General features: G+C 31.1%; 5 protein-coding genes and 1 pseudogene across 17 annotated transcripts; 1 reads left to right on the forward strand and 5 right to left on the reverse strand.

Moving 5' to 3' along the window:
* Nucleotides 1-1,493: 1,493 nt before the first annotated feature.
* On the reverse strand, nucleotides 1,494-3,372 carry LOC110659580 (uncharacterized). 3 transcript variants are annotated; one of them, XM_021817544.2, is made up of 3 exons: nucleotides 3,222-3,372; nucleotides 1,953-2,053; nucleotides 1,494-1,863 (listed from the first exon to the last, which is right to left on the reverse strand). In XM_021817544.2, the coding sequence occupies exons 2-3, from the start codon at nucleotides 2,044-2,046 to the stop codon at nucleotides 1,718-1,720; spliced, it is 240 nt and encodes a 79-aa protein (XP_021673236.1). In that variant the 5' UTR covers nucleotides 2,047-2,053; nucleotides 3,222-3,372; the 3' UTR covers nucleotides 1,494-1,717. The 3 variants fall into 3 exon arrangements, with proteins under 3 accessions (XP_021673236.1, XP_021673237.1, XP_021673238.1); XM_021817545.2 differs by having other exon boundaries at nucleotides 1,953-2,068; nucleotides 3,222-3,345; XM_021817546.2 differs by lacking the exon at nucleotides 3,222-3,372 and adding an exon at nucleotides 3,109-3,172.
* Nucleotides 3,373-4,434: 1,062 nt separating this feature from the next.
* Nucleotides 4,435-25,331, reverse strand: LOC110659545 (protein SEMI-ROLLED LEAF 2). 7 transcript variants are annotated; one of them, XR_009148953.1, is made up of 21 exons: nucleotides 25,191-25,331; nucleotides 24,570-24,888; nucleotides 23,453-23,527; nucleotides 20,381-20,496; nucleotides 15,511-15,625; nucleotides 15,261-15,389; nucleotides 15,078-15,125; nucleotides 13,810-14,018; nucleotides 13,526-13,722; nucleotides 13,091-13,383; nucleotides 12,718-12,867; nucleotides 12,214-12,624; nucleotides 9,550-9,699; nucleotides 8,920-8,995; nucleotides 6,348-6,475; nucleotides 5,946-6,140; nucleotides 5,744-5,848; nucleotides 5,512-5,637; nucleotides 5,185-5,379; nucleotides 4,733-5,032; nucleotides 4,435-4,606 (listed from the first exon to the last, which is right to left on the reverse strand). XR_009148953.1 is itself a non-coding variant. In XM_058147283.1 (20 exons), exons 2-20 carry the CDS (start codon nucleotides 24,714-24,716, stop codon nucleotides 4,868-4,870), a joined length of 2,976 nt encoding a protein of 991 aa, XP_058003266.1. In that variant the 5' UTR covers nucleotides 24,717-24,888; nucleotides 25,191-25,331; the 3' UTR covers nucleotides 4,435-4,867. The 7 variants fall into 7 exon arrangements, 4 of the variants coding, with proteins under 4 accessions (XP_058003266.1, XP_058003265.1, XP_058003268.1 ...); XR_009148952.1 differs by having other exon boundaries at nucleotides 4,435-4,617; XR_009148951.1 differs by having other exon boundaries at nucleotides 4,435-4,617; nucleotides 4,729-5,032.
* Nucleotides 25,332-29,062: 3,731 nt separating this feature from the next.
* Nucleotides 29,063-31,266, reverse strand: LOC110659544 (zinc finger AN1 and C2H2 domain-containing stress-associated protein 11-like; annotated as a pseudogene).
* Nucleotides 31,267-41,666: 10,400 nt separating this feature from the next.
* LOC110659543 (uncharacterized) lies at nucleotides 41,667-42,567 on the forward strand. Its single transcript, XM_021817503.2, has one exon. The coding sequence runs from the start codon at nucleotides 41,943-41,945 to the stop codon at nucleotides 42,276-42,278; it is 336 nt and encodes a 111-aa protein (XP_021673195.2). The 5' UTR covers nucleotides 41,667-41,942; the 3' UTR covers nucleotides 42,279-42,567.
* Nucleotides 42,568-45,164: 2,597 nt separating this feature from the next.
* LOC110659579 (cellulose synthase A catalytic subunit 3 [UDP-forming]) lies at nucleotides 45,165-52,265 on the reverse strand. Of its 4 annotated transcripts, none has more exons than XM_021817540.2 (14): nucleotides 51,951-52,265; nucleotides 51,132-51,327; nucleotides 50,863-51,041; nucleotides 50,656-50,725; nucleotides 50,382-50,583; nucleotides 49,582-49,848; nucleotides 49,140-49,485; nucleotides 48,927-49,064; nucleotides 48,439-48,564; nucleotides 48,146-48,358; nucleotides 47,761-48,025; nucleotides 46,968-47,170; nucleotides 46,275-46,625; nucleotides 45,165-45,933 (listed from the first exon to the last, which is right to left on the reverse strand). In XM_021817540.2, exons 1-14 carry the CDS (start codon nucleotides 51,975-51,977, stop codon nucleotides 45,349-45,351), a joined length of 3,168 nt encoding a protein of 1,055 aa, XP_021673232.2. In that variant the 5' UTR covers nucleotides 51,978-52,265; the 3' UTR covers nucleotides 45,165-45,348. The 4 variants fall into 4 exon arrangements, with proteins under 4 accessions (XP_021673232.2, XP_021673231.2, XP_021673229.2 ...); XM_021817539.2 differs by having other exon boundaries at nucleotides 50,821-51,041; nucleotides 51,951-52,197; XM_021817537.2 differs by having other exon boundaries at nucleotides 50,382-50,725; nucleotides 50,821-51,041; nucleotides 51,951-52,200.
* Nucleotides 52,266-54,628: 2,363 nt separating this feature from the next.
* Nucleotides 54,629-57,760, reverse strand: LOC110659564 (polygalacturonase-like). Of its 2 annotated transcripts, none has more exons than XM_058147866.1 (9): nucleotides 57,356-57,760; nucleotides 57,022-57,147; nucleotides 56,719-56,889; nucleotides 56,586-56,606; nucleotides 55,987-56,194; nucleotides 55,715-55,796; nucleotides 55,392-55,500; nucleotides 55,186-55,302; nucleotides 54,629-54,952 (listed from the first exon to the last, which is right to left on the reverse strand). In XM_058147866.1, the coding sequence occupies exons 1-9, from the start codon at nucleotides 57,707-57,709 to the stop codon at nucleotides 54,866-54,868; spliced, it is 1,275 nt and encodes a 424-aa protein (XP_058003849.1). In that variant the 5' UTR covers nucleotides 57,710-57,760; the 3' UTR covers nucleotides 54,629-54,865. The 2 variants fall into 2 exon arrangements, with proteins under 2 accessions (XP_058003849.1, XP_021673211.2); XM_021817519.2 differs by having other exon boundaries at nucleotides 54,632-55,038; nucleotides 57,356-57,758.
* Nucleotides 57,761-72,089: the final 14,329 nt, after the last annotated feature.

Here is a 72,089-nt window from a genome sequence, read left to right on the forward strand (position 1 = left end):
ATCTTTAATATAAAGCCTCATATTAAAATTTTTTTATGATGTTTAAATCCATAATTAAGAATTTGCGAAGCTATGCAATCAGCAAAAGCAAGATGCATATAAAATTGTCAATCTAAGAAATCCTAGAAAACAGCTTTATTGAAATCTCCTAAATGCAAAGAGTGGGTTGGGGCCTCTAGCCTCCTGACGTAGATATATTGCAGATTCAAAATTCCATGCACATCATAAATGAGTGCTTTACTAAAATCGTGCAAACGACCTGAAACATTGATATATTGTGGAGTGACCACAAAGAAAACAGCAGCAGTGGCAAAAATATGTAAGCATAAGAAACTAGGTGCAATCTGTGAATATCTTATGGAATGCTAGAAATTAATCAAATTCTGCAGGGAAGGAAAACTTAGAAAAAAAGAACTGATTGTTAGCACAGAAAGATTCATTAACACCAAAAGAGGAGGAAGAAACGTTCAACAGAAAATCCATAAAAATCAATCCAGAATCCAAAAAGAAAATTCAACTTAAAAAAAAAAAAAAGCAGTAAAACAGTTTCTGTACTTAGATAAAGCAAAGAATCCCAACAAAAGTGTGATTGATTTGTAATTTATTTTAATGGTCTTATGAAGTGGATGTTAACATGTGATTGTTGTCACGTGTTGTTAATCTATATTCTCCAAAATTACAGAAAGAGAGAGAATTCTCTCCCATAAATTTTCCTAAACCCCAAACAATGCACGAAATCATGTAAATTAGAGGAAAAACCAAAGGAAGAACAAGAAACAAGTAAATTAACAAAGAAATGTGCAGAAATGGTAGCTTTCTAGAGAGCTCACTTGGAATCGAAATTGCCTAAAATTTAATTGCACTCCAGGTCCAATGTTGCCTGCACAAACAGGTTTAAATAAAAATAATGCCATGGAAGAGAAAAGTGAGAGAGAGAGAGAGAGAGAGAGAGAGAGAGAGAGAGAGCTTACAAAAACCTAAAGGAGCCAAGGAGCAGAATCAAAGAGAGGTGCATGGTAAATGAAATCAGGATGAGATGGAGGAGCTGGATGGTTTCGTTGTCAAACAAAGAGAGAAAGAAGAATAGGGGGAGACAATGAATCGAACAAGGAAAGTGAGACGAGGAACTCAGGGCTTCAGATAGAAATAATAATATTGTTGTCCGATAAAAATTTTAGCATTTTGAAGACCAGAATTCATTTACAAATTCTATTAAAATTGACAGAATTTTGGATTAGTTATACCAAATTTTATGGAATTCTAAATTTAAATTTACAAACGAATTTTGATTTATACCAAACATTATAGAAATGGATTTATAAATGAATTCCGCAAAATATTGTGGAATTTTTTTTATACCAAACAGGGTCTAACAACCAATAAAAATCAGAAATAACTCAGGGCATTGAGCTGTTTGAGCTAAGGAATTCCATTCTAACATCTGCCCCAGTACCCCTGATTCTTTGTAACACAGATAAAACATGAACGCAAAGGAAACCATAACCACAGCTGAATCCTTTACTGACATTATTTTGTTTTAGTGAAGACAACAGCATTTGTCAATCAAACCTATTTCCAGGAAGAGCAAACAAATAAGAAGAAACAAAGGCCTCATCTCAGCTAATTGTGGCTATGTTTAAGTAGTAAAACCAGACAAAACATTACCATAAGGTATTATCAAACAATAACCCAACAGATCACCAGCTAAATTTTTAATTCAAGATTCACGGGACTTCACAATAAAGTTCTGGCGACTGATTGGATTCATCACAACTGGTGGCCCTGCAGTACGAGGCCATGCCTGGAATTTCTTGTCAGTTTCTTCCCACCATTCCTTGCTTGCAACAGTTTTAGGGGTAGTGCCTGAATTGGAAAAAAAATAACAATAAGTGATAAAACAAAAACACAGCAACAGGCATGAAATCTATCTCCAAGAAAATAATATAAATTACCTCCAAATATCTTCTTGTCAGCAATAAGTTGGTCACTTACATATGCAATTGCAAATGATCCAAGTACACCAGCAATGATATACTTGGCTGCCATGCTCAAACTGCAAAAGAAAGAACTTAAAACATGAAAGAGAACTTTTAAATACTAACATGGCCCTACTATAAATTTATAATATTCACATATGGTATATAAAAAAAAATAAATAAATAAAAATTCCCACAATTAGAGCCGCCAATTCGTGTTTGCAGCTCATAAACTAACGTCTAACTAGAACACAACCCATTTAATTAATGGTGTCGAAATACAGAGTCCTAACATGGATATGTTTATGAAAACAGATTACACAATACATCCCATTTAACCCGGGTTATTATTGGTGTTACGTCCCACGACATGTTTAACCCGTTTAAATAAATGGATTATATAAATTTTGGGATTTGCATTTTTTATAGCATTGAAGTAGTTAACATAGAATTTTTTTTCCCCAATGAAACTAATTTGTTATACTTATAGAGATCTTTCAATCTATTATATGATAATATCCAGATACCATTTTGTTTCCACTAAAACTACTACATTTGTAGACAAGAACATTTTATATTCCCATTTTTGTTTCAAATAAAAAAACAATATACATTAGGGAACCTAGGTACAAACCCTCAATTCTATTGTATGCCTTTTCTGAATACTAATCACAAATCTTATCTCAACTATTTTCTTCAACTACAAATTTCCTTACAACAATATCATAAAGAAACAACAACCCACAACAATCCAACCATTGATTTTCAAGCCCAAGACAACAAATTGAACTACTAAGAGATTAAAAGTTTCTAATTCTCATTCAACTGCCAAAAACATCTAGTTAACATTCTAAATCCCTGAAACCCATGCAGAAAATTCCAAAAGCATCCTTCTAAAAGGTTTTCAGACAGATTCCCTACATACACAGAATAACCCACACCCTTGTTTCACCAACTCAACATCACCCTTCAACGGAATAAAATTCCCCTTCAGCTATAGATCAGATTTAGAATTTCACAAAGACCCACTTCGTAAATCTATCCCTATGCAAACCCCTCAATAAAGCCCATAAAAAAAGCATCAAGCACCATAAAATTGCAATGAAAATCATTGAACCAAAATAATCCGTACATCAATCTGCTAGTGTCTGTCAGAAACCAAACAGAGTATTATGAAATCTGAGAATGAAACCCTAGGGGGGGAGAGAGAGAGAGAGAGAGAGAGATAGAGAGAGATTGACTTACCAACAGTGATGGAGTTTCGAATCTACGGAGGCGATTAACTGTGAGAGGCGACTCTGTGGTGTCTTTTGAAACTCGGCGAAAGGGCCGAGTCTTATTTTACTTTTTCCACGCCAATCAGAAATGAGAGGACGAAACCGGTGTCGTTTTATGATCCTTCAAATGATAACGGCCCTGCATTGCTCTTATGTATTTTCTATGGCCCAACTACGGGGTTTTTTTTTTTAATTATTATTATAATTTTTTATTTTATTAAACAGTATTTGAAATAATTAAAAATATAATTAATAAGCATGTAAAGTTTATTGTAATGTGAATCCATAAAACAATTTTCTTAGATCAATATATAAAAAATTTTGATAATTAAGATTTTTTTTTTAATTAAAAGAATGTCAATTGATTTCCTATTTACTTTTGAAATATTTTTTTTTTCTCTAATCAAACGCTAATTTTTTGTTTAGCTAGCTTGAGAATAGCCCTACATCAGCAATACTAAGCAAATTTGTAGAGTTAAATTCACTCCTCCATTAAATTGACATTTGGATACCTATGTTGAATCATTATTTTCACATTGCCAACAAAGATCTATAATCATATAACCTTCTGATGCCACTTGAATGTAGTATTTAAAAGAAAAATATGTGTTGCTCCTAGAATAGTATAGGAGTATGATAGGGTAATTTTTATAATCCGTTCTTGAATTTTATTTTGCATTTCATTTTTATCATTTAACTTTAATTTATTATTAAAATATTTATGAATTTTAATTTAATTTTATAAAAATATCTTTAACCTGTTGTAACAAATTTTCAAGTTAAAACATTTTTTTTTGACATTTAAAAAAATATTAATAGTTTTAATTATCATATGAATTTATTAAAAAAATAACACAAAAATATCAATGCCATCACAATAATCTGCTGAAAAAAAAGGATGATTTACTTTTCATAAAAAATGTTGAAACTGCATTTGTAAAAAGAGAATTTTTTAATTTAGAAACATACTATTACGAGTTAGGAGAAATTTTGTGAAATTAAATTAAAATTTAGAGATTTTTTAATAATAAATTGAAGCCAAGGGATAGGGATAGAAGGCAAACTTCAAAGACATGATATAAAAATTACCAGAGTATGATCCTGTTTAAGTTGTCTCATATCCCACACACACACACAGACACACACATATATATATATATATATATATATATATATATATATATATCACAAGTCTGAAATTTACATACTCTATCTCATTGCATTGATGGAAAGAATTACATATTAACATATAATTGTTCTTTACACATCGAAAGGAATGAATCCTTGATCGGAAACTCTCACATATGTAGCGAAAAATTTTGGTGTGCTAGGGAAGAAGGCAATGGCAATTAGCTGCACAAAATCTTGCAGAGACAAAAAAAAAAAAAAAAAAAAGAAAGCAAAGAATTAAATAATTTAATGAGAAAACTTTAACAAACTCAACAAATCTTGCTTGCATCTACTACTCTTCTTACATACACTAATGCTGTTTTTGGAACACAGCAGATTCTTGTAGCTGCAAGGCCACGAACTTTGAACTGCTTGTTTACTCTAGTACTGAAAGTTTCTTGTCTAGCTAAGGAAGAATTGTTGTTCTCACATGCTTCATTAAGTTCAACAACCAGCAGCTTTTAGGAAGTTATCATATGGGCATGGTGATGGTAGCCTAAACAAGTTGGAATTTTGCTGATATTCTGTTGCACATTGCATTGGAGTAGTCCCAATAGATAATCTTTGTGAGTTTTCAGTGAAGTTCAGGTCAAGGAAAGGATTTCCAGCCTGCATTTTCAGTTAGGCTATGTCAAGGAATTCAGTAAGATATCATATTAGCATGATACATGAAAATATGTGCAAGTATGACAGTTTTGAAATATGCTAAATTGAGAAGACGCCACATTGGAAACCACAATAACATGAGAACCAGAAATTACCTTCTTTGCCTCCTCGTCATGATCCCTTGGAGAGAAGCTAATCAAACTTTCCTGCTTCATTTGGGCACTCATCACATTAGAAATCTTCCTTCGCTTTCCCATTAGAAGTGTCTCGCAGTGATTGGCCATTTCTTTGTAAGGCAAATCAGGTGCAGTTACAGACACTCTTCCAACTTGATGTGCTCCATCCAAGACCTGTGCAAATAATGGATGTTATCAGCAATTGTGGTTTTCATTTTATTTTGCACATTAATTCCTGAAAGCAGGCCTAATAAGGCCATATGACCAGAGTAAGCGGCATGACATGTGGGGGAAGGGGTAACATACTGATTCTATAAGCTGATTGACGCTTAAAAGATTGGGATTTTGAAAAACCAACTCCTTATTAGCTTTTGCTTGACCTTCTACAGAATCTACAAAAACATCCTCCTCTATAGTTACCAATGAATCACCCTGCTTAACAACAACAGAATCATATCAATCTCCAGCATTAATTAAAAGAATCGCAAAAATAATAGAGGGCAGTGGCCACTGTAATAGAATTATCTTTTGGATCGACCTGTTCTATTTTAAGTTGAGCATCCATAAACTGGCCTCCCAGTTGACACACATCATCAGGTAAGAATTCACTGAGGAGCTGCTCCCATACAAAGGACGATTCAGACTGCAGAGAAAGTCTTTAGTCATTAAGTAAACCATTATAAATAAAATTATTTATGTGGATGCCCACAATACTAAAAGAATTTAAATCAAAACTTTACATCAGGAAAATTTGCCAAGCTCTTGACAATCTCAGCAGCAAAGAATTCCCTGCTTTGGTCTCCTGTAATGTCGATTTCTGAAAGAAACTTCAAAGCTGAATCATCATCCTCCTTAGATCCATAAATATTTGAGTGGTCAGATCCAGGATTAACAGCCTTTAACTTCTTGTCAACCAAGTGCAAAAATGGATCAACCTGGCCCAAGCATATAACCATGTTAAGTCAAACATAAAGGTAGATGTACCTGCCACAAGGCACATGAAGATAAAAAAATATGTTCTTCATTGACTGTAAATGAAAAGCAGATAATGTCCCTATAATGGACATAGAAACTTCAAAGAGGCTGCTTAATAGATGCTCAGAATGTTAAAACTGCTATTTCATCACTAATGATTCACATACCATTTTTTCTGTGAGCACCACCTTGGCACACTGAACAAGTGGGACAATATTGTATGCTTTTGATGAAAAGAGAATCATGGAAGTTGCCAAGGTAAAGAGGGATCTACGACGTGATGGTGGGAGTGGCCCTGCAGAAAAAAGAAGTAAAAATATGTTGTGTTCAGTAGTTAAAAGATGTTGCAATGTAAAATTTGACTTGTTCATCCCTTGCTCTTTACTATAAAGTACATGGCCAATAGGTGAATCAAGTTCAATCTAATTATCCACCTACCACTAACTCAAGTTCAATCTAATTATTTTAATGATCTCTTTAATAATAGTCAAAATGGTAATAGCGTGAATATAGACTATAGAACGATAGAAAAAAATGTGAATTATACTAGAAGGATTAGATCATTAGAAGTAAAGGAAGCACTTAATAGAATGAAAGTGGGTAAAGCCTGTGGACCCGATAAAATACCAATTGAAGTGTGGAAGTGTTTGGAAGATATGGGAGTGGCATGGTTAACTAAATTATTTAATAAGATTCTAAACTCAAAGAAAATGCCTAATGAATGGAGGAGGAGTATTTTAGTACCTATTTTTAAAAATAAGGGAGACATACAGAGTTGCTCGAACTATAGGGGAATTAAACTCATGAGCCATACTATGAAGTTGTGGGAGAGAGTTGTGGAGCATCGACTACGTCGTGATACTTCTATCTTTCTCAATCAATTTGGGTTCATACCCGGTCGTTCAACTATGGAAGCGATCTTTCTCATTAGAAGCTTGATGGAGAAATATAGAGATGTGAAGAAAGATCTACACATGGTTTTTATTGATTTGGAGAAGGCTTATGATAGTATTCCAAGAGATGTCCTATGGAGTGTGTTAGAACAAAAGAGGGTATCTAATAGGTACGTACAAGTGTTGAAAGATATGTATGAAGGAGCAACTACTATTGTGCGCACAGTGGGAGGGGACACGAGATTTTCCGATCTCAATTGGATTACCCCAAGGATCAGCTATAAGCCCTTACCTTTTTACATTAGTTTTAGATGAATTGACGAAACATATACAAGAGAGTATTCCTTGGTGCATGATGTTTGCGGATGATATTGTTCTGATAGATGAGACGCGAGAAGGAGTCAATAGAAAGCTAGAGCTTTGGAGGAGTACTCTAGAGTCAAAGGGCTTTAAGTTAAGTAGAACGAAGACAGAATACATGCATTGCAAGTTCAGTGAAGGCCAAACTGGTGATAGGAAAGGAGTTAGTTTGGATAGAGTGGTACTGTCCCAAAGTAATCACTTTAAATATCTCGGCTCAGTCCTTCAAGTAGATGGGGAATGTGAGGAGGATGTTAGTCATAGGATTAAAGCCGGATGGTTGAAGTGGAGACGTGCCACAGGAGTTTTATGTGATCGCAAGATTCCCAATAAAGGAAAATTTTACCGTACAGCCATACGACCGACTATGTTATATGGTAGTGAGTATTGGGCATTGAAGGAGTCGTATGCATCTAAGATAAGAGTTGCAGAGATGAGAATGTTAAGGTGGATGAGTGGTCATACTAGACTAGATAAAGTCCGTAATAAGAGTATTAGAGAAAAGGTAGGAGCGGTACCAATTAAGGAGCATAGACATACGGAGGCTCCAGTTAGATAAGTAGAGCACATTAGGTTAGAGGATAGAAAGAAAAAAAGGGGTAGACCTAAATTGACTTGGAGGAGAGTAGTACAACATGACCTAGAAGCATTACAAATTTCTGAGGATTTAACCCAAAATCGTTTAGAGTGGAGAAAGCGAATCCATATAGCCGACCTCAAGTTTTTGAGATAAAGGCTTAATTGAGTTGAGTTGAGTTGAGTTCAGTTTAAAACAATCAAAGCTTGTAGAGGAGCATGAATTGTTAGGAAATCTTATCATCAAGGCGTCATTTGGTAAAAGCTCCACGCCATGCACATGTCAACATTTTGTAGAGATTAGTTAACCACAAATATAATATCCATCAAATCCTATAAAAGCTACCAACTTCATTACAATAAAACCAAGGGTGGTAGAAATTTCTCTTTCCCAGGGACATATTATTATTATTATTATTATTATTATTATTTTGTTGGGGAGCATGAGTTTTCCTTCTTGACATCAGATGAAACCAATTTATCTTTTGAATGAATTGAAAATTGTTGAGAAGTTGCATGATCCCATGTAGGAGACTGTAGAGAAGAAATGCACCATATCAGATGAATAAGTTTATTATATGGAATGGACAAGCTTGATTTGAGAGCCTATTTTAAGGAAAGAGAGCATCTATACTCCAACCTACTTAGTGAATGAGTTCACATCACAAATACATTATATTTCTAATTTCTTATGTCTGGACCATTGACCATTGGATTATCTAGCAAAAGTCATTTATAATGTAATACTCTTGCAATTGAATTGAGCCTTAGCTTTGTCTCTGAAGTTCACTTAATGCCAATCATGAACACTAATCATGCCTGAAACAAGCCATCCACTAGTTCTGATCCAAATTTTGTATATTAAAATCTATAAGATAAAAGTAGAATAATAAAGACTTAAGGATCTTACCTCCTTCATTAAGAGCCATGTTTCTTAAGGAAAATGCAAGCTGAAAGCTTCGAATCAAAGACTCGTTACTGGAATTCTGTGACAAAAGATGAGGTATAAATTGAAAAATGCAAGACAGAAAAGGAAAACAAGGATAGGGCTTCATTACCCAAAATAAAATTAATGGGCAACCATTTTAGAATAGTGGCACATATGATCAACAATAAATATTCATATTGTTAGAAAACAAGAATTCCCATCACTTCTTACTGAAGAACTATTAAAGTTTGTGGAATGGTATCTTCTCAATTAAATTCCACCATAACCAAGGCTTTTTATAGGAGCAATTACCGGTCACAGTGTAGCATGCAGCAACTATGGAAGATGAAACACATTTCTGGTTGTTGAAATGAAACAACAGAAAAGAAAGAAAATCCTAGCAGATTAAATACTTGTCAACAAAACAAATCTATTTGGCAGGATTTTCATGTACATGCATACAATAATATACTAGAGAGAGAATGAGTTTGAATCTTGTTGACAGACAGAAGCAGATGATGGACTGAAATACAATAGAAAAATCTTTAAAAGGCTATCATCACCGTCTTACGTCAAAAGACAGCCACCAAGTAATATCAGGCAAGAAATTACCTTGGTTCGAGAGAATAGCAAAACCAGGCCATATGTATGAGCAATTGCTTCATAGTTTTCAGGTGTATTTGCTGGAGAAATGGACTGCACCCAAATTGATGTCAGCAACAGACTAATCTGACGGCTACTCAGCCTTAGACAACCAGTCTCCTGAGGTTCAACATACAGAAGATTCATTTGCACATATCTATGATGGACTAAACAAGGACCAGTTTAGAACAACCAATTGCAGACTAATTATTCACATCATTCAACATATAATCATGCACCAAGATGGGAATCATGTGCTGCAGACAAACTGCTTCTGATATCTGCATAGCATGATGTATGAGGCCAGGGACCACTTCCAACCAATACATGTCTTGCAATTGAAGCTCAAAACCTGCTAATGAGCTAAGCTACACCAACCCATGTCAAGGCATATGCATGTTCCTATTGATTATGATATTAGTTTTAAATTTAAGCTCAATCACAACTCATTTACTAAAGAAGTTGAGCCAAGTACAGTCTCATTCAAATTTGGCTAGCTCATTAAATGAGTCAAAAGACAAGTTCATGTTTGACTATTTTTTATACAGGGTTTAATTAAAGGTTACAGATTGCAGATTAATACATAACAAACAAACAATATCTTACCGCAAACTCTTGAATTGTTTACAAATGGTTTAGTTCATTTGCATCTAAAAGAATTTATATACATAGTATGTAATAACTCAGTCAAAAGCTGTAAATGAATCACTCACAAAATTAACAGAACATTTATTTAAGAAATTTCAACATTGCTAACAATACTTGTTCTTTTAAAGATTGTTGTTTATGATCAAATATATGAATTTTACATTACAATAAGAGAACGGGAGGTTCGTTAAAGTAAAGGAGTGGAGAAGGGAAGGAAAGTAAAAAAGTCTAACCTTCTTTTGTTTGGGATATTTGAGGGAATTGGAGGAGGTAAATATTAAAGTTACAAAAATACCTGTCCTTAAAAAAGACAAATACAAACATTTATATTTTAATAGTTGAACTTACTTTTCATTACTCAAAAATCAGTAACTTTATTATAAGTAATATAAAATTGAATCTATAGTTATTAAAATTTCTGCAGGATTTCTTTTTTTTTTTTTTGTTTTATTCTAATAAGTACTTTTATCTATAATAGAGATAAATGAATATGAAACTTCAAATCAAACTCATATAACAGATAAATTAATATGAAACTCCAAATAAAATTCATAATTGTTTAGTCCATGCTCAAAAGTCTATAAACCAGCAAATTTGTGACAAGTCTCCCCTCCTACCTGTTTCGTTTAATAAATGAGTTTAGAAATAAGCTGGAACTTGTATGTAAACGATAATAAAACTCCATATAGCAATTAAATTAATGATTTTGGCAGGTGACTGCTCACAGTATAGTCGCTTGGGCACTTTCTGTAATCAAGGGCATTCTAGTCTACATGTCTTGTATCTTAATTTATATCTACTTAATTTTGGGTTTCAACATGAAGTCGTAATAAGTCTAGCAGTTAGTTTTAGTTTGTAGATTTCAACTCCTAGAAGATTAGGAATTCTAGTATTAATAGGCATAGAATTACTCGTATCTAAATTTTAGAGCGGAAAGGGATTCAGATATCAATAATCGGCTTTGATACCATGTGAAAAGTGATTTTCCCATTATCTTCTAGGGCATCACTCGTATATTTATAATGAATAATCCAAGATTTACTGTGACCCTAGACTAGTAAGACTGTCAGTTAACTTTGTATACCTATACAAGTTGCCTGGTGGAATTACAATTGTATCCTATCATAAATACCTAGGCTTGTAGTGCTTTATTATTATTTTTTTTCTGTGAATAATACGACAATTATGCTTCTTGAGTAGTTTGATGCAGTTCTAACCCTCAAAAGTTTGAGGCTTTCTTGATAGAGTGAGTCCTAGAATCTGCTAATATCACGCTAATACTTTTTTTTGTTTGCTTAAATTTTCTTTGGTTTTGTGAAGAAAATCACATCTATCACTCACCTTTCAATTCTAATTTCTTGAAATCTACAAACCCTAGCCCTAACCTCTAAAAAGAAAATAAAGTTTTCCCTAGTCATTCTACATCAACTTGTTTCATCAACATCAAGGAACAAGTTAAAGAAAGCCTGTAGCAAGTAGAGCTTTGTTAGGCTTATTAGTGGCTTGATTCATTTGCAGCTCTAAATCCTGGTCAATCCAAAAAGCAATTTCAAGGCCACAAATACTTCACCAGTTCCACTGATAAACTGATGAACTATTTTGCAGAAAACTTTCCTATACATTATTGTTTTGCTCATTAACGCCAAGACGAAGGAATAAAAAGTAAAAATATATCTTACAATCACGTATAACCAAAAAAAAATCCTCATGAAATTAGCATCTATTCCAAGAAGATTATGAGAAAAAAGTATTTGCATTTTACAAGTGTCCTTAGGGTCACTCTGAGACAATGCAAGGATCCTACCAAAATGGCTACATAACAAATGCAATTATGACCATATCTGTAATGCACGCTGAAATGTAAACTGATGTCACTGGATAGTTTGAATTGAGAGTAGATACGTAAATGAAAGAGACATAAACAAGCAACCGTGACCATAACATAGATAATAAATTTAAATTGGAGATGGCATTGCCATAACTTACTGTTTCCTTACTGCTCGCAAGATTTTCATCTGCTGTTATAGGTGCAGGTGAATTTTTAACACTATAGACTCCACTGTATGAGAACTTCAAACTATCAACCCTACCATTCCTCATTTTTTCACCCTCTACAACAATTTCATTGTTGTCTTGGTGGGCATTTTCCTTGAAGGAGGTCTTCTCTTTCCTTAGTTTCTCAAAAAGAGCAGCTGACGAAGAAAAGACAGAGACAGTTCTTGAAAGTGTTCGAAGATTTAAGCCTTTCTTAGATTCAGGATTAGGTGAAGATCGACAAGGGGAAACTGAAGATGGCACTAGAACAACAGAAAAGATGCAGTGGGCTCCAAGTCGAATTTCATGATCAGGATGGACCATAGCTGGGATTAATTGATGAAATAAGGTCTCAGGGAATGCCTGGAAAAGAGAAGAATCATGTATAAAAATAAACTACAGATACAAAAATAGGCAATAAACTTAAACAATAAAAAGCAAGATGTTCTGACTTGCCTTGTTTTGATACAACAAATTTGGTATTGAAGCTACAATTTGAGCAGTACGATAAACGGTAGAAATTGTTGTTCTGCTTATAACTGTAATTGTAGAGATGTTCTCCAACATCACAGCCATAACATCAAGAATCGGGCCAGCATCTCCAACCTGTTTACAAGTAGCATTTAGCTTTTATGTCTTTGAAAATCCAGTAGTAACTAGTCACGCCAGCAAAACATTTGCTACTACACGTAGGCATATGATTGAAATAATGAAAATAAGAAAACAATTCAAAACCTAAGCGTCACAACCAATGTCTCAGAACAAAGTACATAATAATGAAGTCATTTAGGTAAGAAATTTCTCAAATGCTACTGGAAATGAGTGTCACCTTATATGATAATTCCACAAGGCATTTATCCAACACTTCTCTAAAGCTTTTGTTCCAATTTTTTATGTCAGCACCCAGATTTGTATCATCAAGTGAACAATGTATGCTTTTCCGCAAATGCCTCATAAGATCACTCACTGCACCAATTATTGCTACAGAAGACTCAACCTTTGCATGTTGAGCAAGAGAGGTTGTAACCTCAACAATCTCAAGCTGCATCTGGGGTTGTTTAAGGACACTTTTGTGATCAAGATGCTTAATCAGTGTGGATAGCAAAACATGTGTATTTTGCCCTTTGAACATAAAAATGAAATCATAAGGGCTAGGTTAGTCAATTATCAATCTATGAATAAAATAAAAGAATATTAAAATAAAAAGTTTTGAGTTTAAAAAAACTTGGAAATTGAAGTAAAAATTTATAGATTCCTTGCATACCAGAATTGTCCATTAAAAACTGCATGTCTTTTAACACTGAGAATGCAAGACCATATTCAGGAGACCATAAATTTGCATAATCAAAATAACGGAACAAAGATTCCAATACACGGCGAATGTTTGTGGCCTCCTTGCCTAGCTGGGCCATGTTACGCAAGCAAACACTGGACCAAAATGTGGGATTACGTGCATCTTCCCTGCCAAAAAAAAAAGGATGATCAGTATCTCAAAGGAAATGACTCAAATTATATATTCATCTACAGAATCTAGTGCCAAGAGATTACACTGTCACATTTACTTCTCCTTTTCCATTTACAATTGTCCTCCATGAAGGAACCCTTCTAATGACCTCTGGTGAACTGTCATGTATCACATGGCCCTCATTTTTTAGCACTTCTTGTACCCACCTATCCTGAGGACCTTGCTTGTCAGTGTCAAGGTTCTCAGAATTTTTCTTGTGATCTCCATAATTTTCCAAGACAACTGAAACAATCTGTTGAATAATATCAATTGTATATCAGTCATCTACTAAGCAATTTTCATTTTTCATGCACATAGAAAAAAATTTTGGGTAATGAACATATCAGATTCTGCAGAAGTATAAAAGAAGAAGAAAAAAAAAAAACAGAAAGTAGGCATTTGAATATGTTTACTTTAGAATTTTAATAAATAAGAAAAATGACACAAAGTTATTTAAATAAATGTTAAACATATCAATACTCTTAGCATCTCAAATAACTATTTAATGAGAAAAAAATTATCTATTAATCATATTTGACATTATATTAATAGACATAAATATTAAAATAAAACTCTTTTTTTTATAGTATTGCAATAAAAGCATTTAAATTTAATTATAAATGTCAAACATGTAGTCCTTATTCAGTGAAAAAACAAATAACAAAAGAAAGCCTATTGGACTGAGGATTTAAAGAAGAAAACACCCAATAGATACTAAGGTTAAAACTAGGAAGAAAGACATTGTATTGGCCATATCAGAACATATTGGGTCAATACAGTGTGAATTAGGCATGGCCATGTGCTGGTTCATGGCCCCACTGAACTGAACTGAACCAAACCAAGGTGGGCCAGTCCCCACCGTTCCCATTTGATCTGGATTGAGCAATCCAACAGTTGAAATAATTTTTTTTTATTTTTTTTTATTAAATCACAGTTTGAACCAGACTGGATTGCTGATTTCCGCCCATTCTAGTTTAAGGTTCAAAAAGGAAGGGATTGGGACTGACCCTCCCCCCCTAGGAGGTTCTGGTTCATGTCGAGCCTGTGAACCGTTGACCCATTCTGGGCTTTGGCCCTTGGCCATGTCTATTGTCTAGTGTGAATCCAAGTTGGCCACCCGAAAACAGTGATTTTCATATCATCATATATATAATACTTTAAAACCTTGCTGGACAAAAGTTGTTAAACAAATTTGTAATAATAAATAACTATCCAAGGTCAGGACTCAGATGAAGTTATGTAAAGCATATCAAGAGGCATCCAATTAAGCAACAGGCAGGTAACTTTGATTCAGTAAGTTAAATTTGCTTACATTGTCAAACTCCACCGAAATATGAGAGTGTTCACCCATAAACCAAACCTACACATCGAGAAAATGATCCATGTAGTGTTAGAATGATTGAGAAAGTATATATGTTAATCAAAACTAATTTGCTTTGTAAATAACCACTGATCCATCTTTTGAAAAGCAAAAGTCGTGACATGAAAGGAATACCATGGAAGAAAGGGCTTGCAGTGCTGCTGAACGTAGATGCTGTGCCCTTCCATCTTCTCCCACTTCTCGAGCTAACTGACAGAGATTAGGAATAAAACCTTCTAAATTAAACATGTAAGTTCCATCCTTCTGTAAAAATTCATTTAGAAGAAATGAGTTTAAAGTTTTCCATAGGTAGAAACCAGAAGCTTAACATATTGTACTTGAAGCTGAACATAGTAATTTTAAAGTTGACACTAATAGCACTGACCTGATTATTTACAAAGTCAAAAAGAGTCTCGCATCCTATAATTTGTAGTTCATCCTGCCGTGTATGATCCAATAGAATATGCATAACGCTCAGTAAGCTACTTGCAAATAGAGGCCTGTTAAATGGTCCCATTCATAAGCAGCCGCATATATTGGAGGACAAGAGAAAAGGAGGGAAAAAAAAAAAAAAAAAAGCTACGAATCAGCCCAGACTGGGATGTTTCTGCTGAAGCATCCTTTCTCAACATGCTGAAAGATGTCAATTAGACTTACTATAAAGAAATTCTAAAAAACATGAACAACAAAGTAGTTATCTATTGAATAAGTTCATTAAAGACTGTTAAAACAGAAAGATTTGTATATAAAGATTTTATTACTTGATTTTAATTTAGGTTAAACAACCAAAAAAAAAGTCCAAACCTTGATGTGCATTTTCAATTTTAAACCAAAGCTTTTAATTTTATCAATTCAATCCTCAAATTTTGACATTAGTTTGAATTTAAGCAATTGGATCATTCGCACCAAAGATTTCTTAAGTTCAAAATATTCCTCAATGAGAATTATGGAAGCCATTAATGAAATGTAAACTTTTTGTCCTAATCAACAAGTCTTGTTAGCGATTTTATGCATTTTCACTAATCAATAATTTGATTGCCAAAATTGAAACAAATATTAAAGGTTGAGGACCAAATTAATAAAACGAGAAGTTTTGGCCAAAACTGAACATGCTTGCAAAGGTGATGCAGGATAAGCAGATGGAATTTAGGAATTATAGTCATTGTAGAATTAGGAAGTTTAGAGTTTTATTATTTAGGAATTTTATTATTATTTTAGTCTAAGTTTGTTTAGGATTTGTAGTTAGTATTTTATTCTAATTGGTAAATTTGGTTGTTTTGGGATTCCTAATCTCTAAAAAATTTATTAATATCATAATAATCAAAGTTAAAATGAAATACCTAGTCCTATTATTACCAGGATTAGGAATCCCAAAACAACTAAATTTCCCAAATGAAATAAAATAATAATTAGAAATCCTAAACAAACTTAAACTAAAATAATAATAAATCTAATAATAATAAAATTCCTAAATAATAAAACTCTATACTTCTTAATTCTACAATGACCATAATACCTAAAATCCATCTTCTCATACTGCATCCTTTTCTCCCGGTTAGAGAAGACTCAACCTCAAGTTTTGAAATGTAGAAGAATCACGATCCAAGTGAGGAGAACAAGCAACTCAATCTTCTTGGATTATAGCAAAAAGTTTGAAATGAAGAATTTCATGCTTTCCTTTGCATCCTTGAAAATATCCAAACAAAGAAAATCAACTAGAACAACAGTTGAAAAGCTCTTTGATTCAATAGGAACAATGGAATTTGAAAAATCTTCAATTTGAGTAATAGTTGTACAAACTACCATGGTATTAAATTGATAAGTCACCCGATGAAGCTATGGGAAAGAGTAATTGAGTGCAAACTAAGGGACACTACTAAGGTATTGAAGAGCCGATTTATCTTTATTCTTGGTAGGTCTACAACATAGCCTATCTTTTTAGTAAGAAGATTCATGGAAATAAGTAGGAAGAGGAAAGAGGATCTTCACGTTGTATTTATTGACCAATAAAAGTCCTTTGATGGATTTTAAAGAAGAAATGAGTCAATTTTAAGTATATAAATGTTATTAAGGACATGTATGAGAAGGGTGGTCATAAGTGTAACTACAATAGGAACAAACACAAATGAGTTCACATAATAGTGGGTTTACACTAGGATCGGCTTTGAGTCTGTAGTTGTTTACCTTAGTTATGGATGACCTAACTGGTCATATTCAAGACGATGTCCCATTGTTCATGTTATTTGCAGGTGATATTGTATTAGTAGATGAAACTAGTGAAGGAATTAATCAACAGTTGGAGTTATGGATAAGGACTCTTGAAAGCAAGGGTTTTAAGCTAAATAAGCGTAAGACGGAATATATGCAATGCGAGTTTAGCTTTCATAGAAGCAATGGATATGAGATCCTTTTGGATGGAATTTTGATGCCTAAATGCAATTAATTCAAGTATTTAGGTTCTATCATACAGAAGAACTAAGTTTTAAATAAGGATGTAAGTCACAGGATCAATACAAGATGGATGAAATGGAGGAATACGATGGGTGAATTATATGATCGTAATATCCTTAACAAAGTGAAAATTAAGTTTTATAAGACGGTGGTCAGACCAGCTATGTTGTATGTTAGTGAATGTTAGGCAACTAAGGTACAATATACCCACAAGATGAGTGTGACAGAAATGCGGATATTAAGATGGATGTTTGGTAACACGATAATGGATGAGATTGGGAGGAATGACCACATCTGTTAAAGAATGCATGTATCACACATTGGATATGAAATGAGAGAGGGTTGATTAAGATGGTTTTGTCATGTCTAACATAAAGAATCAAATGTCTTAGTATAGAAGTATGATAAGTTAGTATGGGAAGGAGTAAAAAGGGAAAAGGGAAGACCTAAGATGATGTGGAGGCAAATAGTATGAAAGGATTTATAAGTTTTTGAATTGATGTAGACTTGGTGTCTAACAGAGCAGAATGGAAAAAATGATTCATGTAGTTAACCCCAACAAGTTTGGAATTAAGGCTTAGTTGTTATTGTTGTTCCATTATTTTCTTGACTTGATTTTCTTCAATTTTTAGGCTAGTTTCGTCAAGCTTTTTTTGAGCAGCTTCATCAACTTCTTGTTTTAGAACAAGTTCTTCAACATGCAAGATTCAACAACTAAAACTTCATACTCAAACTCCTCAAGTTTAGTTTCTTCTGAAAGCTTTTTTTGTTCTTAAATTTCAGAATCAAGTTGCTCTTCAAATTCTTCTTCTTGTTCAGCTTCAACTTTAAGTTGTTTTTCTTGCTCTACATCTTTAAGTCCTCCTCTAAGTTCTTGCACAGCTATTGATATCTTGTCAAGCTTTCCTTTCAAGTCAACTTTTGTTAACTCATCAAATTCTACTTTTATGACATCAAACTCTACTTTCATTTCTACAAGGCTTTAAAATCACAAATTCTTTCTTTCATGTTTCAAGTTTTTTTTCCTGGACTTGTGCAAGTTGTTTACTATCTCTATATTCTCTTTCTCTATCCTGAAAAATTTATTGAAAATCTCGACATTTATAATATAAAATCATAATATATATTGGAAATGCCAACATATTTATTTAACCAATAACCAAGATTTGCTAATTCAACCCATTAGTATTCGATTCATCTTGTAGTTGTACAATATCAGCTTTCTAGTAATTGATCTCACTTGTAATCTTTCAATATGCGTCAAGTCAACAACAAGTTATTCAAATTAAAGAAGCATGCCTCATTAAAAAAAAAAAAAAACCCTCAAATTTCATCCTTTACTAGTCGTTTTTACCAAAATGGACGTTAAAATTGGTCTCATAACGTCAAAATTAGCAACGAGGAACATTGTCAAAATTTCGGTAATGTTGTGTTGATCTGTCATTTTCGCTAACATGGCATTGACCTGGTGTAGAATTAGGTGGAATGCAAATCATAGTAAGTTGGTGAGCTATCCTAGAAACTTGGGTGGATCCATGACCCAACCCAAGAGGAATTGGTACTAGGACTATTAGACTGGGTTTCGACAGCTGAAGAATGGTAAACAATAGCAAGCAAAGTTTTGGGAGGTGGTGCAACACCGGAATCTTGTGGGATGGTGACTCGAGTCCAACTTGACTTGTTCGGTTTTCACTCTAAGAGCGTTGGACGTTGTTTAAGATGGCAAGAAATGGCATAACAATGGCAAGCAACATGTGGGAGTGGGTCCAATACTAGAACTAAGGAGTTTTGCTTGGGTCTTGAATCAGGTTGTTTCTAACACGATCGTATCTCCATCATTAGGCCAATTGAGGAGGCCATATTCATCTTGGTGGGCTCGCTTGAGGTGGATTGTTGATTGGTGGTGGTGGCACAATGGTCTGATACTCCGAGTATGCTGGTCTTGTGGTGGCAGGAAGGTAGGGTAGCGGTGCGGTTCCTTTTGTTTCGCGAGACTCTATATCTTATTATTATTATTATTATTATTATTATTATTATTATTAGTAAAGCAATAGACTCAAAGAATTTCAAAGGAAAAGCTATGTAATAGGTAGGATGTTTGGGCTCTGATACCAAATTGATGTAAAACCAGGAAGAAATCAAGATGAAGAGAGAAACAAATTCTATAAAAGAATTATTAAATCTCAATTGCCATTAATATCATAATAATCAAAGCTAAAATGAAATACCTAGACGACATAGGTATTTATAGTAAAATAACTAATCATATTACTACTAGAATTAGGTATCCCAAGATAACAAAATTTCCAAAACAAAATAAAGTACCAATAAAAAAATCCTAAACAAACTTAAAATAATAATAAATCTAATAATTATAAAATACCTAAATAATAAAACTCTAAACTTCCTAATTCTACAATGACTATAATTCCTAAACTCCATTTTCTTATACTGTATCAAAAGGTTTGGATTTTGTTTTAAAGTCATTGGGCCTTTATATTATTCATGTAGCTCATTATGTGTTTTTCTCATTTAAAGGGATAGGAGTGGTTCTTGCATATGTCAACTGCCTTAAAGCTGCAAATACCTCAGAAAACTTAGGTAACAATCACTGGTCACTCACGACCCCACACCCCAATAAATAAAAATATAACAATAGAGAAAGAAGAATGATAGATATAACAAATGAATTCATAATCTAACAATGTATTTGTTAACAAGTGGAGTAATGAGAAGATGTTACAAGTATCAATATTACACAAAATACAAAAGAAGGCATAAAAATAGATGAAGAGCGAACTCACATTTGCTCCTCACAAGAGATCAACAATTTCTTGTAAATGCACATCACAATTTTTGCAGATTGGAAGTTCTCATTTCTTAGTTCCTTGTAAAACCTTTGTTCAAGAGAATTTGCCATCTGATCAGCAAATCCGTAGCTTTCATTAACCAAACAAAAATTCAAGGTTTTTCTTTTTTTTTTTTTAATTTACATTTGAATAATAGTCTGAATGATCTAAATGAAAAATATAAAAACTGCAACAAAGAAGATCATTTCAATAATACTATCAGCAATGAACACACAATGAATATATTAGAGTTCTTCTTGCATCTCTTCCAAATTTAATGTTCTAGTCAATTTATATCATCAAATATAGATGCATGTAATAGAGATAAATCCAAAGAAAGAAAGAAAAAAATAATGACAGAATCAACATGAGAACTTAGCCACTAAAAAAAGTTTAACTAGAGTAACATAAAGCCAATTTGAATAAAGAAAAATAAATAAATTTAACAAAACCAAAAACCACTCAGGCATTCACACACAGAGTGCAAGAAAAGCATAGGGATCAAAGAACAAGAGAAAGAAACCAACGAATGAGAAATCTTTTGATTTATTAAGTAGTATTATTTTTCCGGACATTAGACATTGTTATCATTATAAATCAGCACAATAGCCTATCAATGAGTTGGAGACAATCTGGTTGTAGATATTATAAACATTCTTCATTTTGGTTTCGCCATCTAACTTTTAATTACATATTTTTCTTTAATTATAATCACTCATAAAATTAGAGGAAAAAATATTCCCAAAATGAAAAGTAGAGATTTCAACATTTACATTCCACGTGACAATGACCAACTTTAGATTTGATTTTTAAATGATGAAGAATTCTTAAGCTAAAGAACCACCAACTAATTTTCCACCAGGATTTAAGCTCAAGTTATGTCTTGTGTTTAGTTTGGTAAGTTGTAGTGCTTGAGGCATATAATGGTTACTACTTTGTGCTTAGAATTATTCTTAGATTCCATATAATCCATTGCTCTTAATGCAAAATAAATAGGCTTTGGATAAAATGTTATGCCAAAGAGAGAGAAAACTGCCAATGCAATAAATTGAATTGTCCAACCATAAATGAGAGAGGGGGAGGAGTGAACAATGTTGCGGGTAAACTGCATTCATGATGAATGTTCATGCCAATATAAGAATACATCAAGAAGGTACAAATACATGCAAACATTAGTTTCATAAACAAAGAAAATAAATCTCAACAAATGTATTTGACTTCATGGCATTGGCATTGGCATCAAATAGCTATAACTACCTAGACAACATATCAACGTATATTATTTCTAAATCTAATTACATCAGCCATCCACTCAAATGAGAAAATAAGGCCTAATTATAAAAATAATACAAACCTTTACATGTTCTAGTGATGTAATCCAAAACTTTTTTTCCTTGCGACAATAGGCTAGATTTATGAAATTTGTGGATATTTAATTGAAATTTTGAAATCAATTTAGAAGAAGTATGTCTAAGCTAACGTGGCATACTAGCTAGCACATTTAGATAAAAATATATGGGATCTATTACCCACATGACACATCATTAATATTAAAAATAAAATATTAATAATAAAATATTTTTTTAATTTTAAATATTAAAAATTATTTATTATTTTTAATTAAAATAATTTTTAAAAATAAAAAAGAAATTGAAAAACATGATGAACAAAAATTATTTATTATTACAATTATCATTTTTAATAATTTATTATTAAAAAATAGAGAAAATAATATTTTTATTTTTTTTACCAAAAATTGTCCTAAAACTTAATTTTTAGTTATTTAAGTGCAGGGCTTATTTAATCTTTTTTCCATTAACAATCCCTTATCCCTCCCCCCTTTCTCCCCATGCCCCCTCTGTCTTATTCCTTCATTGACCTTGACATTCCTCATGGATTTACTGCACTCAGCCAAATTCACTTGCTTCCCTAACCAATTCAAAACCTTCAACCCATCATCAAAAGTAGCTGGACACCTATTCTCCAGCGCCCATCTATACCCAATAGACACCACAATTACGTCTCAATGTTTTGCAATCCTTCTACAAAAAGAAATCATTAGCCATTAAATTATTGCTCCCACTCACCCATCCACTGCCAAAGGTACTAGAATTATCATGGGAGGATTGGATCTGATTCTACAATCAATGCTTCATGAGGAACTTGAAGAAGACACTGTACAATTGTTTGCGGCCTAGAAATAGAGCTCATGGACTGAAAATGATGATCTCTTGAACAATACAAGAAGAAGAGACAATGGAGAACACGCTTAGAGCTTCAAATCTTCTCTCCTACGATGCCGAAGATATCTTTTAGAGCTTTATCGGAGGCTTAAGGAGAGAAACAAATTGATGACTCTCCCCTTGTGCATTTTGCAAATTGAGGAAAGCTCGCTAGAGCTAAAACTGAGAAATAATAGAGTATAGGTGGTGTCAATGGTGGTGAAAGAAGGAGGAGCTAGCAAGGCCTCTAGAGAGTTTAGAGAAAAGAAAAATGGCATGAAAGTTTAGAGAAAAGTGACCTTTCATGGCCTCTAGAGAGTGAAAAAGGCTTCATTAAATTTTATGTTATTGCCAGAGATGAGGGTATGGCAGCTGGGTTTTTTAGTGTTCTTTTTCAGGTTCTTTATAAACCAAGATTAAAGAGAAATCATGGTTATATATATATTTTTAATTTTGATGATGTGGCATGTCGGTCCCACATATATAAATATTAAATAAGCTAGTTGGCATACCATATCAGCTGAGATACACTTTGCCCAAATTGATTTCAAATTTTAGATAAAATTTTCACAAATTACATAAATCTAGCCTATTGTGTCAAGCAAAAAAAAGGCTTTGGATTACACTGCCAAAACATGCAAAGGCTTGGATTATTTTTATAATTAGGCCAAAAATAAATATATAAATATACATGTATGTCTGAAAGTGAACGCATGAATTGCATGTAAGTGCAATTTTCACATAATTTTGTCAGTAATAAGGATTTATTTCTGAGGGTTTTGTGAAATAATACAAGTAACAATACCTTTGGAATGCGCAAAGGATTTTTAGCAGCATATTCACATAGTTTTCCGATCATCCGATCATTTGGTCCATCGCCCTGCCATTAATATTCATAAACACAGAATTCAAAAGAAATGATGCTGAAAATCAAATCACTTCAAGGTCGAACAAACTTAAAGTTGCAGATACATTATGTTTTGTTTGCTGTTTTAAAGAAGAACCAGAAATGCAAGAGGCATGGTATCTAACTTCTTGTGCAGGTATAGCTTGATTTGAAAGTGAAGGGGGAAAAGACATCCAGAAATTTCAATTGCAATGAATTAAAAGAAAATTCAGAATGTGGTGATGTTGAATCTACATTAGATAATGCTTGTAGAAACACACACAAGTCCACCAAAAATGAAGTTGCACCTGAAAGGTAGAAAGAGTTGGCATTCAGCAAAAAAGGAGGTAAAGGACCTTTTGAGGTGAAAAAGGAAATGATTTTGCATATCAAATGGGATCCTGATAAGGGATTGATTAGCTTCTCAATTCAAAAAATGCTCCAGGCTCCAATGATGCAGGAATTGAACTAAATTTAGTTTCTGAATGCCCAATAATCGTCCTTTCGGTATTAACAAATGTACAATCTAAAGTCGGAAGCAAAAGTATTTAACTCACATATTGCAAGTTCATCTTGTGAGTTCAAATTAGTTAATGAACACCATCAGAATATCACCAATAGGATCATTGCAAACTGTATGGCTATCAGTTGGTTATGCTGATTAAACATGTAATCATTATATTAAACAACAGCAGTATTCTGGCAATCGAAGAATTTTTGCAAAACTTATGCTGGCTTAAACAACAAAGAACAAACTAAAGATTAATATTACTATACTAATGAGCATATAACAGCCTGTAGTCATATATATCATGAGTAAAGTAGATATAAAATACCACCAGAAAACTTTACTAAGACCAGCAAAATAGCGTGAGAATACTTTGGCTTTAAACCCATATTTGCATAAATTATTCAACAAATACACAAATTAGAGTAAAATACAAGTGAACAGTAAACAGACATTGTTATTCCTAAGATAAAGAAATGCAATAAGAAACAAGTAAAAGACACACAGAACTTAAACAATGGCACTAACCTGGTTTCGAGGAAAGATACCGGCGATAATCTTCTTATACCTCTTGATTGGCTGTCTGGACCTTGCCCTCATTTCAGGGCAAAAGAAACAAAGGCTACCGCATGCAGGCAACACATGCCTCGAAAGGCAACCAGAAATTGCGCTCATTTCCAGATTCCAAAATCCAAATATATGCAAATCGCACACAAAAAGATTGATTTTTTTCCCTCAAAATTCTTTCTTTCTTTCCCTTCTAAACCAAACAGAGTCAGGTTTTGGCATCAAGAAGGGAAAGAAAGGCTTTAACTCAAATGGGCAGGCTTCAGATTGACCTACCAGCCTGTAATCAACATTTTGCAATCACTAAACAATGCAGATTACATATTCGACAAAATGGGTTATTAGAAATAAAAAAAAAAATGAATTCCTCTATGTAATTTGATCTGAGTGAGCAACCAAAACAATCTAGATTGTAAATTATCCTATAGAAAAAAAAGAAGAAAAAAAAATCAAATCCCAACAATTATTTACAGAAATAATCCTATAACTAACAAAATGGGAAGTAAAAAGGGGGGAAAATATCAAAGTATGATGAAGATAGAGAAAATTGAGAAGAAGGTATAATAATTGAAAAGATTTTACCTCCGTAACACAACCAAGGAGGCTGGAAATCGCTCGAGGCCATGCAAATGAGGCAGCGATTATCCAGAAATTTTCGGACACCGCTAAATTTAATGAAACTCTGTCTCTCTCCAAAAACCAAAAAAACTTATATCTAAAAATTGTAATGAGAGCCGGCCCCATAATGTTCCACACGTCCAAAACGGTATTGTACGTGGGACCCATTGTATCATAAAAAACAGCTACTTTTTTCTTTTTTTTTTTTAATAATCAATAATTCGATGTCGTTATTGCATTTGCCCACTATGAACGTGGGTCCCTATGACAGTTAATTAACGGTTTTTGGTGTTTTTTTCTTGTCTCCGATCCCCGGTTTTCTCGCACATGTCATGTAGTGCGGTCGGTTTCCACATATGATATTATAGAGTAAAACAATTTTTTGAAAAATATAAATAGTTTAAAAATATTATTTATTTGAGAATGTTTATTATAATCAAATGAAGAAAGATTATAGGATATTATTCAATCTCTCATAAAAAGTGAACTCTTAATCTCATTTAATTATGAAAAATGATATATATGAACTAAATATATTAAAAAAATTGATTTTAATATGTGAAGGGAAAAAGAAATATTGATTTTATTTAAATTGTTCTTTATTATTTTTAGTATTTATAATTATATTTTTTTTTATTTAATTTAATTTTAGAATCTTATAACATAAAATTTATTTATTTATATAAATTTAGGATTTATATAAATATAAATTTTTTAATTCTATTTATATTTAAATTCTATTTAATTAAATTTTTATTATAATATAATTTAAAATAAAAATTTATAAAAATAATTTTATAATTTATATTATTTATAAAAATAGAAAGTATTTTATTTATTATCAGCCAAATATATGAATTCTTTTATTAATTTTTTGAAGTTTTTTAGTTTAACTTCTTATAAATTTAATAAAAAATATTTCATATAAAATAAATTTATACTTTTAATTATAGATATATTTTTAAAATTTTTAATTATTACAATAATATATAAGTTAATATATATATATATATATATATATATATATATATATATATATATATATATATATATATAACAAGGGAAAAATATTATAAAAAATTAATATTTATTAATTTATAAAAAAAGGTTAATTATAATATGTAATAATATATAATAAAATTATATGAATATAAAATTTTTAAATAAAATATAATTATTTTATTTTAATTGGTTAATAAAAATTAAATTAATAAATATATTAATTAATAAAATTTTAATAAAGAATAAAAATACTAATAGAATTTTCTACAGAATTAAACCTATAAATTTTAAAATCACAAATACGTATAATTTAAATGTAACATAAAAAAATAAAAAAATAAAAAAAAAGTAATTAAATAATACTTAATTAAATTAAACAAAACATTAATTTAAGAAGTAAAATGATTTTGAATATAGAAAAATTTCAACATAAGAAAATACAAAAATAAATTTACAAAATATTTTAACATTTATTAGTTAATTGATATAAAAATTTTTATAGAATTGTATTAAAAACAATTAAATTATGAGTATTTATAGCCAGTACAACGTGCAACACATGTTATAATAAAAATACTAGTTCTCTTAAAAAGGTGTGTTAGATTGTTTATTTTGTATAATGAAAAAAAAAAATTCTTTTTAGGTTTTATTTATTTTTAAAAAATATTTTTATATTTTTTAGCATTTGAAACACTAAAAAAAATGGGTAAACGGATCAAAGGGAAAATTAAATTATTTGTAAGAAAAGTCATTTTATGGACTTTGATAATTTTATTAAAATGTGAAAATACTTATAACATGCATACAGGAGCGAGACTAAAAGTTTGTATTTGGAGGCCAAAATTGAACACTAAAATGAAAAATTAAATGAAATCTTGATAAAAATATAGGGATTAAAATAAAAATATAAAATATTAAGAGATCAAAACTGAATTATATAAAAACAATATGAATAAAATTTTACATAAAAGTGCAAAGATTAAAACAAAAATAAAAAATATTAGAGGGCTAAATAATAATTTTTTTAAAAGATACACTAAAATTTATAGGTAAAATTTTAATTTAAAAAATTTAGGAGTAATTAAAATTTATGGGTAAAATTTTAATTTTAAAAATTTTAGGAATCTTCTATTTAGTTCTGACTTGACATGCATAACATAAACACACATAATTATTTTGGTATTATAACTAAATAATATAAAAAATTTTAATATATTTTTTAAAATATAATTTTTATAAAAGTAATTATTTTCCATTTTTATTGTTTGCTTACTCTAATTAAAATATAGTAAAAAGATAAAGTTATGGACCTACTACCATCATCATGGACCTACTACCATCATCATCATCATCATCATCATCATCATCATCATCATCATCATCATCATGTAGCCTAAGTGTTAATGGTATATTTTTATAATCTTTTTTACTTCTTCATTTTCCTCCTTTACACTCTATTAAATATTTTGAGAGTTTAAGAAATAATTAAAAATCTAGTTTTCATTATTTTCTTTTTATACTTGAAAAATTTATAATTTCATCTCTAAATTTTACTTTATATTACACTTTAATTCCTAAATTTTAAAAAATTAATTATTTAGTCCTTGAGTTTTATATTATATCACACTTTTATCTCTATAATTTTAATATATAGAATAATTTAGTTTTTTTTATCAATTTGTCAATGGATAAAATTGTTGTAAACACTAAAATTATATTTACTAAATTGTTCCATATATTAAAACTAAAAGGACTAAATAATTCATTTTTCAAAATTTAGGGACTAAAATGTAATATAGTGTAAAGCTCAGAGATTAAATAATTAATTTTTCAAAATTCAAAGACTAAAATGTAATATAAGACAAAATTCACAGACTAAATTGTAAATTTCCTTTATAATTTCTCTAATTGCTAAAAAAAAATTAAGGAAATCACTTTTTTTTTTTTTCCTTTTTCCTTTTTCTTCCATCTTGAAGCAATTACAAGCTCATTCTCTACAAAGCCGTCCATTCTATTGAGATTTCATTGCCTTTTGGGTAATTTGGTTGAAAATCATTATTAGATAAAGAACTAGAGACACAAGTAATGGAAGCCATTAACAATGATTAAATAATGGTAGAAGACGATATTCCTTAAAGCAAACTCCATATATAATTATCAGAAGAAGATCATTAGCCCCTAAAACAAATGAATACAAGCAACAACAGCTGTTTCAATAATGCAACTATCTCAATTACCTGTTCATAACCAGCAAGCAATTAACTAAAACAGCTTATCATCAACTTCATCCATGTGGGAGAAAACCCAAAAGCTGCTACCTGCTGAGTCGTTGTGAAGGTGGCAGGGAAGCAACTTTTCAATGGCCTTGCCCTTTATTACATCAAAAGATCCACCTGTCATAGATGCTATCCACCATCCAGCATGGAAAGTATGGAAAGAAAGGAAAATTCTTTCTTAAATTCGAAACTTATATGTTTGCGTCTTAAGTTCATAATCGAGCAAGTTTTAATAAGTTTTTCCCCGAAGCAAAAAGGAAAAAAATTAGTTAGGTGGAAAATAAATTCTACAGCACATCAAATGCAAGTGAATAACCTTTTGAATACTCTCAGGTTGTCAATGAATATGATAGTATTATGTATTTGAAATATAAAATTTTACAAGAATTCAATACAATTGATTTATTTTTTTGTCAATTCTAATATACGGAATGAAAGAATTCAATTCGTTTTAATTTAAAAAAAAATCATTTTAAAAAAATATAAATCAAGTATGATTGCATGAAAATTGAATTGAATTTTTTTTTATTTCAAATGATTTATTCTAAACGAAGCCTATAAGAAGAGGAAATTTGATATATCACTATGGTTCCAACTTTCACACCCGAATATTACAACTCCAAGCTGCATAGTGTAATTTCTTACTTCTTTATCCTCTCAACAATCAGTTGAAAAAGGCCAAAACTTTGCTACTTTGCTACTTAGTGACTTTGCTACTCAACAATCAGTTCAAAATTTGAAATACAATGGACAATAATCTGAAAGTGAACTTTGCTACTTTGATGGCCAAAACTTTCTAAGCTTTTGAAGTACCTCCATGATCCCTCTCAACATGCTCCACAAGTGCCACAGGATCATGAAAGCCTCTACTACATCTGGGGCATACATCTACTGGCAACTTCATGAGACGAGATTGATTTCCAGTCCTTGCGTGCACCTTCTGCACATGCTCCGCCAGAACTGTAACTGAGGAAAACCTTGCACCACATTGTGGACATTTCTCCTCCAGCCCAATTGCTTCCCTCCCATTACTGCTGCTTAGGCCTGCACCATTCTTTGCAGTATGCCAAGCTTGGCTGATCTCAATACTCAATTTTGCCACACCTGCTTCAGCTGAGGCCTGAACAGTTGAAGCTGCATTACGAAAGGCTGTGGCCCACTTAGTTGAAGATAAAGCTGGAATTTGGTTGGTATTTGATTCTTTCTTCGTACTCCTATATTTAGAAGACTCATAAACTGAAAACCTACCTCCAATTTCTTGGGTCCAGGACAATCATGGTCAGGTCCAAGCCGGTGCTTCAAGCAATGGTCTATGTTGCAATCCCTGCATTTGATAGTGTTTGCGAATGCAAGTACCTCCCCACAACCACAGACAGGACATTTTCTCTTCTTAGTGACTTTATCATAATTTGATGGGTCACATTCAGCATTTACATGAGTTTCCCAAGAGATATTTGGGTCTTCATCTGGATTTAGGCGAACTCCTTTGGCACATAGCGGACAGATGACAACAGTAATATCCTGTGTATCAGCTTTGGGCAATTGTGTTTAGCATAACTTCGGTGCTCCAAACAAAATACCTAGCAAAATTGAGACAATTAAATGGCTAGCACAAATGAACAAGCTCTACAAAAGTTGAACATGACTAAATGGCAGAAGATTAACTGTCCCAAATATATGATCAAAACAAGAAATCAAATGTGAAGCACACTTTCAACTACATGATTGGATGTGGTGTTCATTAGACAAGCAGAATCTACATCTACCAGTAATTTCTCTTCTCATTTATAGCATAACAAATCAACTAAATAGTATTATCATACATCTGTTTGGTCCAAATGAATTCCATAAAATTCAACTGAATTCATTTACAAATACATACTTCAACATGTTTGGTTTGTAAAATAAAATAAAATCATTTGGAATTCCACATTACTGATTCTATGGAATTAGTTATACTTGAGCCAAATCATTCAAAATTTGATAGAATTAGCAAGTTAACTATAATTTTTAAGGCTACAAATTTGACTTGCCTTTAAGTTGACTAAAATTAGTTGACTTTGCAAATGAATTCTGTATTCAATAATTAGTTTACCAACATGAGAATTCATTCACGAATGAATTTTATCCACATTCATTTGATCCAAACATGAAGGGTAAAGGATTAGCAAATCTAAAAATTTTAAGAGTATGATGCATGAAAACTAGACTAAAATCATTCACCATCCTTCAGTTATGGGCTTCATTGTAAAGAGCTTCTGATCTTCTCAAGAAAAAGAAAGAAACAAATCTGCTACTGACTTAATGATCTCAACAAACCAAAATCGTTCAACTGCTTTTCTTCCAATTCAAACCCAATCCCAACAAAACAAACTATAGACGAAATTCAACGTTAACGAAAAGATTAACCAAAACACATCTGATACTAACATAAACGAGAAAATGAGCAGCACCTGGCGGCAGCAGTCGCAAGTGAAGGGCAAGCTACAATCTTCTCTTGTGCAATGTTTATCAAGATCAGGGAATTGCAGTGTTCCCATATTTGAATTCTCGCATTTCAAATCCCACACCCAAACAAATAATCAAATAGTCAAATCAAAGTTCAACAAAAACGAAACGCAGAGAAAGAGAAGAAAGAGAGAGATTTTCGATAGAATTAGAAAGAATCGGAAATGGGTTTGGGTTTCTCAATTTTGCAGACCGCGAAGCGGAATCGAACGAGCGATGACACCGTCATCGAGGAAGTCGCCCCAAATTCCCCTTTTGTCAGTTTGTGGTAATTACTTTAATATTTTAAATTAGAAGAAATGTACGAATCTCTCTCAAATTTTTGTTCAGATATTTTATTTAATTATTTCAATTTTATATTTATTTATTTTAATTTTTAAAATGCATAACAATTTATACATCAATTTAAATTATTTTTTAGTATTTTATTTATCTTTTATTGTCATTTTAGCTATTTTGAATTATTTGAATATTTAATAATTAAATTAAAATTATTATTATTATTAAACCAATTTTATTATGATTTTATTTTACAATAAAATTATTATTTTTTATATATTATTATATTCTGAAATATCAGACCTCTATCCCATTTCAAAGAAATTTTAATAACAAATTCTTGATCAATTTTAGCAATATTTCTTTCACCTTTTTTATTTTTATTTTTTTTTACTATAAGCACTATTTTTCAATTGTAAGATTTTGATTAACATTAATTTTCTTTTATTATAATATGGTAATTATTATTATTAATATTTAAAAAATATTTAAAAAATAATATCCATAAACTTTTTCATAATATTTATTTGGAGTTGTTAATTTATTAAATTTGTAAATTTAGTTTATAAGTAAAAAATAAATAAATTTGTTTTACTCTTAAATTCTAATGTTGTTTATAATACATTTAATTTATTTTTAATTATTAAAAAATACTTTAAAATAATATCAATATACATTATTTTTATATATTAAACCTATTATCATAAGAATATTGAATATTTTTATTAAAATATGTTAACTAATTTTTTTTTATCGAGTATTAATGTTATCTTCTTTTACAATTAGACACTATAATTAAATATTTTTATTATTAAATTATAAACAAAACAATATATACATGACTAATATGCAATGCCGGTTAAAATTTTGTTTTTATTGAATTTACTAAATGATTTTGATAATTATTAATATTATTTATAAAATATAAGAATAATATTTTAAATTATTATAAAAAAATAATTAAATATATTTTCAATATAAATATTTTTTACTTATTTTAAATAAAATTAATAGAAAACAATTTCCAAAGTTTATGAATAAAAAAAAAGTATTACATAATTGAGATTATATTTCTTGATGCATAAATAAATTTTTTTATCATGAATTTTACATTATATATGTAAATTTCTTTGTTAATTATTTAATTATTGTTAATAAAATATTTTTAAAACGATTTTGTTTATAATAAAATGTAATTCACAATTTAATAATTTTGCAATGATCATTTTAGTATGTTGTAATTCTTTATTTTTATTGTCTTATTTTCTTAAAATTTTTTATTTTATTGTTAAAAATAAAAATTATTTTTTAATTTTTACTTTAGATATCTTAAAATCTTTTAATATAATATTTTTTTTTCTTTTCAATTGAATTTTTTTTAAAAAAAGGAACGCTGAACCCCTTTTAATTTTTATTTAGATTTTTTATTTTATTAATTGAATGTTCATATTTCTATTTATTTATTTCAATATTTAAATTACTTAAGTGTTTATAAATAAATTGGATTTCTTTTACAATTTTTATTGTTTCGTTATTTACATTTTAATTTTTTAAATTATTTAATTACTAAAATTGCATTTATTATTATTATTATCTCTTATAAATTAATTTCGTAATAATTTTATTTTGTAATAAAATGAATTTTGCTTTATATATCAATATTATATTATAAATATCAAACTTTCATCTCATTATAAGGAAAATAGCAATAAATTATTGATCTATTTGAATAATATTTCTTGTATATGTTTTATTTTTATATTATTATTATTATTATTATTATTTGAAAATATTAAAAAAATAATATCTAAATTTTATAAACTTTTGGTAATATCTATTCAATTGATAATATCTATTAAATATATAAATTTAGTTTATAAATAGCAAATAATTAAATTTGTTTTGCACTTACACTTAAATTTTAATGTAGTTTAACATATATTTAATTTTTAATAATTAAAAAATATTTTATAATATGTATATATATGATTTTTATATATTAAACCTATTACCATAAGAATAGTATTAGGCACATTTTTTTATGGATTAATTAATTTACTTTTTTAAGCATTATTATTATTATTATTATTATTATTATTATTATAAGTAGACTCTATAGTTAAAAATTTTTTATTACGAATATATATTTTTATTTCGTATATTATAATAAATAAATAATAAATATTGTATTATTAATATTAATTGGCCATAAACTAAACTATATACGCATAACTAACATGTAATATAATATTTTATATTATTGTAAAACAGGATTAAATATAATTTAAAAATATATTTTTTACTTATTAATTGTATTAATATAATAAATATAGAAAAAGTAATTCCCGCATTATAGCGCGGGTTTTCAGTTGACTTAATCTCAGGTGGTTTTCATTCACTCACCACCATCTCGATTTCTTCTTCCATAGAGCTTCAGATGACAAAGCAAAGATAGGCTTGCCCAAACTAATATCCACCACCAAGTTCTTCTCTTCGCCTCTAGTTGGAAAATCTTGATCATTAGAATCAAAGTTTGCTCTATTTACACTATATTTAGGAGGTAAGATATGAGTTTATAAAGTATTGAGTTTGCTTGGGAGGAAGGTTATTAAGAGAGATAGGGTTTTTGAACGTTTCAAAACTTCCAAAAACCTCACTTTTTTAAGTTGGTGGGTTTGAAGATTTTAATAACTTACCTTCCTTCACCCATCCAAGCACACTGTTAGGTCTAGACTCAGGATGGTGTGAGGAAAGAGTCGATGCGGCTCGCGCAAAATTGTTTTGTGCCATTTGTTGCAGACATGCTTTCGAGTGACTAAGAAAAATTTTATAGAAAGGGATGGAGTACACAGCAGAGATGAAATGGTGAGTGATGAATAGTTATATTATTTTTAAGTTATTTTTTATTCATCTCATTTATTTATTATACATTTTATTTTAAAATTGTAACTTTGTTAATTTAAAATTCATTAAAAAATTTTACTAATTTGATAAATTCAATTAAAATATTAAATTTTTAATTATCAAATTCTTAAATATATCAATTAAAGTACCTTTATTATATTTTTATAAAAATCCTAAATTTCAGTCTTCTCATTTATTAATGGTGAGATTATTCAATTTGTTGAATTTTTCATATAAAAAGATGTAATAAATTCAAATTTATAAAAGATAATAATATAAAAATTAATTTTTAAATTTAAAATAGTAAAATTAAAGTGCATTTTAAGATAAATTCAACAAATTCCAAATAAATAAATAAACCACATCCTTTCCAAAGAAAACAAATTCCATGGACTTTTCAAAAATATTTGCTTAACTTATTAGGCTTTTTTCACTCAAATTTGTTTGTAGTTTATAATATTTCTATAAAACTTCTTATTTAATTTTGATTTGATGAATTAATAAACAGAGCTTAATAACTAATCTATTGTCTTGTTAATTGGATATTAGTTTGGAAATATATCATATTATGTTTATAATCTTCAAATTTTAATGAATTATTAATCGCTTTTAATTTACACACGCGCACACATATATATCATATGAACAATAATTTGAGTTGATGAGTTATGTTCAAGGCAATATGAACACGTGATGTAATTAACAAATTGTGTTAAAATTTAAATATGAGCACATTTCTTTTATAATATGAGTTATAATTATTAAAAAATTCATAAATAAAAAAAATATTCAACTCATTTAACATTATTTGATAAAATCAATATGACTTATTTGACATATTTTAATGTAATTTAATTATTTTAATCTTAATTAAATAATATATTATATAAAGTTTATACATTAATTTTAATCATGTATAATTTTAATAATATAAAAAAAATATGAAATCTAACGTTAATGCATTAAAATTGCTACTCGCTCTGATCGTTGTCGTGCGTCTTATTGATGAGCTTCCCCATAACCCCATTAGGCCTGTACAGTAACACTGACAACTCCTGCAATATTCAGTGATTAGCCGCTACAGGTTCAGACCATTCACTCCTTTATATATGGGGGAGATTACGTAGCTTATTTTCGTTGGAGGACCAGCCATGTACGTTCTTTAGTGATACGAGGTAAGGGGCCAATCTTTAATTATCTCAGTGTATTTACTACTAGCATTTACTCTTTCTTCCCATACCAAAACCCTTATTAACTTTACCATCAGAGTGCCAATGAGGGACAACCCCTCTTGGCTCTCTAATCTTGTCTCTTTTTAAGGTCGAAGAAGCTCGAAAGGAGGTCATGAGGAGATCACCATAGACCTTGAAAGACACCATATGCTGCTTATCGACTGTATAGTCTGTTCCTATTACCATATAAATGGCATCCATTCGAATCTTGAAAGACAACAATTATAAAACCATAAAGATTGAAAAAGGAATACATGAATAGCAGTGAACAGAGTTATAGAACCATAAGAAAGTTTATGTAAACAGCTGCAAATCTTGCAGAATACATTAAATATCGAGACTAAAAATTAGAAACTGGCATTAATTATTTCTTAAGGATTCTCATAACCAAAAAAAAAAAAAAAACCTATTAATTGTTTTTTTTTTTACAGGATATGATATGAGTGGAGAGCTGCTTGATTTTTCACCTCTCTGCCTTCTGCTTCTTTTAGCAGTTTAGTAGCATGTGAGGATATAAACTTTTAGAGAACTTGATTTGGGTTTGGGAGTTTAAGAGTTAAAAGTGTCATAGAAAACTAAATTTAAGTTATATAGGAGTTTAAGTGTGTAGACATATTTTTAAATTAATTAATATTTTGAAATAATAATTTATAATTATTATAATAAATAGTAATTAAATGTTTTGACTTTATAGGGATAAAATAAATAGAGATAAATTTTTATGCCATAAAAATTAATTTTTTTTTTTGCTTCATTTAACCTATTTTCATAATTGGTGATAAAATTAATTTTAAATACTAAATTTGATAAAATTATTATATCCTATAATTATATCCTAATTTGAAGGAAATTTTTTATAGAAAAATTAATGAAATTAATCATTTGTTCAAAAACAAAATAAAATTAATCATTAAAATTAAGTTTTTTTTAATAATTTAAATAAAAATAAAAATCATTAAATCTATATATCTAATTAAAAAAAAAGGCAAAAAGACTCATTTATATATCTCCTAATTTAAAAATTGACATTATAATATATCTAAATTTTATTTTTAAAAGAATGAGGGCATGATTTTGTCCGCCCTTAGTTGGGGGTGTAAGTATATTAGCGAGTTGCATACTGACATATGACACGAATAATAAAATGTATCATAAATATGTCAAATAGTATTAACCGATCAATTCGTGACACGATTATTGGCGTGTCAAAAATGAATTAATACAATTTCTATAGGAATAAAAATAAATTCAACTCAAACTCTTTATCTGTGTGTCGTGTTCAATGATTGCATCTAAAATTGCCATCTTTGTGAATTAGGCAAATTTAAGTGTTCATTATTTATCTTATTCAATATTTAATTTATCCACGCTAATAAAATTCCCCACTTTTTACTTGCACTAACATTATTAATGCCAACAAAATTATTCCAAAAAAAAAAAGTGTCAACAAATTTTCTCATTTTTAATTATATTCAATAAAATTACTGTTATTAAAACTTAATAGATAAGCATTATTTTTACATAACCAACAAGAAAAAAATTTCTAATATAACATTATAATTGAAGGGAAAAATTCATTTCTTAAACCCTTTTAACTTTTTGAGATTTGTTTTTTGAGTTACTATTTCTTTTATTGAGGTATTATGGTGTAATGAATTAATTTTTTAGTATTGTAATAATTAAGTCTATCTTTCTAATATGAATAAAGATTATTCATTCATATTATAACTAAATAATTCACACACAATATTAAGTTCAAATTTTAATCAATGAATTATAACTCAGTGTAATAATGAATCTAAGAAAGTTGATAGAGCAACTGTACTTCTAAAACGTTTAATTTTTTATTAAGAAAAGGTTGAATGTAGCCATATCTTTAATAAACTCTCATATATTATGTCCTTCCAAAAAATTTTCTAATAGAAGTTTAAAAAGTTTATTTTTTTAAAGTTGATTTTTTTATTAATTCAATTAAAAAAATTAATAAGTTCATATTCTACGAACTTAAATGTTTTTCTTTTTATTAGCGCACCTAAAAAATTTAAATCGGGTAAATTATACTAAAAAAAACACATAAATCTAAATGTTGCATTAATTATTGGTCTAAATGTTGCATCAGAGCGTTCAGTGGTACTAAAGTATATTTCTGTAGATTTATAAGCTCTCAAATTTAAGATTAAAATCCATGTAAAGTAGAATTGTGTATAGGCCAAAATCTACAATTAAAAGAAAAATAACCTACTTTGCGGTAGGGATTACTAACTGTCATGGTCCACTCCACTCTGAAGAAAGGCAGATTGCAGCACAATAGGTGGAGAGAGAGAGAGAGAGAGAGAGGCAGATGATCTTCTCCATTAACCACTAACTTGAACTCATTTTCTGGAGCTAGTTGTGTAAAGTTTTTGAATTTGGAGAGAGAGAGAGAGATTACACTTTTAGTATTACTGTGATGGAAACCATTGAATTTTAAAAAAATTAGGGGACAAATATGTTAATTTTGATGTGATCAAAGGCCTTGTTTATGCACTAAATGGATTTTTTTATTCACTAAGCATGTCAAAAAGCAATATGGCCATTTTCTCACGTTTGTTGAATTCCAGGCATGTCAAAGATACTAAGATCCCAATTATGCAGTGTGAATGTGCTGTTTGATTTTTAATTTAAATGATTGTGAAGCAGAAAATAAAAAACCTAATTTTTCTTAATTAGGGTTCCTTGACTCCACTGAGATGTGTTTCATCGAGATCTTATCTACAATAACTGAGTTTGTTAAATTGAAAATGATTAATTGCGTGAAATTTAAAAGAATCTTGTGCAGGAAAAGTAAAGATTGCATTTGACAAGTAAATATTGTTCATTGCTAGAAATGTAAATTGATTGCATTTAAAAAAATAAAGAGATCTCCATTGTTAAAAAGTAGATTGATTTCATTTGAAAAATAAATTGAGTGCTCTTGAAAAATTAAATTGCTTGTGAAAATATAAAGACGTTTGTAGTAAAATGAATGAGAGCTTGATTACAGAAAATGTAAAGTGATTGCAGTTGAAATTGAAAATATGTAGTAAACATAGAATTGAAATGCTTGATTGGAAATAAAAGTAAACAATTGAACTGAAATTGAAATTGATTGTTGAACGAGACTAAAATTGAATGATACACTAAAGGATTGTCGAACTAAGATATTGTGTTGTCTGTGTTGTCAATTGGATTGGTTGAAAGGAGGGCTTTCAACATTGCACCTAGTGCTCTGTGCATAGCTGCACTAATGCTTGCTGCTGAAGTATCATGATTTCATGTTCCTCAAGATAAGACGACTGCTTATAACTACTCTTTAACCTTATCTCAACTGCACTTCACTACTGCGTTGCACTGACTCACTTTCCAATAACTTCTTTTGAAAGCACGTTCTCATAGTGTAACTGCTTTGCACTTTGAAGTTCCACAACTACATGCTGAATATTCAAGAAGTTGCCTTTCAACTTATGTGTTCCTTAAGCTGCATCTTGAATTCCATTATATGGATCTTGGGTAAATGTGTCAATGTGTTTATGGATTTGGGTCAAGTTGCACTTGGATTTCCAAGTAAATATGTTATGGATTTTGAATAATGGTTATTTAGGAATGGCAATGAAGCGGGTTTGGGAAAGAGATCGCTCCTCTGTCCCCACCCCACAAGAGTTTGGGGTTGAGGCAGGACATTCTCCACCAAGGTGCGGGACAGGGTGGATTTTTGCAGGGAATTTTTTTTTATTTTTTTATTTTAATTTATTAATATATAATATAAATTTATTTATAAAAAATAAAAAATAATTAGAAATACAAGTTTTACATATTATTTTAACAATATATTTATATATTTTATTAAAATTATAATATTTAAATATATAAAAATAAATTATTTTTAATAAAAAATAATAATATATTACTATGCGGAGCAGGTTATGGGGTTTCGGGGTGGGAGAAGGTCTTCCTGTCCAAGCTCCGCACATATCAGGGTCGGAGCAGAATAAGGAAAAATTGATCGAATTTGGGACAAGGCGAATTAGGTTCGGGAACTTTTGCCATCCTTATGGTTATTGGGTTTGGTTTCTAGGCTAGGGTGCACTTGAGATTCTTGGTGAAAAGAGTCATGGATTTAGCCTATAGGTTAGATCGCATTCAGGATTTTAGGTGAAAAGAGTCATGGATTGGGACTATGGGCTAAGATCTGCTTCGGATTTTTGAAGGTTTAAATTAATTTTAATCTTAAAACCCATTACTAAATTTAAGAGATCCAAGAATAAAATTAATTTGGTGTATAGAATCTCTCATAGGCTAGTGGAAATGGTGTTGCGAATGATTTTGGTGGTGGGAACTGGTGAAGCTGGCCTGTGGGCTGTGCTGTGCTGTGCTGTCCAGCAAAAAATTGAAATCCAACACTCTTCTAGCCATCACTGACAAGAATGGTGGTCGCCACTCAATTTGGGCAGAGCCTGGGCCTCCAACCCTGATGCTCGTGACTGCCCCAGCCCCAGCAGGTGCCACAAGTTCTTATGCTATCACTATCGGGACAAAACCAGAAAGCTGAATCTTCTGCCCTCTTTAACCTTTTCTTTCATTGTTTGGTACAATATTTAACCCTTCAGCTTTTAACTGTAAAGTCAGACAAAGCCTTAATCTTGAGTGTGGTAGTACTGCTACTGAATACCAAAATGCTCTTTTCTTCCACTGGTTGAGCCTTTGTCCTTGGGCAAGTTTGCCTCAGTGCTGACTGTTGTCACAGTAAAAAAAGAAACCTTTTCTTATTTTACTTCAGCACCCACAACTCAAATTTAAGCTTCAACTGCTTACATAGGTCATCCAACGTTCCCATTTGGTAGATTTTTGTTCCAACATAATTGTGGCAAGTTCCTTTAATAAGTTCCCATTTTCAAGTCCTGAATGACTTCTAATAGAGCCCCTGAAGTGGCTGATTGAATTTAAAATAATTATAATACTAAAAATATAACTTGAATGTATCATACTTGCACATTGTGAATGTCATCGTTAAATATTTCACCATCTTTGTAAGTAATCGGATGAACTAAGTTGTAAACATAAAAACTCAATAGAGACTCCGTCTCTTCTCTTCTCTAGGGTCTTGTTGAATTTTTAATACATAATAGAGATACATAAGATTTTTTTTTTTTAATTTGTATCAGCCAATTCAGAAAATAAAGGAATTGTATCATTTCATGACCGATCAGTGAATTATTGAACCAAGACATATTGCCAACGAATTCATAACCTGTCCCATTGACTGCTCGAGCATCGACAAGAGAAAATCAATTTCTAAGAGACAAGATAATGCCACCAAAGATAAAGTGGGAAAGTTTCAAAATGCTAAAAGAATTAAAAAGAAAAAAAAAATCACTATTCGCCCTTATGTCGAAATTAACATATATGACCTGAATTTTTAAAAATTAATTATTTTAATTATCAAAAAATTAGGGGACATATGCTAATTTTAACATAACTTAAAGATGAAAAAGTAATTTATCTAAAAAAAATACAGTTGGTTCTTCTTGGCCGTCAGATAATGAACATCAACATGTGATATAGTCAAGGAGGAAGATAAATCAAAAGATTTCCGCTAGACAAATTCAAAGATTACAGTACCGACATGTTAGAATAGAAGCGTACCCTTTGAAGCTTATGTTGAAATAAAAAAGAATTATAAGTTCCTTTTATCCATGTTTGAGACCTCAAACACCATCTTAATACCTGTTTGACATTAAGGATGAAGAGCTAAAACTGCTTTTCGGGGAAAAAGAATCATTTTAAATGCTATCAAAGAAAAAAATTTGAAAAAAATTATTTTATTATTTTAATATTTCTATGATTAAAATTTATTTAATTTAAATTTAAATTATTTTTTAATATCCTCTAATTAGTATATTTAAAACAATGATTTTTTAACAACAGTTCCAACATGTCAAACAATAAAAAAACCCAAAGCAGATAAAAGTAAATCAAAAGACATCAGTTATTACCACAAGGAAGATCCCAACTGCCAGAAGTAATGGAAATGAAATGTTTTCAACTCTGACAACAGCATCCTCCTGTTTCAGTTTCTCCTACCTCTAAAACAATGCCAATTTCTCTTCTCTCTCTCTCTCTCTCTCTCCAAAGATTGTTTACTCCATAGCACCATTTTGATGTTTTCCAACTCCATGTCTTCTCTTTCCAACCACATTTCATCATATGCTATAGCTCTCTCATCTTTTCTTTTTCTTGATACTATTAGCTTATAGTCCCACTATTTTATCTTGTACACCCACAGTTTTAAGCGTCAAGCTCAAGTTCTCACCCACTTTATTCTTATTTTCTCCCTTAATCTATTCACTATCCAGTACCTAGTTTTTTCTCTGGTCACAAGCACGCACACGTCCCTTTTTCATCAGTCCTGTTTTGCCTAAATAACATCTATTGTTGGTTCTCCCTCTCCATATTAAAACAAGACAACCTTTGCCAGGAAAATAAAGATCATATTCTTGATGGGGTTCTTAGAGGCAAGTCTAGATGACCGGTTGCCACCAGTAGTTGAGGCACCACCAGCAGTTGAGGCACCACCAGCAGTGGCGGATCCAAGTTGCTATCCACGTCGATCCATAGAAACACTGGTGGTTGTACTAGCTGTGATCACTATAGTATGTGTTATTGCAGGGATTATTGCTCGGCTGTGTGGTGGACGGCATTTTGGCAGCAATGGGGAGCATGACATAGAAGGCTGGGTAGAAAGAAGGTGCAGAAGTTGCATTGATGGTGGAGTGCCTACTGCACCACCACCATCAGAAGAGCCAAAGCCAGCAACAGAAGAGGCAAAGAAGTGAGTATGGTCATAGATCAAGTATTATCAAAGGCAACATGAAATGCCCTTTTTTTTTTTTGTTTTAAGGTATCATGAAATGTTTTTCAAGTATATGAGGTGATGCTGCATGGTAGAACAGGTCCGGCAATATTATCCACACATTCATACTAGTCCTAGGTAGCTTAGTGTTGTAACAGTCATCTTCATATCATATATTTTTAGGGCTAGAAGCAGTACATTTTAGTGTCAAAGACTAGTGATTTTTGTATTACAATGATTGCGTATTATTAAGTCTCACCTTTGTTTTTCAACTAGACTGGGTTTATTGTTCTCTCTCTCTCTCTCTCTCTCTCTCCCCTCATCTGCAACTACATATATTTGTACGTAGGGATTAGGCCAGCAGTTCAATAGTTGAATACCTATCTTCATGGTATAGGTCAGAGGTTGAAACCCGGATGCCCCATCACAATAGTTTCAACATTATGCTCCTTATACGGGTTACAGTACAAAGCTAATCACTTGACAAGATTCAAAGACAAATTAATCACAACTATAAACCATTATTTCCAACTTTTCATCTTTAACACAGATAATTGAAATATGCATGTCAGGTTCCATAGGGGCCCCCTAAGAGCTAATGGGTACCCTTGGGCATAATTTCAGTAACCAAAAAGTACACATGCTGGATCTCCCACTATCTCTATAGTAAGTAAAAGCAGAGCAACATCATAACAAAAGGGGTAATAGAACCATTTGTTGTAAAAGCAAATTGAAACTTTTACGCAAGCTGATTCCTGCTTTTTTCAAAAGCTAAAACTTTTATGAGCTAACGTTCACCTTGCAAGGCTTTTGAATTATTACATTTGCCAGTTCTTATATTTTAGAAAGCTAACGGAAATAAAGTAATTAATCACCATGTATTCTAGCCTTCCGGAGAAGCATTCTTGTTTAATCTAACAGTTTCAAGAAAGTTATACTGAGCAAAGCTTGGCAAGATAGGAACATATTTGGATCACAGTTGAGCCTGAACTCGGAATGTTCAAAGCTGGGCAGCTATGTGCCAAGCTTGAATATTCTACCTGAAATTTGCATTCCCTTCTAAGTATCAGTTTGGCTCTCTTGATGAAACATGCAAGGATGAGCTTTACATTCATTCTCTATTCTATGCTTCAAAAACTAGTTCCATCTCCAATTATAAACTCAGGATAACAACATTTTACGTGTGTCTCAACTCAACTCAACTCAACTAAGCCTTTATCCCAAAAATTTGGGGTCGGCTATATGGATTTGCTTTTTCCACTCTGAACGATTTTGGGTTAAATCCTCAGAAATGTGTAATGCTTCTAAGTCATGCTGTACTACTCTCCTCCAAGTCAATTTAGGTCTACCCCTTTTTTTCTTTCTATCCTCTAGCCTAATGTGCTCTACTTGTCTAACTGGAGCCTCCGTATGTCTACGCTTCACATGACCAAACCACCTCAATCTCCCTTCTCTCAACTTATCTTCAATTGGCACCACTCCTACCTTTTCTCTAATACTTTCATTACGGACTTTATCTAGTCTAGTATGACCACTCATCCACCTTAACATTCTCATCTCTGCAACTCTTATCTTAGATGCATACGACTCTTTCAGTGCCCAACACTCACTACCATATGGCATAGCCGGTCGTATGGTCGTAAAATTTTCCTTTTAATTTATTGGGAATCTTACGATCACATAAAACTCCCGTGGCACGTCTCCACTTCATCCATCCGACTTTAATCCTATGACTAACATCCTCCTCACATCCCCCATCTACTTGAAGGACTGAGCCTAGATATTTAAAGTGATTACTTTGGGACAGTGCCACTCCATTCAAACTAACTCCTTCCCTATCACCAGTTTGGCCTTCACTGAACTTGCAATGCATGTATTCTGTCTTCGTTCTACTTAACTTAAAACCCTTTGACTCTAGAGTACTTCTCCAAAGTTCTAGCTTCCTATTGACTCCTTCTCGTGTCTCATCTATCAGAACAATATCATCCGCAAACATCATGCACCAAGGAATACTCTCTTGTATATGTTTCATCTAAAACTAATGTAAAAAGGTAAGGACTTATGGCTGATCCTTGGTGTAATCCAATTGAGATCGGAAAATCTCTTGTGTCCCCTCCCACTGTGCGCACAATAGTAGTTGCTCCTTCATACATATCTTTCAATACTTGTATGTACCTAATAGATACCCTCTTTTGTTCTAACGCATTCCATAAAACCTCTCTTGGAACACTATCATAAGCCTTCTCCAAATCAATAAAAACCATGTGTAGATCTTTCTTCCCATCTCTATATTTCTCCATCAAGCTTCTAATGAGAAAGATCGCTTCCATAGTTGAACGACCAGGCATGAAACCAAATTGATTGAGAGAGATAGAAGTGATTACTGATCTAATCTAACCAAACCAGTTTACTTTAAAGTCAGGAATTTCAAAAATTATAGGCATTAGTAACATCCTGCCACTTCTAATAGCAGCTTTATGCCAAAGATTACACACATTTTAATGATCAGGTGATTGGAAAGAAAAAAAAAAAAAAAGAGGTATTCTCACAAAATAAGTTTGAGATGGTTTAGAATGCACGATTGGAAAATCCTGCTTACTTTCAATATATCATGCAATGTAGACATCAACAGAGAAAGAGAAAACACCTGAATATATGAACTTTAACATTATGTTCTAGTCATCCATGAGCAGAAGCAGTTAAGCAATAATTTTTTATACAACTATAACTAGAAATTTGAAAAGTACCATCAAAAGGCAATCATTATAATGCCATTGAATTCAAAATTGAATTAACTGAACAAACTAAATTGTGCCACAAAATCAAAAAATTAAATTAAGGAAAAAAAAAAAGAAAAAGAATAATCAGGTTAAATAGAATAAGAATATAATAAACCTATAATTCTTTACTTATGAAACAATTAATTGCCACTCATACTACACAAATCTAAAAGCTTATACCTTCACATTCTTCCAACTGAGGATTTCAGAATAAATATCCAAAACTTTTATTCCTGTCGGTCATGACCTTCTATTTCACAGCGGCATTTTCAACTAGCAGTTGATTCCACACTGCTCAACGTCTGGGCCAGTAACCCGGGTTGTAAAAGGATCAATACGGACCCAGAGTAAGGAGAAGATAGATGCAAGGAGAATTGACCATACAACAACAATTGTAGGTGTCCGGTTCTGCCGTCCCATCAAACCCTTAAGGAAGGGATACAGATGAATAATCACCCAGAAAGCAAAGAATAGCTTGCCAAAGAGAGGACCCCAAGATTGATATCCACTATTAATGGCATAGGAAATTCCAGCAACTACTCCAACCAGATTAATTATAAGGAGAGTGGTTGGTGGGATGAGAAGAGTAGTCCATTTAAACATATAAAGCTCAGCAAAATCTCCATCTTCATCAGATGCTTTGGAAGTGACAGTAAAATTAGTATCAATTCCAGCAAGAACTTTCAGCAGGCCTTGGAAAACGGCAAAAAGGTGAGCTGACACTCCTCCAATAACCCAAAATTGTTCATTTCTCCACCACTCATCAATTCCAACACCACTCCATCTCATTTCTAAAATACCAGTAGCAAAGATTGAAAGAAAGAGGGATATGAACCAGATACTGGCAATGTTACTGATCTGCAGTACCACAAAATAAAAATCAGCCATTTGAAGCTGACATGTAAATATTATAGCTACAGTGTCTAAAAGAAATCCAAGAAAAATAAATTGCCATTTAATTGCTCTCAATTGATTGGAAGAAAAAAGTGCATACGCACCAAAAAGATTACTTCTAGTCAGGATTTATTATTCTTTAAAGAAGTTTTCCCAGAAAATTCTTTTCAACAGAAACAAGACATCATATGACAGTGAATTAAGCAATTCCTCACTTCGAGCTCAAAAGTTTCATACTATCTCCTAAATGATGTTTCCGAGAATGGAAAATTTTTTACGTTTCCCTAGGCAGAAGTGCACTATACCTGTGGAATAATGAACTTTCCAGTAAGAAGGCAGACAGCTGGCAATGTACAATAGGCAAGAAGAGGAATGGACGTGACAGGATAAATTGTGGTATTGACATAAGCAAATCTCTCAAGCCATTTTAGCCTTCCACCATAACCATACCATATGGGGCAGTGGCGGCTAAGAAGAATTTCAACTGAACCTAAAGCCCACCTAAGCACTTGATTTAGACGATCAGAAAGGTTGATAGGAGCAGATCCTTTAAAGGCCGCAAGCTGAGGCATGCAATAGATTGATCTCCAACCACGGGCATGCATCTTGAATCCTGTAAGGATATCTTCTGTAACAGAACCGTATATCCATCCTATCTGCGCAAAGAAAAATCAATTTTTTTTGTTAGAAACTATGGACTCGATATCCCTACATAAACTACAAGTTGTGATGCTATGGGGCTTGTAATTGAGCAAAAAGCTCCACCAGTCCAACAGTATATTAGAGGAGAGATTTGACAGTGTAGAAGGAAACACTGAATGTTGTTCTGATAATAATACATCATCTCCTTAATAAATATTAGTTTTAAAAGTAGTAGGCGTTTAGCATTAAAAGTGACATTTAATTGCTTAGTTTCCCATATTTATGCAGCAGAAAAAGAAATCAGCAAAGTAAACCATTGAGGGAAAAAAAAAAAAGGGAAAAGGGGGTTAACATACTTCACTTCCCCAGTCTGTCTTGTCCTCGTATCCACAGCTAATGACATGAATGGCTTCTTTGAGGAGAGATTCTGGGGTGGCAGACTCAGGAACACCACCATTCTCCATAAGCGTTGAAGCTACAAATACAGCTGATTGACCAAACCTTTTTTCAAGTGTCATTTGTGACATGAGCAGTGACTTCTCATCATCAAATCCAGCACCTGTTAAAAACAATTGGAGGAAAATTGTTATCATGACTGAAAGGGAAACAGCATCAATAATCCATATAGCAGCATTTCCTACTTATAAGGGCTTTTTTTAAAAAAATTTTTGGATACTCCAGAAAGAAAATAATAAATGCTAGTTTCATCGTGGATTTTACAATGTGACAACAACTCTATATCTCTTTGTTGCTGGGGACTGGGAAGTAGGTGAACATAGATGCCCAACAATAGGAAACTTCTCAATGTATCAATATTTCATTGTTCATATATTTTGTTGTCTACTTTTCCTTCAAATAAGGAGAAATTTTTAAGTCCTACCCACAATATGATCTTTAGCGATAATGAAAATAATAACAATAATAATGCAAAGGTTAAGATAAATAAAGGCATTCCTCGTTGAAAAGGGACAAAAGAATAATATAGAAGTTTTCTGTTCAAGACTAAATGGATAATGAATAAATCTAATGATTAAAATGAATTTTAAATCATTTTAAGAGGGTACAAATCATATTAACATATTAGTAAAAATACTCGTCAGGATATGATAGATAATGTACAATGAAGAATATTAAAACACAAGTGCTTACCTTCAACCCCTTCTTCTATATCTTCCAAATTGAACACTGGCACGGTAGGGTCAATGTGCTTGCTTGATTTTTTCTTACTAGAGTTATTTTTGCTTGAGCTAGAAGTCTTCTTCCGAGATCCACCAAAGCATGAAGATAACACTCCTGGTTTCTTATGCTTAGGCTTGAGAGGAGGTTCATAGCCATACAAAGCTGTTCTATTGAATACACAACCTGTACCCACATACACAGGACCTTGGATGCCGTCCAATCCTCTTAAATTTATCTAATATCACATGACATTTAAGCAAAGAACTAATAAGATATACATACAATTAACCATCATGCACAAATTATATTAAAGTGAATGAATAAATTCATACTGAATACTGCCATTAGAACATACATCAAAGAAAACAGTGTTACGGTTGGCATATCGATCATTCTTATCAATCCCATCAAATCTCTGGGGAAACTGGACATAACAAACAGAACTTCCAAGGTTAGGATCCATTAGAAAACACATAGCTTCTCTCAGTGCCCTGCTGTTGTTTATGTAATGATCACAATCGAGATTTAACAAGAAGGGCCCATTGGTAAGAACTGCCGAAACACGCACCTGTATGAAAGACACACCGATACTTAATGCCAATTCCATTCTTAACATAGAGTCCCAGGATTCTTCTACTGACAACTTACAAGTGCATTCATGGCACCAGCCTTTTTGTGATGCTGAAAACCAGGACGCTTCTCACGAGATACATATACCAGTCGTGGAAGTTCATTACCCTCACTGTCAAATCCTCCACTATGGCCCAAGAAAACCTGCAAATCAAAGCTACTTAAAGCAAGAGAAGAAGAATTAATATAACACAAAGCTACTTAAACCAGTTGTGCTGTGAGACCAAAATCACAACCAGCCAGTAAGACAAACTCCATCAATTAACAAGTAGAAACTGCTAGTGATACAAACTAATATATACTATGATTGGCATCGTTTATCAGTTATGTGATTCTACAAATACCTAGAACGCAAAACATTCTGACATCTTAAACCTCATGTGAGCTTGTAACAAAACATTCTCCATTGCAGATAAAAAGCAATGCTAAACATTGAATAATTATCAGGACTCACTAGGTACTTCTTGCTGAGGAGCACGCTATAATTGAGTTTGAAATGGACAAACCTGGATCATTCCTGGATGATCTCTGGTGTTATTGCCGGGCCAAGGTGTACCATCTTGCATCACCCATCCTTCATCAGGAACCTTCTGTGCCTTTGCCACAAGCCCATTGATACGAACTTTAAATTCTTCATATTCTCTTTGCAACACAATTATATGCAGTAAGAAACATAATATAGATAATAAAAATTATTAAATAAGACTTATATGCCCTACCTTCATAGATCGGTGGTCTTTAACAAAAGATGGATGAACCTTATCTTTTAAGTAGTCAATCTTCTGAGCAAAGTACCATTCTGGAGCTCGTGGTTCAATGCTGTATTTCTTGCAGAAAGGAACCCATTTTCTAGCGAATTCAGATGTTTCAGACAGGGATTCAAAGGTCAACATAGCAGCTCCATCATCAGAAACATAGCAAGAAACCTTGTCAACAGGGTAGTCAACAGCAAGAATAGAGAGGACTGTATTGGCTGTGACAAGTGGAGGTTCCTTTAAAGGATCCACTGTACTGACAAAAATGTCGACAGCAGCCAGCTGAGATGGCTCTCCTTCTTTCTCATATCTGTAAGGCATAAAAAAATCTATAGTTCAGTCTTTTAAAGATTTTGACAAAACATGAGAACATTTGATGCGATTCATAGGAAAAGTATAAAAGTACCTGAGAGCTAGCCGATCAAGATATGTCTCACGGTTTACAGGAAGCCATTTAGGGAACTGATCCAATATCCATGATATTGCAAACCATATCTCACAGATAACAGATATTAACCACAAAGAATAAGCATCCCTCACCGGATTTGTTATCCGGTAGTGCAAAAAAATGCAAAGAATAATAAGCCGCAAAACAATAACCATCCTGTAAGGGTTAATCCTAGAGGAAGGAATAGAAACCTTCCTTGAGAGAGGCTGGCGGGTTTCATCATTCCTGTGTTACAACAACAGTGAGAAAAACAGAAGTTAACAAGATACCTCCAGCTAATCTAAACTCTGTATTTTGTAGACAAGCAAGAAGGCATCTAAAAGTAGAGTTCTTCTGGCATACATGCTCAAGACCCTAAGTTAATTAAATAATATGTACCATTGCTGTCGATAAATAAACTGACATGAATTTGAAACAGTTTTGAACTTCTGATATAACAGAAACTGTACTATGCATCTATAACTTTTCATGAGAAACACAACTAATCCAGGAGTATCCGGAAAGGAGTCCTTTGTTACACCAATTGATCAAAATGAAGCAGAATATTGTTAATCCCAACAAGGACATCCAGGTATACATTCATGGATACATTATTTTCCTAACACAGTATTCTTCTTTCTATTGTTTATAGGTTTTCTAGTTAAGTGAGAAAACAAAAGGTTTTGCAGAAATTAAGTTCGAATGCAATTAGGAAGACAATTCAAAAGCATTCTGCATAAAAGGAACAGTTATGCACTGTACTTCCTTTAGGAACTTACAATAAAGAATCATCCATTAGCACATCGGTGCTGGCATCAAAATCTCCACCACCTCTGCCTTCAGATGGTGCATTACTAACACTCATTGGAGCAGGACTCTTCTCTGGCTTCATCTTCCAACCATCAATCCTCTCCTTCCAGGCAACATTACCAAACCCTGACAAGCCAGACTCCCTTGCAGGATCTCCAACCCTGATATTAACTGCAAACAAGTCCAGTGACAAAATCAAATTAACATGTTGAATGACTGATAGAATTTTTAGTACACCCTTACCTCTGCTGCCACTTTCAGGAGAAGCCATTGAGAAACGCTCAGGAGATGCAGCTGACAAGTCCCCAGAAACCTGAAATATAAACAATATTGACATTTTTTGCAATACTCAATATTGAAATGATAAGAAAAAATTTGAAGGCAATTATAAATAATCCTGTGACCTACCGAGAGTCTACCAGCCAAATAAGGAATATGATTAAGAGAAACCTCTTTATCATAGTTAGTAGGTGCAACATTATCTTTTCGACCAGAGCTCGCATCCCAGCCCAGCATATGCTCTATCTTATTCTTCTCTTCTTGAATCCCTGATGCATGATGATTTGACTTATTTTCCACATCACTTAAATCAGCATCTTTCACTTCCTCCCCACAAATTGGAGGGCTACCTGGTGGCAATTAACATACAAAACTACCAGTCACTCAGTACTTATCTGTGCAAAAATTGTGAAAGGAGCAACTAAGGTTGTTGGACTAACCTTTATGCCTCTTGTATTTGGTTTTGCATTGAGGACAAGACTGGTTACCATCTTTCCTCTCATACTCATAACATGGACGGCACACAGGAAATGCACAAACATGGCAAGCAACAAAGCGTTCGCCATCCACAGTCATGCCAATATCGTCACTGCAGATCTGGCAGCCCCGGGTTGCAGTTTGTTTTACATTTTTGGTCTGAAAAACAAGTAGAACAACTCCAAAGTCAAAAGTGAGTTCAAAATGCAAGTCTTTTAGGATTCTACAATTGCACTGACCTAATGCTAAAACAATGCAGGATTTCCACAAAGTTCAAATATCCTTAACTTGAAATAAGATGATCATGGAAGTCTAACGGATTTTAAAACGAAACAGCACTTGTGATCTAAATGCATCATGGAAACACATAATTCAATGGAAGCAAAAACAGAAATTAAGTTGCTAAAATCAAACAAAGCACACAGATTTTGAAAATGAATCGATTAATAAATAAGCTCATCCTTCTGCATATTATATAAGCAAGTGAAACATCATCAAAAGCTAAACATGTAAAACAAATTTAGATCTGGAAAAACTGTGGCAAAGATCGGAATTCTCAAAGAAAACGCAATTGAAATTCCATTTTCCCATTTGCCTCATTATTTTAGGAATTAAAAACGAGCAAAAACATCAACACTTACAATCCAAATTTCCATATAAAAATATATAAAAACAGATGGCCAATAGAGCTAATGTGATTGAAAATTCAAGATAAATATACAATCACAATAAAATGTAACATCAAGTCAAATCTAAGAAAGAAAGCTTTTGAATGAACTAACCCCTGTTGCATCTCCATCCAAATCCATTGCCCAATTAGCCACTGAAAACAAATTCTGGTCTAATCCTCAGCTCAAATCACACTCCAAGAAAGCTACAACTCTCGAGACCTCATTAATGCACCAAAATTGCAGGACAAAACCCACTTATAATCACAAACTTTAATTGAAGTATAGGAGAAATATAGCCATCATTAAAGATTTTGAAGCCAACCGAAATCAATATAAAACAAAACCCCACAACAGTGAAAGCTTGACAGTCACTCTCACCGACACTAACGAGAGAGAAGTATAGAGAGACCGAGCTGTACGTCCAAGACCCACGCTCCTTGTCCCATTTCACTATTTTAATTATTTAAAAGTTTTAATTTAAATTCAATTTTATTCAAAAATTAAAAAATTTTAATCTTAAAATTTAAAAATTAAATTTTTTAATTTTTAATTTAAAGTAAAAATTTTAAAAATTTAACTTATAAATTTTAAATTTTGGACTAAATTAATTTTAAATTAAAATTTTTGAGTTAAATTAAATAAAAAAATAAATTAAATTAAATTTTTTTAGAAAGTATTTTTGCCAAGCTTGGTGTGTAAGTTGGAGAGGAAAATTATTACTTACCTAAAATAAAAAAATATGTACTATAAATTTGTATATTTAATTTTTTTGAAAGAATAATTTATTTTACAATAAAATTTATTATTATTTTAATAATATATTAGTTAATAATTGGATGAATATATGCACTTAATACTCAATTTCAACCCTTGATGATATTCAATTTAATTATTTTTAATTTCATTTCTAAATTAATCTTTTAATTTTTAATTTAAACATAATTTATTTTAAAAATTAAGAAAATAAATTTCTTAATTTTTGATTAAATCAAGAAATTAAGAAATTAAATTTTTAAAATTTTTTTATCTAAATTAGAAAATTTTAGCTTTTAAATACTAAATTAAGCTTAAATTAGGCTGATAAAAATTATAAAAAAGCTATATAGGATATAGATAAAATATTTAATTTAGCTCTTATATTTATCGAGAAATTTCAATTTAATTATTTTAAAATTTACATTTAAATTAATTAAAAAATTTTAATTTAAATTTTTAACTCAAAAATTAAAATTTATATATTAAATTTTTTGATTTTTTAATTTAAATAAAAATTAAGAAGTTTAATTTTTTATTTTTCTTTTATTTAAGTTTAAAAATTAAAAAACTCAGTTTTCTTTATTTTTAGATAAATTAAAATTAAATTAAAAATTTTAAATTAAATTAGATAAAAAAATAAAAAAAAAAACAAAATTTAATTGAGATGAAATTCAACATTTGACCAATATATATCTTATTATAGGCGAAAAGAATTTACAGATACTTTAGATTTTGCCACGTAAGATAAATGAGTTTTGACATTTTCTTATGTGGCAATTTCTGATTGGATTCTTTGCCCTTTTCCACTGGTTCTGGAACAGTCTTTTGCAGTCATCGCTTATGGCCGACAGAATCCAAACAAACTGTTGTCGAGTACGTGATTAGTAGTACTCGCGGGAAGTAAATACAATTGGTACTCGCTGTGTTTAAGGGGCTGCTATTAACCAAAATGCCACTGCGGCGCGGGTCTTGGGATTGACGGGTGTGCGTCACGGCTGGATGGTGGCTGAAAATATTCGGGGGTTGACTTGGACTTGATCAGCTGGCAGCGGATCTACCGTTGTCAGTTTAACACTTTTTTTTTTAACTGAATTTGAGGATTCAATTTTGCCACGTCATTGTTTACATATTTAGTCTCTCTCTAAAAATTTATGGAGCGTAGCTAATATGATATCGATTAATAGTTTTAAAATTAAATACGTGGATTAAAATTGGTATAAAATTAAATAAGATATATATAATGAGAATATAAATTTTAATATGAATATTTATTTTTTGAAGGCAATGTAAATATTAAATTTAAAAATTTATAATTCAACATTTTTAATCAAATAAAAAATCTATATTTTTTAAGAAAGAAAAAGGCACAGAAAAAAAAATTGAGCATTTTGAGTTATTTTGTTTTCCATTAAAATTGAGCAAAAAAAAGTTGAAAATAATATTAATATTTTTTTCTTTACTCCTTTTTTTTCTTTACTGTAGCTTTTTTTAATATAATTTTATTTATTTAGTATAGACATAATAGTAAAAATGTAACGATATTTTCGAAAATATGATAGTGAAAATAATAGTTTTCCTTTCCATGGAGACTTACTTTGCTTATAATTACACAACTTTTCTTCTTTTAGCTTTCTTTATATAAAACAGATCCTTAATGAAAATTTACTTATTCAAGTATTATTCTATATTCATTTTACGGTTCATAGAAAATTAATTCATTCAGAATATTCATTCGCAGTTCATAGTTGTCCCTCCTAAATCCCAATAATATCTCATCAAAGTATTACTATGATTTATAGAAGACTAATCCATTCGGAGTTCATAACTATTACTCACAATAATACCTTCTCTAATTATAGAACCATAAAGTCATTATTTGTTCATTCAATGTGCATTTTGATTGCCGGTAGGTCTTTGTCCATTAAATTATTTACATGAATTTTTTTTGTCTAAACTCGGTCCACCTTAGACCATGACACAAAATGTATAATAAACATAGATCACGTATGTTTATATCTTGGATTTATAATAAATCGAGTTTAGATAAGAATTTTCCTTCATTACATACTCCCTATCTAAAAAGGTGTTTTGAAAACTTGTAGCATAGGACTGATTACAAGTTAATCAAGTAACAATATGTATTAATTCTGTTATTTTTTTTGGCGCATATATAATTAATTACAACATATCAATGGCAATGCACATCTTGCTTAAATTTTAGTCATGGACAATGTGGAGAAACAACACCCATTTCAGCCAAATTAACATTGTTACATAAAGCTTTTGCTTTGTGATCCCCTGCTTCTCTTTCCAAGATAACATCTTGCATCAAAATCCCTTGACATGGATAGGTCTTGCTGCAATCAAATTTTATTGCCACATTAGAAGCACTAGTCCCCTTTATGTTCTTATACACCACATTTTTCACTTGAATCGCCGATCGCTGTAACAATCGTCAAACATATTAATCCGAGATTATTTAACGCTCGCTCTCTCTCATAATATATGAGATTCACTTTTCCTTAATTTAAGAAATAATTGAAATTTTGTGTTTAATTGAAATTTTGTGTTTAAGGGTAGATTTCTTTACCTGTTCTTTGCATGATTTATGATTATCACAATAGTACTGATCTATGATAATGGGATTGCTGACATTTTGCATTTCAATATTTTGAAACTTGATGTTGCTGGCAATTCCTGAACCTCCCTGCATATATATAAAATAAGGCATCATGAGCTTGAACTTTGATATTTTTTTTCCCTATTTAGTTATTGAATTACTGAGGAGACATTAACCTGCCATGTTTTGATCCTGACACCATTGCTAGTGCCAGAAAGCTTAGCTCCATCAATGGTTACACCTGAAACATAAGCTCTTGAATTGCCAGAGCCTAAGCTTCCAATACTGCGTGTTTTCAATATGAGAAAGTACAAATTCATACCATATTTAGCTAGCTAATTGATTATTATTGCCATTAAATTTGATGATTTTGGAGCAAAGTATTGGCAAATTCCACCATCACTCACAAAAAATCAGTTGTTTATTGAATTTTGGAATGTAGGATCCACAACTTTATGAGTGAGAGTACACATGCACCGAGAGTATTCTATAATGATACCTTATTCCATGACCTGGTCCACAGGTTATGTCCATGGCTTGCACATTTTGGGATCCACTTGCAATAGAGATGCAATCATCACCTTTTGAATATTTTAAACACACAAATGGATTAGAAATGGTTAGAAAAGTTTCAGAAATAATGAAAAGAAAAAGATTTAACGTCAAATAAGTTTTAACTTAATGATATTGTAATTGCTGCAATTTGTGAAGTCTCTACTTCGAACTCCAAATTGAAGAAGATTAGATGAGAAGAGGGCGGTGTATATTTACCCGTTGCTATGACTGAATTTGTAATCTGAATGTTCTGGGTATGTGTGACATGGATTCCATCAGTGTTAGGGCTATCCTTTGGTGAAGTTACAATAAGATTAGAGACTTGAACATCCTTGCTGCTTTGAAAAGACAAGTGCATTTGCTGTGCATTTTGGATTTTCAGGTTATCCACGACCAAATTCTGGCATTTATGGAAGGTGAGAGCCTGCCAAGTTCCAGTTTCCAAAAATTACTTATGAAATGCACTTGCTTGTCAAAATGAAGAAAAAATAACTGGAAATTCTTGCTAAATCTAATCTATCGTGAATCCAAGACTTAATATATATAATGGGACTCACATATAAAATAAGTGAAACACACATATTTATATCAGATTTTTCTTACCTAAACTCGATCTACTATGGACTTAAGATACAAAACATATGATAGGACATACTTATTAAATACGCGAGTTCTACATATTTACATCTTCAATCTATAGTGGATCAAGTTTCGGCAAAAATTTCCTATATCGATTTAAAATTTGATTACAATAACAATTATTCAAGTTAGAGGTTAATTTCACATAGTGCACATGCAGGGCAAATTGAACATACCGTAGGGGCGTCCTTGCAAGGCTGCAGATTATCAAGACACATCTAAGAGTCAGTTTTTTCCATCATCATCAACAATAATAACAACAGAAAGAGATATAGAGAGATTAGAGTGTAGAAAGAAGCAATAGCTTACAAGATCCTTATCGACTTTGCATGAATTTTTCCACCAAATCTTGCCATTTCCATCAATAGTTCCACCACCTTCAACTAACAAATTCTGAACTTGATCAAAGACAAGCCAGTGTCGTCTATCATCTTTCTCATAGTCTGATCGATCATCTGATGCTTCAATGGTTCCATATATCTGCCATTTCTCAAATTATTAAAAAGAAAAAAACTCTAATTTACATTTTGCTTGAAGCTATGAATATGGAAATTATTATAAGATCTAGTCAGCTAGCGCGTATACATATGTGTGGTACGTATTTAACCTTACCCGCACTGTGAGATTGGATTTGCAAGGACCTGAGAATCTAACTGGCTTCACAAGATACCTATTTTTAGGCACAACAAGAACTGCTCCTTTGGACGAACAAGCTTCCACCCATGCCTTTTGAAATGCCTGAAAATAGCCCATGCATAAAGAAAAATATATATTAGCTTTTCTTTTTCTTTTTACTTAAAAACAATTTTCTATATATATATATATATATATATATATGAGATGCTTCGTGCACCCAAGTTATCCTTTTATAAAATATAAGATTCATTTAATTTTATGTGACTTTATATATATATATATATATATATATGTGTGTGTGTGTATATACCTCTGCATCATCGATGTCGTTTGAATTAGCTCGAAAATCATCAACACTAACTGTTTTAACTGAAGTTGGTATGCTACCTACTTTATCAAATATCTTCAAATTAAGAACATTAGTAGATCTTAACTTGATGAAATCCTTGAACTGGCCATCCTCAATGGGGCTAAAATAAGAAGGATAAGCTTGAGAATCATACCCAAATGCTTCTCCTCCTCCTTCTTCTTCTTCTTCAAGGTAATGATTAAGGGTGTCACCTTGCAAACAATCATAACTAGGAATAATGATAATAATGGAAAGAAGAAGAAGAAGAATGATGAAGAATGGATAAAGGTGAAGTCCTTGTAAAGCCATAATCATAATAATAATATATTTCTTGTTTTGCAAGAGAATATTAAGAAAGTTATTGAAGAATTTGATGGGAAATAACGTATGGGAAGTGAAGGAAATGTGATGATGATGCTTGTGTATTTATAGAGAGTATGAGAGAGAAAATTGGTGCTTAGGTGTCCCAATTCAGATATGGGATACATGAGATGCAAGAGATTGAGACGAACGGTTCTCTTCTATTGGGCAGTCTCTTGCTGACTTTAATTTTGCTCCATACACATGCAAATTCGATCAAATAAATAATATATATAGTTTATGTATGGGATATGTACATATCTTTATTCCATACCTATATATCATCAACTAGCTAAATTGAATTACAAAGAAATTCTTATAATAGATTTAAAATATATTATACATGGTGGAAATCATCACATATATGAAATTTTATCTAGACTCGGTTCATTATAAACCTAAAACATAAATATATGAGATTTATATATTTAATATATAAATTCTATCATATATCATGTGTTTTTGGTCTATAATAAATTAGATTTAAGCAAAAAAAATTATATTAAATAGATAAAATTCACATATTTATATTTTATATAATTCATTATATAAATCGGGTTTAGATAATTTTTTTTTGTACATGATAAGCACTTTTTCTTTTCTTTTTTATTTTCCCCTTTTGGTTGCTAATTAATTATGTTTCATTGATTAAAATTTTAATTAAAATTGAAAGTAGAGGTAGCAAATTTTAATTCAATTAGAAATGACCCATAACTTATTTTAATTTATATAAAATTTGAAATGATATGAATTTGAATGATTACTAAAATTAATGAGTCAACCTAATTATCCAACTTGATGTTGATCTACTTAATCTGAATTTTTAAAATTAATAAAAAATATTTTAAAAAAAAACTAATATTTAATTTGAAATAATTAAATTTTATAAATTAATTGAAAATCTTTTTAATATAGTAACTTAAAGAATAATTAATTTATATTGATTGGGATTTACAATGAGTTGATTTAAGTCTGCGTAAAAAAAGGTAAATATCATATACGATCACTTTAATTAATGTTTTCATAAAAATTATTAAATTTTGGCTTTTTTCATAAAATTCATTGAATTTCAATTTAATTTCATAAAAGTTACCATGACTGAAAATTAAAAATTTTCATATTAATGTTATAACTTGTCAAGTATTTTACAAATAAAATTATCTTAGTTTATTATTTAAAAAAAAAAGGATGTATAAAAAATATCCAGCTACTCTCACCGTCAAATTACTCTTGTTGTGAAAAATTATACCCACACAAAATAAAGAATAAAAAATTTAATGTGATTCAGCGTAAGCCTACTCTACCAAACAAATCTACTATCAAGAAAAAATAATTACAACCACTAATTATTTTTCTCACCATCAAAATCACTCAAACAAAACTCACAGAATTTAACACACTACTCTACTTTGTGGGCTCTCCGCAATACATGCCATGTAATGGCCAACCAACTATTCATATATATAGGCCACTAAAATCTAGTCCCTTTACGACTCTAATTATTAAACTTTATAATTTAAATTTTACTAAACTTTCTAAACTAATTATACTTCCTAAATTAATTATACTTTCTAATTCCAATTGGACTTTGACTGTAACAATCTCCACCTCCAAGTTAAATGGAATTAGTATTCACAATTTCTGTAAAAGTTAATTTTCTCTTGGGTACTTCCTTACACTCTTGATTGTTGATATTGCCTCTTACTTCCACTTGCATTCTTCCAATCAATGTGTTTCCTTCCAATTTATAGAGATTCTTTATACCAATCTTCTCACTCTTGATGATTACAAGAGCACCTCGGCTAACTCTCATGACTCCACCATGAATCGAACATCCATAACCCAAAGAATCCAATTTACCCAAGAAAATTAAGTTCCTTTCAAATTTAGGAATATATCTCACCTCATCGAATACTTTTACTTGATCACCATACAGCTTGATCTTCTGTAACACCCCTACTTGTATAGCCTGATATATTTCACTATTCCGGTGACCGGTGTCGGTTGGGACAATTAAGGGGATTAGAACCATACTTAAGATAACTAGAAAAGCCATAAACACAAATAATTAGTAATTGCCAATTAGTTAAGTATAAATAAGAAAAACAGAACTTAAGAAGTTAAACGAGCCGAGAGTCACAGCGATGGGTGACCGTTTCAAGAAGGACTGCGAAGTCATTTTAAACTCAAATTTCGAACCATAAAATATGACGCTGCGGTCCTTAGGACCCTTATGAACACAGTGGAAAAGAGAAAATCACGAAAAAGAACAAATAATTAGGTCGAGAAATATGGAATTAATTGCAAACCGTGATAAACTGGCGAGGGACAATTTGGTCAATTGACCCCGAGAGCTGACTCCTGACCTAACTATCAAATAAAATCAGAGAAAAGAAAATTTCGGAATCGAAAATTAAATTAAAGAACTAATAGAAAAATAAATAAAAAAAAAAAAGAAAATTGAAAAGTAAAAAGGTGATGACATCATGCATGACCTCATGCATGATGCCATAAAGAATAAAATTAATTTATTTACTTATTTAGATTTTTGGGTCTTCCATAAGGATAAAAACAAAACAAAGAAAAGAAAAACAAAAAAAAACCAAAAGTCTTCTTCTTCCTTTCTCCCTTGCCACCCTCACTCTCCCTCATTTCCCCATGGATATCCTCCATTAATTAAAGCTTGCACTCAAGCTTACAATCCTTCATTAAACCTCAATAGCTTCCATAGAAACTATAATTTCCAAGAACGTTAGTTTAAGCATATTTGGGCTAGAATTAAGTATTTATGAATTAATTATTGGATTTATGCTAAGTTATGATACTGAAACACTGTGAAACTGTGTGTTTCAGTGGAAAAGAACACCGGGAAAGAACCCGAGGAATTGAGTCAAGGCCGATAGGCGACTCGCATCAGGTTTGTGCACAAAAATTTATAAATTATAGTTTTCACAATGACTTTCTAAGTTACTATTCATTACTCGGAGTTACTATTCATTACACTATTCAAGTCAAATTGTTGACTTTCTAAGGCTTAATAGGTAGGAGAATTCCAACTTCACCCACATACCACATTTTGGTCACCAAACTTATTGGTTTTGGTTGTTTACTCAAATCCTAAGTCCTTTAGGCAAATTTGGTAAATTTCAGTTTTGGAGTCCTAAGTTGCACTATTCCATTGGTCACTTTATTGTTGGAATTTGGCAAAACTTTTTTCATAGAAAATGTTCTCCATTGTCTTAAGTTTATTCTCCTTTTTGAATCACCCCAATTAGAGTTTTGTAGCTCAAGTTATAGCCAAAATACAGTTACTGTTCACGTGTACTGTTCATGCTGCAGATTTTGGTTCTGGCAAATTATCGATCTAACTTGTTCAGCAATTTGATCAAATTACGTCCATAATTTACTCTAATTTTCTTCATATAAAATGTTCTACTATGTCTTAGGTTTCCATCAGTTCAAGAATCACCTAAATCGGAGTTTTCTAGAGAGAGTTATAGCCATTGAAACTTTACTGTTCATATGGCAAATCTGCAGTTCTGCAGATTCAGTGACCCAACTTTGCTCAGTAATTTGATTGGGTTAATGGCATAATTTGGGTTTGTGTCCTTCATGAAAGTTTTAGGTCTATATCTCATCTAACTACTGGTAAAATTTCAGGTCATTTTGACCTGCCTAGCTCGAGTTATGACCAAATGAACAAATACTGTTCATTTGGTCAGTTTATACAGGGACAGACTGAGATTTTCTAACTTTGGTCAATTTGTTCACTAGGTTTTAGTCACTTTTTGGGCATGCTTCCTAAATGAAAATTGTGTCATTTAGTGCCTATTTTCATTCCCAATTGGTCCCATATTAATTGGACTTGTAAAATTTCATTTTTGGTCCCTCAAAGTTGACTTTTGGTCATGCTTCATACCCAATCCGAATTTGGCTTTGATTTAAACACTTCTAACACACTTAATTAGGTCACAAATGACCATTTTTCACTTCACATTAGGTCAAAGACACCATTTACAAGTTTTTCACATTTTTGGTCTCTAACCCTAATGTCCAAAACCCTAATTCATGTCATTTGTTGCATTTAGCTACTTTCAAGGTCTTTAATCATAACCACTCACTAATTTAAGTTTCTAAACCCATTTAAACCATTCAAATCATGCAAATCACCCTCCCCCTTCATGCTGGCCGAATTTCAGTTTGGTCCCTCAATAAATTTTCTTTCCATTTTAAGTTTATTTACAAGTTAATCAAGCTAAAAATGCAACAATTAAACTAACTTCACATCTTAAATCACTAACCTTGTTAGGTGTCTTTGAGCTTTCCTTTTTTCCTCTTTCTTTGATGACCAATCTCCTTCCCAAGTGACTAGAACAAGTTTTTATGAAGTTTCTATGGAAGCTATTGAGGTTTAATGAAGGATTGTAAGCTTGAGTGCAAGCTTTAATGGAGGATATCCATGGGGAAATGAGGGAGAGTGAGGGTGGCAAGGGAGAAAGGAAGAAGAAGACTTTTGGTTTTTTTTGTTTTTCTTTTCTTTGTTTTGTTTTTATCCTTATGGAAGACCCAAAAATCTAAATAAGTAAATAAATTAATTTTATTCTTTATGGCATTATGCATGAGGTCATGCATGATGTCATCACCTTTTTACTTTTCCATTTTCTTTTTTTTTATTTATTTTTATATTTGTTCTTTAATTTAATTTTCGATTCCGAAATTTTCTTTTCTCCGATTTTATTTGACAGTTAGGTCAGGAGTCAGCTCTCGGGGTCAATTGATTAAATTGTCCCTCGCCGGTTCATCCCGGTTTGCAATTAATTCCATATTTCTTCCGGCTCCCTGACCTAATTATTTGACTAGCTTGACAGTTCTTTTTTGTAATTTTCTCTTTTCCACTGTGTTCATAAGGGTCCTAAGGACCGCAGCGTCACATTTTATGGTTCGAAATTTGAGTTTAAAACGACTTCGCAGTCCTTCCCGAGACGGTCACCCATCGCTGTGACTCTCGGCTCATTTAACTTCTTAAGTTCTGTTTTTCTTATTTATACTTAACTAATTGGCAATTACTAATTATTTGTGTTTATGGCTTCTCTAGTTGTCTTAAGTATGGTTCTAATTCCCTTAATTGTCCGGACCAACACCGGTCACCGGAACAGTGAAATATACCAGGCTATACAAGTAGGGGTGTTACAACTTTACATCTTGGGCTAACATCAATCTAATCGTACTTACTGCCCATTGTTGAAGCTCCTCCCGATCATCATCTTTTATAATCGCCAGTTGCTTCTCGTTCAATGCTTTAATTATTCCTTGTTATGCAAAGACATTCTTTACGGTATTTTGCCATAAACTAAAATTTTTTTTTTCCATCGAACGGCTCCACCTCAAATTTTGTGCTTGCCATCTTTGACATCTCAAACAACAGTGCTGATACCACTTATTGTGAAAAGTCACACCAACACACAATTTAACGTAGTTTGGCGTAAGCCTACTCCACTAAACAAATCCACCATCAAGAAAAAATAATTACAATAACTAATTATTTTTTTCACCTTCAAAATCACTAAAACAAAACTCCTAGAATTCAACACACTACTCCACTTTATGGGCTCTCTGCAATACATTTCATATAATGGCCAACCAACTATTCATATATATAAGCTACTAAAACCTAGTCCTTTTATGACTCTAATTATTAAACTTCATCATTTAAATTCTACTAAACTTCTCAAACTAATTATACTTTCTAAATTAATTATACTTTCTAGTTCCAATTAGATTTGGACTCTAACAACTCTGATGGATCAATTCAACATTATTATTTTTTTTTAAAATAAGAAGAGTAAGGACTCAAACATATATGATATGCATTTAATCATTGAATTAAGTCGAGTTAAGCATGCTTAATTGAACACCAATTTATTTGGTATTAGTTTAGTGATGCCACATAATTACATAATATCAAAATCTCTTATAAATTAATATCAAAATGTTAAAGCAATGATAAATCAGTTGAACTTATCGATTTATCTATTTTGATTAAAAAAAAATCAAATATAATTTAATTTTTTAAAATGTAGGAATAGTTTGAAAAGTTTTTCAAATGAACAACGTTTATTTCAGCGGTTTCGAAACAGAACATGTGGCCTTTATAGTGCTGACTTTCTGTTTGGTTTTGGAGGAAAAATAGGAGAGAAAGGAGAAAAAAAAATCGTGATGTGTGTTATTTTTAAATAAATTGTATTTTAAATTCAATAAATTAATATAGTTTGATTACATTTATAAGAAAAAAAAAACATAAATACATAAGATCTATATATTTAATATGTGAATTTCATCATATATCATGTGTTTTGAGTCCATGATAAATTAGACTTAAATAAGAAAAATTATATTAAATAAATAAAATTCACATATTTATATTTTATATTCATGATATAAATCAAGTTTAGATAAGTTTTTTTCCGTACATGATGAGCATTTTTTCTTTTCTCTTTATTTTTTTCTGATTAATTATGTTTCATTGATTAAAAATTTAATTAAAATTGAAAGTAGAGGTAGCAAATTTTAATCGAATTTGAAATGACCCGTAACTTATTTTAATTTATATAAAATTTGAAATAATATGAATTTGAATGATTAGTAAAAGTAATGAGTCAACCTAATTATCCAACTTGATGTTGATCTATTTAATCTGAATTTTGAAAATTAATAAAAATTAATTTAAAAAAAACTAATATTTAATTTGAAATAATTAACATTTTATAAATTAATTGAAAATCTTTTTAATATAGTAACTTAAAGAATAATTTATATTGATTGGAATTTTAAATGAGTTAATTTAGGTCTACGTAAAAATGGTAAATATTATACACGATCACTTAATTTTTTAATGTTTTTATAAAAATTATTAAATTTTATTTTTTTTTATAAAATTTACTGAATTTCAATTTGATTTTATAAAAATTATCATAACTAGAAATTAAAGATTTTTATATTAACCTTATAACTTGTCAACTATTTTATAAATAAAATTATCTTATTTTATTTTTTTTAAAGGAAAATAGGATGAATAAAACGCATCCAGCTACTCCTCATCGTCAAATTACTCGGATCAATTGAACATTATTATGATATTTATTGATTTTTTTTTAATAAGAAGAGTACGGACTCGAACATATATAATATGCATTCAGCCACTAAATCAAGCCGAGCAAGGCATGCTTAATTGAACACCAATTTATTTAGTATTAGTTTAGTGATGCCACATAATTACATAATATCAAAATCTCTTATAAATTAATATCAAAATTTTAAAACAATGATAAATCTCGGTTGAACTTATCGATTTATCTGTTTTGATTAAAAAAAATAATTAAATATAATTTTAATTTTTAAAATGTGGAATTGTTTGAAAAGTTTTTCAAATGAACAACATTTATTTCAGCGGTTTCGAAACACAACATGTGGCCTATATAGTGCTGACTTTCCGTTTGGTTTGGAGGAAAAGTAGGAGACAAAGAAGAGAAAAAAATCGTGATGTGTGTTATTTTTAAATAATTTGTAATTTAAATTTTAATAAATTAATATAGTTTGATTACATTTATAAGAAAAAAAAAAATTTGAACACCTTAATACTGTGATAAAAAGTAGTGTCACGTTAATAGTTGTAAATAAATAATATTAGGGCGTTTGAATTTTTTTTACTAATAAATTTAATTATAAATATTAATTTTTGAAAATATTCAAGGTGTCCTCACTCGTTTTACGGTTGAACGGAAGCCTAATCTCTTTGAATCGAGATTTGATATTGCCGTGAGTCTCTTTGATCAGCTCTGATGTCAAGTCCGTCTATAAAAAAAGAAAATATGAGGTCGATAACCTTATGACTAGCAATAGGGTGCTCAGCCTGGCCAAACCAAGCCACTAATATTTAGACTGATAATCTTTCATGATCTTTTAACCATGCTGACTCTTTGACTCTTTTACTGTCATGATGGCTTTTATGATTGGCATATTGACTCTGCTGACTTTTTTACTCAGTTTTGAACAAATTATATCAAGATGTAATTATATTAAAATATTAATTTATTAAACCTTAAATTACATAATTGTAATTAATTTAAAATTACATAATTACATTTAAAAATAACATAAATTATAGAGAATTTATTTTATAATTTATCGTTAAGTTTATGAAATTCAATTTAACCCTTTAGTTAAAAATTACACCTAACTTGCAAAGAGTTGGTCAATTAACCCATCTAAATTTAAAAAAAAAATTAGAATAATTTTTTCCATTAAAATATTATTATATTTAATGAATTCACTTATTGTTTTAACAATTATAATACTCATTATATAATAATAATTAGCATTTGTTTAATAATTATTCTACTTACTGTTTTAATAATTGACACGTAATGTATGAAAAGCCTAGTGTATTGATTTATATATTATTTGTTGCAATTGCAAGTGTTAAAATTATTATTATATTTAATAAATTCACTTATTCTTTTGACAAATATTGTGCTTATTATTTAATAATAATTAACATTTAGATTAATAATTATTCTACTTATTGTTTTAATAATTAATATGCAATATATGAAAATTTTAGTATATTAATTAGTTTATTAGCTAGTGAAATTGACATTGATATTATCTTTACAATTATAAGTATGAAAGAGTATTTTCTCAATGAAAATTATAAAAACTTAATTACATAATCGAGTTGAATGATTATTTAATTGTGATATATTAAAATATATTATAGTATTAATAATAAAGCAATCAAGTAATGATTTCAAAAAATGAAAACTCATGAAAAATAATTATAGCAAGAATTTATTATTTTATAAAATTAATTTTTTCTATACGATTCTGATTACATATTTATATATATTATTGTATTTTTTTCTCAACAGATAATTTATTATTATATATAATATATTTTTTAAAATTAAGCAAAATAAAATTTTATTGATCCTACTAACTCATTTAGCTGGCTTTTCTCCTAGTTGAAAAAGTCAGCTTTATTGTCCACAATCAAGAGGCTTGATTATAAACGTATATTAACGTAGGCATTTAGACTTTTATGTGTGTGTGAATTACAAATGAGAGCCATTGTAATTTGAGTGATGGCATAATAATAAGGAGGTGGAGTAGGGGAAGGGAATGGCTTTGGAGTAGGGAAAATTTGGTAACTCAAGTTTCTAAGTTTTGTACCCATGTCATCATGAGTTGTAAGACCTCAATACACTTATAATTGAGCCACTATGCTCCACTAATCATACGTCTCTCTCTCCATACATCTCTCTTTCTCTCTTTCTTTCTCTGTCAAGACCTTAAATGACGTAGATCAAGCAATTAAAGCCTACGAAATTAATATAGATCCACTAAATTTCTTTATATATATATATATCAAACCCATTAAATGTAGCCACCTAGCTATAATAGCTTGTTAGAAATTAATTAAATTTCTTAAGTTTCTCATAATAATATATGATGATGGAATAGAATAGAGGGTGACGGATGAGTGTCTAACTATAACTACTTGGTTAGCTACTTGAATAAGGTAAGAAATTGAAATTATTGTACATAAAAGGATCATAGTTAAGGTCTTGATTAAGACCATCAACTTAATTTCATTAATCATTTAGTGGTACGTTACGGATTGATATCAATCACTACTTCCAACAAGTATTTGGTGCAGCTTATCTCAAGGAATAACTAAGGTTGAATCATTAGAAAGAGTATTGTTGAGAGCGATGATTATAAACCCTGAAAGAATTAATTTTTTGTGAACTGTAAATCGAATATGGAAGATACTTTTTATATCGAAAAAAAAAAATCAATACACTACATATGTTTTGAGTCCTTAATTTAATATCAATCTTGCTAATATTCAAGATAACATAGTCTAGTCTAAATTTATCAATGAATTTATTGTCCATTTTATTAATCAAAATTCGAATTTTAAATATTTTTCTTTTTTATAAAAAAATTACAACCTTCATATAAGAAAAAAAAATAAAAAGAAAACTTTTTTTAAGAGATTATTGGGTAGAGAAAAATAATCTTCCTAATAGTAACGGATATTTTTTTCATTTTAGATAAAAAAAAAAAATCTTTTGCAATACTGTTCTTCTCTGTAATCCGAAAAGAGTTTATAAACCACTAAACTTAAATATGAAAATTGAGTCAATCCAATAAATCAATCAATCAAATTTAAAACTACATCTACTAAATCCAATAAAAATAATCTTATTAATCTTTATCTATTTTTGAAAGTGTATAGAGTGAAGAGAGTGAAATTAAAAACTTTAGCCTATATTAAATAAAAAAAATTAAATTTTTTAAAAAATAAATTTAAGAATTTATTCTAAAAAATACTAAATTAAAAAAACAAAATTGTATAACTTTTTAAAATATTTTATTATTTAGACTTGAAAAGAATATGAATACGAGTTCATAGATTGATTTGATTTGAATTGTTTGAGGTAGATATTGCAAAACAAACTAGTAAAATCAGTTTATAAATAATTAAAATCGTAATTAAACAAAATAACGTTAAAAAATATTCAAACGAAATCATTTTAGTTTAGTTTAATCGATTTATGTTATCAAGTAAATTAGTAAAAAAAAATTAAGAAAATTGAAAATATTCAAATAACATGTTTGATGAAATTACTAAGAGGAATTTGGTTTTCTGGAGTGCAATGATAACTGGGTATGCAAAGGTGGCAAAAGTCAACGAGGCTTCGAGTGTGCTTTAGGAGATGCATGGGGTTTCATTGGTAGGTGTGATTTCTGCATTTGCTATGGCAACAGCACTGGTTATAGAGAAGTGGGTTCATGCATACATCAAGAAAAGGATGATTGATCTTGAGCTTAAGCTTAATACAACACTAGGTTATTATGTATGCAAAGTGTGGGTGTATAGAGAGCAAAAGAGATTTTTTTTTTTTTTTTAATGAGATTCCAGTAGAGGATAGTAAAGCTTGGAGCTTAGTGATTGTTGGATTGGTCATTCACGGACATGCGGAGAATGCATTGAGATGTCAAATAGTTTGAAGGAGTTTTTAACCAAGTGCTTCCACAATAATTTAATTTTAATATTTTGAATTCTAATTAATTAATAAGTTCTAAATATTAAATTAAATTATTCAATTAATATGGTCTAGCTCATGAGTCAAGCTAGTAGAAAACCAATAGTTAAAGTGAAATACTTAATGTGGAGCTGAAAATATTAAAATAATGGGTATTTATTTAATTAAAACAGTTGCAGATAGTCCTGGCTTGTGGAAGCATGGCTTTGTGTCAAATATGGGCAATTGTTCTATTGTTCAAGCAGAGCTTTAGGCAGTTTATCAAGGTCTCAAATTGGCAGTTATTTGGGTATTCCTTCTGTTATTGCGGAGTGTGATAACTTAGAGATTGTATCCATGGTGTCGGGGACTTCTTCTCCTATTAGTAGTTGTGCTTCTCTTATTAAGTTCATTCACCGGTTGCTGAGAGAGTTTATTCAAGTGCATATTGTTCATATTTTCCGCAAAGCCAATTTCACTGCAGATTGCCTGGCTTCCTTTGCTAAGGACTTTCCTCTGGGCGCCTACCTTATTCAAGATCTCGTGATGGAATTAATTATTGGCTCCTCCATGATAGGGTCGGGGTGATACAGATAGTTATAAATTATTGTTTTAAATTTTTATAACAGGTAGTCTTAACATGTGAAATTTTAAATGAATGAGACCAATCAAGCACCTTCTGTTAGTTATATCTTCGAGTTTTGAGAATTGTTCATATTTTTCTAACACACAAATTTCCAAGCAGAGCAGTGTTTTAAAGTTGCTTAAAAGAACAGAATCCATGCCAATATTAGATGTTCTTTTATTTCTTGCATTTTGTTTAATTTTTTTTTCAAATATTAGCAAATTAGACACAATAGAAAATTTATCCGTACAACTGAAATATAAATTGGAACAGAGAACATTGCCAGGAAAAGCACTTTTATTATCAATAGATAAGATATGCCACCACCACCATCGATCTTTGGTTTTCCGCCAATGCACAGCATCTCTCTCCCTCCAAGTACCCACAAAGCTTACTACTTAAAAAACTTTCCACCCCATGGTGATATTCTAGTTGATATTTGATACCTGCACTCAAAACTACTTCAAGCTTTTACCTAAACCTGGATCTCCACAGGCCATCTATACATCTCCTCCTCTGGTACAGGGAGAGTCAGGGTCACTAGTCCAATATCAGAGGCATAGTTGAAGTCAATCTCAACATTGCCCACACGGCACTTCAATGGGCGCTGCGAAGAGTATGCCCCAAAACGTCCGCATCCCCTGACTTTCAGTGCAATAGTAGCAGTTGGGGACCAATTTTCACCGAGTGAAGTAGTCAGCTCTGAGGAAAGCTCACCATCAAAGAGCTCCGGTTTCTTGTCAAAAGCCATCTTGATTTCAAACTGATCCAATGCGCCACCAGTGTTGAACATGTCAAGCAACCCTATTGGTGCAAACGAAATGCTGGAAGTGATCACCTGCAAGATCAGATGTAACTGAGTAAACTCCCTTGCTATCTAATTAATGCGCCAGCCCAGAAGAGGGAGAGAGAGAAAGAGAGAATCTGAAACTTACCTTGATTGGACAGAAATGGAAGAGTTCATATTCGAGAACTTTCAGTGTCACTGGCACTGAAGCACCTTTAGGTAACCGAATTACCTCTCCTGAAATTCAAAATAGAAAAACATTGTTTCTGGTTAACATCTTTTAAATCCAAAAGCTCACAGGAGAATTATAAACCTTATTTCAAAGAAAATTTTCCCTTTCCAACATTATTCAATTTTCCTTACAAGGAATATTCATATGATAAATCCAAGACTTGCAGAATACCAAAATTTGCTTTTCTGGTGTCTAAAATATTTTCCCCACAGCGATGTATAAAAATCATTTCCACCAGGGAGGGCCAGTAAATCTAGTAAATTTACCTGATTTATGGGCATACACTATTGTCTCCCCATTCCAATCTGCACCAGCAACATGAGCAATGCAGTCCACATCAGTGGAGCGAACAGAGCCCGTGAGGGTACCAGGAGAAACATCATGAATACGAGTTTTCTTCTCATTCTTGCACCAACCAGCACCTTGGCAGTTAAAAACACCAACCACACCAGTGCATTTGTTCACATTCCATACCTTCGGCAAGCTACAAAATACAACATATCAGATGAGTATAAAAAAAAAGCAGCATCCTCAGAATTGAGCTCCCTGATATGCAGGAGGAGAAAAGGCAACACACCTTGTTGCCCCAAAATAGTCCAAGAGGGGGGTGAATTGGACTTTATAATTTTTCGGCCCTTACTTGTAGCCTAAAAAATTGTGGCCTTGTTCAACTAGGTGCTCTTTTATATATATTGGAAAGTGATATATGTTTCAATAATATGTCCCTAAATTTCAGTTTGAGTTTCAATTAATATTTATAGCAATTTTTGTCATAACATGCATCACAAGATTTTCAACTAATTTCTGAACCTACTCAATATATATCTTCAAGTATATCAACTCAATCTATTCAATCAATAATTCACTATCATGCATAGAAATTAAATCACATAAAAGTAAGGAAATTAAGGTTAGGAAGATAAAACACAATGATTTTTATAGTGGTTCAGCTTAACTAGCCTACATCCACTCTCTCAAAGAACCCTCTTTGAGTCTTTTCTCCACTATTTGCGATCAAAAGCCCTTTATAACTTTTTCAACGCCAAGCTTTTACCAAGGTAGCTTGAACCCTTGACAAGTGCTATCTCAAGCACTCCCACTCTCAAGCTTCAATAAGTGTTTGTACAACCTCTCTTAAATGCAATTTAATGTTTTAACACTCACTTTCACTTAATTCAAATCAAATTATAAAGAAGAGATGAGTTGATTTGCCAATGGTAGCTCAAAGACTTTAAAGCTCTTGAATGAAAGCAATAAATAAAAAATCAAGATTGGAATGCAAATGTAGGCTTTCATCAAGTGTAAATGAAGTAAAGAAGGTGTATTTATAGTCTCAAATCATTTTAAACCGTTTGAAACCTTTTTGGAACGTTATACACTCTGTTCTAGGTAAAATAGTTGTTATTTTGTCTTTTTGTGTGAAGTTAAGCAACTCTGATCATTTAGCAAACTAATGAAATTTTGGCAACAGTAGTAAACTAATTAGTAAACTAATATTTTAACAAACACATTAGCAAACTAATATGTTAGCAAACAGGTTAGCAAACTAATTTACCAGATGCCTGTTTCAAATTGTAATCTTAAAAAAATGATTTAGACCT

Source organism: Hevea brasiliensis, chromosome 5 (assembly GCF_030052815.1).
Source record: "Hevea brasiliensis isolate MT/VB/25A 57/8 chromosome 5, ASM3005281v1, whole genome shotgun sequence".
In the NCBI taxonomy this organism is placed as follows: Eukaryota; Viridiplantae; Streptophyta; class Magnoliopsida; order Malpighiales; family Euphorbiaceae; genus Hevea; species Hevea brasiliensis.

Coding starts and splice junctions, on each gene's coding strand:
- LOC110659579 (XM_021817537.2), bottom strand. CDS start 51,977: ATGGATTTGGATGGAGATGCAACAGGG. Junction 48,359..48,438: donor CTGGTGCCATGAATGCACTT/GTAAGTTGTCAG, acceptor TCTTTCATACAG/GTGCGTGTTTCGGCAGTTCT. Junction 48,026..48,145: donor GTAACACTGTTTTCTTTGAT/GTATGTTCTAAT, acceptor ATGTGATATTAG/ATAAATTTAAGAGGATTGGA.
- LOC110659564 (XM_021817519.2), bottom strand. CDS start 57,709: ATGATTATGGCTTTACAAGGACTTCACCTTTATCCATTCTTCATCATT. Junction 55,501..55,714: donor GGACCAGGTCATGGAATAAG/GTATCATTATAG, acceptor GAAAACACGCAG/TATTGGAAGCTTAGGCTCTG. Junction 55,303..55,391: donor TCAGGATCAAAACATGGCAG/GTTAATGTCTCC, acceptor ATATATATGCAG/GGAGGTTCAGGAATTGCCAG.
- LOC110659580 (XM_021817544.2), bottom strand. CDS start 2,046: ATGGCAGCCAAGTATATCATTGCTGGTGTACTTGGATCATTTGCAATT. Junction 1,864..1,952: donor TGACAAGAAGATATTTGGAG/GTAATTTATATT, acceptor TTTCCAATTCAG/GCACTACCCCTAAAACTGTT.
- LOC110659545 (XM_058147282.1), bottom strand. CDS start 24,716: ATGAGCGCAATTTCTGGTTGCCTTTCGAGGCATGTGTTGCCTGCATGC. Junction 15,626..20,380: donor ATCTCTTGTGAGGAGCAAAT/GTGAGTTCGCTC, acceptor ACCATTTAACAG/GCCTCTATTTGCAAGTAGCT. Junction 12,625..12,717: donor ATTTGTTGTATCAAAACAAG/GCAAGTCAGAAC, acceptor TCTCTTTTCCAG/GCATTCCCTGAGACCTTATT.
- LOC110659543 (XM_021817503.2), top strand. CDS start 41,943: ATGGGGTTCTTAGAGGCAAGTCTAGATGACCGGTTGCCACCAGTAGTT.